Here is a 70215-nt window from a genome sequence, read left to right as displayed (position 1 = left end):
GATTAGCATGTGTAATACAGTCTAATAGAATAGAAAAATACCAGCGTGTCCGTCTACTGATTTGCATACTCAATAACGCTATGGTTTGTTTTGATGCTGCTGCTGGAGGTGGGGGTGTTTAGGCATGTGTGTCCATGCTGATGTGTTTTACATCTGCACACGTGTGTGTGTCTGTGTGTGTGAGAGAGAGAGAGAGAAGGAGAAGAAGGGATGTGGCCGAGACTATGAGGCAACCAACACCCAATGAGCGATGGGTGGAGGGATGGGGGTGGGGGTGGGGTGAAGCTGAATACTGACAGACAAAGCACCCCCAAACCACTCCCCCCCCCCTCCCCATTCACCCAGACACACACGTGCACTCACACACCTCTTCCCCCTCTCTCTCTCTCTCTCTCTCCACCACCCCTCTGACTCAGAAAGCTGCACTTCATCCTATCTTTGCCGATCTGTCCCCCGTCACTCACCTCCTCACTAGTGGTTGTGTGTGCGTGTGTGTGGGGGGGGTGTGGGTCTCGAACAAGCACCTGCCTTTGGATGAGGCCACATAGATGAATCCTTTCCTCCCATACGTCATGTGTTCACACCAAAAAAAAAAAAAAAACTAACCTCTCTTCCCCTTTTGACATTTCATTTCAAATTAAATCACACCTCAGTTATTTTTTTTTTAAAATAACATACAACTAAGACGACTAGTTTTAATCTGTTGCTCATTCTCTCTGCCCACAAATAAAAACGTAATTAATTTTCTCTAATTGAAACACCTTTCTATCCAGCATTTTTAACTTTGCTGTTTATAAAAATTTTAATAATTTAAATTAATGTCAAACCACGAAAAAATAAAAAAATTACTAATAAAAAAAAAACATTTGTAAACACCAAACAAAACCCTGTCCTTTTTTTTCCTTTACACCACAGAGCCCTACTTTATTCCAAATTATGACATCCCTACTGAGTTCCAATCCCAAATCAATACCGGCTGTGCTCATGTCTGAGCCATGACTCATGGTGAAATGAGCAGTGAGCACCACTAGAGAGTCCTGTGATAACACTAAACATATAATCTTTACCTGCATGTCAGCCCATTTACAAAGCTGTAGGCACACTGCGCTGCGCTGCTAATACAGGGCAATTACTAACCCCACGCAGTGGAATAAGAGGTGTATATGACTCCATATTGGCCTTTATTAATAGAATATTAATAAAGTGTCTCGTTTGAATGGGTTAAGAAAAAAATCCCATTCGTGTCTGAAATTGAAGGCATGTTTAATGCTTACACTGATATTCAGTGTAGCCCATTTAATTAACGGTATAGTGGCTACATTATCATTTAAGTGCTCCAAGTTGGATTCGGCTTTAAATCAACGTTTGGCCTGACGTGAGACACACTCAACGTATGTCGTCTCGGATTAGTGACTGGACCAAGGGGAAGAAAATAAATTATGTAGCCCATAGGCAACTTAAGTAGGCTATAATTAAAACGGCAGGAATTGCGTCAGTTTAATCTGAATATTGTAACCAGGGGTGCAGTGGAAGCTACAGGCACCAACACCACCTTTTGAGGGTGACATAAATCTGTATGTCATGTGTCACGAGTTTATGGCGGCTGTAGAAAGTAGAATCAAAGTGATGAGAGCATGAGGATGTTTTATGTGGGACAGGGAATAGATTCATGTTGTGCGTAAATTGATTTTTGTTCCTATTGGTGTTTCTTGTCTTGTGATAATCGCCAAGTGGACGTTTTTATTCCCCGCTGTATATGATCATATTTTTCTTATTTTATTAAATCACTTTTAAAGCAGCAGAAAAGCACCACTCCCTTATCATCTCACGTGCTTTTTACATTTAATGTGTTTACCAGTGCGCAATTTGGAAACATGCATGCAGGCTACTTGTGATATATTTTGCTTCTGACTGGGGAAATGCAAGTTCATGAAGGCATCTTGATAAATTAGACAATCTGCTCCTTGGAGGAATAAATAAATGGCCTCCTGCTACCAATAACCGTCATTGTTACACCATGACAGAATGGGTGCATAATGCAGAGTAATAACGCACAGCGCTGCTTTGATGCTTTGTTGCTGCTACTGCTGCTGCTGCTGGTGGTGGTGGTGCTGCTGCTGGTGATGATGACGATGATGAAGAATAACACTGAATAGTGCAACACTAAATGGCCGGTCAAGCATGCAGGGAAATTGCAATGCACTAATTCCCGGGATGATTCATGAGTCCTGCCCAGCCCTCATTTGCTAATAATTCTTAAAGTCGCCGGTTCGTCATATGTTTCCACAAAGACCTGCTGGCTCAGACTTATGGTTTATAGTCTGGGCAACTGCAGATGGTGACTGGCTTAAAACAGCGTGCAGGGCCTATCTAATCACAGACTATTTGCATATCAACTAGGGCTGCGCTGTCACTGATAGGCTGCCGTCACAGGCCTGTGCTGATCAATACAAGCAGGTTTCTCCATACAGCTCCTGATACTGATGGCGCAGAGCGGAATATGGGAAAATAACAGTATATGTGCGGGTCCAGCTTGCAATTAAATTAACAAGTTGGTAATTAAATTAAGGTGTTTTCATTTAAAGATTGAGGGATGAACCAGAACATAGTCTGAGCCCTCCTTTTATTTGGTGTTTGGTCACCGGATTTTGATATAAAACTTATTTTGCAAAGGCAGGAATTAGTGAATCAGTGCTGCTCTGTTTGTTAAACAGCTTCATATGTTCTGCCTCAGTGCGGGACATTGTTTTTTTTTTTCTATTGAGGCTGGAAATCTGTCCCCATTCAGTCATTTTCCTCCTCTAACCCAGTGATATCTTAATTGCCAATCGTGCCATCATCTCATGTCTGTTCGTGAAACGGTGGCCATAAAAAACAGCATCAGAACGCACCTGTGCACTGCAAAAACACACGTGTGTAAGCATTGCATGAGTAATATTCAGTTTCACTTTTTATAAAAGTAAAAACAGTCAGTGGCTCACAGCGAGGTGGTTTCAAATGCGCATAGTGGGTTATTAAATCAAAAGATTAAAGTCAAACTCTATTTTGCAAAAAATAAATCTAAAAAAAATGCAGTGGAACCAAGTGGAATGAGCTCAGCAGGGTCAGATTCTGCATTTGTAAAATAAATAAATAAAGTAATAGATAATTATAATAAAATCATAGAAATTATTTTGAAATGGGACATAAGATGGACAAGGTTTTTTTTACTTGTTTTGTGTTTTTTTGCAGTGTAGATTTTACATATTTGCAGTATTTGCATCACGAGTGAGCGCGACACCTGGCGGCAGTTATGATTTCTTCTTCTTCTTTTTCTTTTTTTTCATTTGTGATGAAGGCAGCAATGACTTCCAAATCCTATTTCACCTCCAGCCTGACTTCAGCAACAGCTGTCCACAGCAGATACCAAAGCCAGGGTTTCAGTACTGCTCAGAAAAAAAAGCACTCCTCATTTAACTTTGAAGAAAATTTTAAATAAACAAATAAATACAAATAATTTTCTGAACATCTCGCTGATGCAAAGTATAGTGCGTTACTCTACTTTTCAGTTGCGCACCACAGCATGATAGTTTGTGTTTGATCTTATTTTAAAACATCGCGATAACTTAATTGCTTCCCTAAGCCACTTATCAATCAAGTCATCACTTTACTGGTAAAACCAAAGCAACGTGTCCTCTGAAGTAAAGTGAGGCCAAACCATTTTCCCAGAAAAAAAAACCTGCATGGGAAGCTGAAATAATCACTTTCTCATGAGAATTATAACTAAAATTAAAAAGAGCCAGTAAAAACAAAATAGCAGCTTATAATTTTTCATCCCAGACATGAAGTAATGGCGTAACTGTAACGCGTTACCGCCCAGCACCGGTGCTGCTGGCCCGGGACACCGAGGCTCTTTTCATCTCGACTCCAGTGCACAAACATACAGCTTAATGCGACTAGTGTTTCCCCCTTTTATTGGGCTCACCATGACTACCAAGTGCTGGGCTCAGAAATGCACTCCCCATCAATGAGGGGAAAGGAGTTAACCCGTGAGAAAAAAAATAACCCTTAAAGCGAAATACTGCGAAAACCGAGCGACTTCTCCGCAGATTCGGGTTAATGTGTGATAGAGCTTCAGTGGCGGACTTTCAGAATGTCGCAGGAAGTTGTGACAGACACTGAAATATGTTTTTAGCTCTTTAAGATCACGCTGTTTGCTGTTAAGTGATTGCCTGTGACCAGATCCTTTCTTTTCTTTTCTTTTCTTTTTTTTTTTTTTTTTTTTTTTTTTTTTTTTTTTTTTTTTGCATCTGCACATTTTTAGATAAATCTGTCGTTTTAGGTTGAGTTTTCTTGACATTCCCTCCTTCACTGGCTCTTTGGAGCAGCTCCAAAACAAGAACAGAAAGAAAAAAAAACAGAACAAACCGGTCAGCATTCATTACAGTCCAAGCTATTTATAAGCAATCATAAGCTTTGTCTGTCTTGATGGGTGCAGTTTAGGACCGAGCTGTGGTCGGCGGGCTGCTGCATATAAACTTTAAACAAACTTTGCAGCGGAGAGATCGATTTATATTAAAGGATTTCATATTGCACTTGCCTACGCGATCCCTCAGGAGGATTCAACCGAGGGGTCTCTCTCTCTCTCTCTCTCTCTCTCTCTCACCCCCCCTCTCCCCCTCTCTCTCTCTCTCTCTCTCCCTGCTTAAAATGTGATTGATTGCACTTTTCTCCGGTGGACATTCACTACAAAACAGCACAGCTTATCCATCTGCCCGCTATTTATATAAAAAGCGAAAAAAAAAAAAAAAGCTGGGGCGCAAAAGCAAACAGTGGCGCGCGTATTGATTTTTACGCGTTCAGGAAAAAGGAAAAGGACACGCATTTGCATTTCGGTTTAAAATATAACTTACAGAAGATATGGCTGCACATCGGCGCAGAAGTAGGCTAAAATATCATTTAAAGCAACGAACAGTCTGTGAGAGGGAGCACATTGCGGCTGCAGTGGAGAAATGCGCGAGAAGGCGATAAACTCTAACATTCCTGAAGCGTAAAAAGAAATCCGCATAGATAATTGTTGACTTACCTTGTGGCCAAGAAAAGGGAAATAGCTTCACATTGTTCATATGGAGTCTGTAAATGGTTATCTCCCTTTCCTACGATTCGGTGCTCCCTAAGATTTTCTTTCCTCTGCCTCAACTGAGCAGGAGCACTCCTCGGCTCCCGCTATTATTTTCACTAAAATATATGAAAATTTATGCAAATGAAAATCAGCACTAACTGTTCGTCTCTTGTTATACTTGGGGATGATTTTTTTTCCTCTCCCCCCTTTCTTTCTTTTTTTGCATACAAAATAAATGAACTCCCCCAGCAGGGAACTTGGGGACCTTTTTTTTTATAATAAGCAAATAAATAATAAACACATCATATATCAGAGAGGAGTGTTTTTATCGGCGCACGGTGATTTCGGGGAGCATTTCTGAAATGGCTTTTTGACTCTCCTTTTATATATATTATGTATTTTTTTTTCTTTTTGAGGGGTTATCCTGTGTATGGAGCCCTCTTCTCTGCATATGCACCCTTGGTGTCACGTTTCTGCTGGCCGCCTGAGACGCCCTTTTCAAAGCGTGCAGTGTGGATTGAACAGCAGTAATTTAGACAGAAATCCTCACTGTATATTAATGAATGGAGGGCCCCATGGCTCTGGCCCCTAGCCTGCCTATTCAATGTAAACAAATCCACGAGGCTCCCTCGATTTTGAGCCCAGTCCAAATTAAATCTACTGGGATGAGAGGAAGAAGAAGAAGGGGGGGTACTGGCATGGAGTACACAGCCTGTGCACAACTGCCTTATATTTGCCCTTAAATCCCTTCTGCAATAAAATCTTTGCGCCATCTTTGATTTGGAGAGCTTATCAGTCGGTGTTTGGGCTTAACGCGTGACATGGAGCTCTAACCTATGTACAAAATACAGTTAATCCTGTCAGGAAGTCACCTGCCACAGGCCTTGTTTCGGCCAGGTGGATTCAGCAGGCTGCAGACACCCTAAACCCAACCAATGGGTGCAGTGGGAGCTATATATCTGGCACTTGTTACCACCCATGGGTGCGTCTGTAGGCGCAGGGGTCCCACGCACTAACAAAGGCCCCATTCATCTCCGGGGTTATGTGGTCATCTTGAGGGATGGTGCGCACTTTAAGGGCTATATCTGTGGATTTTCTTTTTAAGCAGCATCACCACCTCGCGCACACAAATCCCCCAAGGACTGCTCAATTTGCCCTTGTTTTGGTTGCCACTTTCTCTTTGACTGTGCTTCAGTGAGGTTGCCTGTGCGCTGCTTTTCCGCATGGAAGCATCCCCGCAACCTTTGTGCGTTAACTCCTGAGGAGCCGGGGCGCAGGGCTGCCCTGGCTGCAGTGCCTTTTCTGCACTCCAATCATGACATGCACTTCTGTCCTCTCTCTTGCATGTTTAACATATGCACATGCTGCTCTGATATGCAACAGTGTGCATTGATTCAAGGTCGATTTATTGTCCAGAATGATTTTTTTTTTTTAAATCACGACTTTATATCTCCATAAACTTTAGCCTGTAAATTTTGACCGAACGAGTTTGAAATGCTAATCTCAGCATTTTTAACAGACCATGCAACCTCGTCTGGACAAGAGGCATACGTGTAACAAGATAAAGCATGTACCATTTACTGAACCTTTTTTTCCTTTCTTATTCTCAGCCTTTCCTATATTTTACACGAGTGGCCCAGAGGGAATTTAACCCCCAGCCGTGGCAGCACTGATGCCTTATTCTATTACACAATCAGGTCAGGCTACCAGATAATTATAATTGTTACCAGTAGATCTTATAGTGTCAAATGTGCAGGCGTGTTTTGAATAAACTCTGAAGCCTTTCAAGGATAAAACCACTTGAATACATTTTACACTTCTTATTGACTAAATAGAGTTTCTCCATTGATCTGGACTAACATAGATGAATTTTTGCTCAAATTTAGACTTTCAAACAGTTTCACTTCTACATAAACATGGAGGAAAATATGTATTGAAGTATAAAAGTATATCATGCTGGCTTTTTGACTCATGATCACAGCCCGAGGTCACAGTGTATCGACCTCTCCTGTGTAACCCTTCACCTCTGTTTGTGTACTAGTATCTCAGTACTATTTACTACCAAGTTGTCTTCCCCGTTTTGTTTGGACTGCAATTAAAAATCAGCCAATTGGAACAGCCGGAAGGAGGGCTCGTGCGCCCGGAGCAAGGCTGGCGAGACCTGCCAATCACACCCCGGGTAACCAATCAACGGGGACGCACGGGGTAAACATCCGCGCGTCGTCGGGCTTGCAGGAGCGAGGAGGGAGGTGGGGGGAGGCGGGTGGGGGGAGGCGGGACTACACGGTCTGTCAGGGAGAGAGAGATAGAGAGAGAGAGGTGGAGAGAGAGAACAAGCGAATGAGAGAAGAGGCTTGCAAGCAGCGCCGTACACTGTTATACTGGACTGTACTTCAACGGGAGTTTGCGGTTTGGCAGGTTTATATACATCAAAACAGAACAAAGAGAGAGGCTCTACAGTGCTATAAAAGAAGAGAGAGAAAAGAATAAAGCGAGGGAGAAATCTCGGCGACTGAATTACAAAAGAACTAAGGACACTCTGCTAATGTTTTTCACATCCAAAGGGGACATAAACTGGGACTTTGTACATTGTGGAGAATTTGCGAGGCTTTTTGTTTTTTGCGACCTCCAAAAGTTTGTTTGGGACAACTCTTTTTTCCTGTATATTTGAATTTTAATGTTCACAATTTCATCCCAGTGCAAAACTTTCTAAACGGACTGCACATGGTTTCAAAGGGCTTTTGAAAAACCTGGAATTTTATTCGTCCACGTCCATGCAGAACTGTTTGAACTAGAATGTTGTAAATACGTGCGGATTTTATTCAGTTTTCTTCCACCGTTTTTGAAGCTTTTTGGCGTTTTTTTACGCACGTCGATGGTATTTGCCAAAAACCTACCCATACTTTTAAAGTTTGAATAATTCATGAGATACAATTTGCCCGCTCGAAAGAAGTGACTGTAGAAAGGGAGGGGGTTATCCACAAACATATTCATAAGGGTTGACGGAATGGCCACCGCGGCTTCCAATCCTTATCTGCCCAGCAATAGCATCTTATCGTCTGGCTCCATCGTGCACTCTGACTCCGGAGGTGGTGGCATGCAGCCGGGCAGTGCTGCGGTTACCTCGGGGTCTGGGGGCTACAGGGGGGACCCCTCAGTCAAGATGGTACAGAGTGACTTTATGCAAGGCGCGATGGCAGCGAGCAACGGGGGACACATGCTGAGCCATGCCCATCAGTGGGTGACATCCCTCCCGCACGCCGCAGCGGCCGCAGCAGCAGCCGCTGTAGCTGCAGCTGAAGCCGGATCGCCCTGGTCGTCGAGTCCCGTCGGGATGACGGGCAGCCCGCAGCAGCAGGACGTGAAAAACTCCGGCAGAGACGATCTGCACACGGGCACCGCGCTGCACCACAGGCCCCCTCACTTAGCTCCCCACCAGACTCATGCCGGAGCTTGGGGGAGCACGACTGCGGCTCACATTAACTCCATATCCGGGGGCCAGCAGCAGCAGCAGTCGCTGATATACTCCCAGCCGGGGGGCTTCACTGTGAACGGGATGCTGAGTCCTGGGAGCCAGAGCCTGGTACACCCGGGCTTGGTGAGGGGGGACACCCCGGATCTGGACCACGGCAGCCACCACCACCATCATCACCACCAGCATCCGCATCACCAGCACCACGGCGGCGTCAACAGCCACGACCCGCACTCGGACGACGACACGCCGACCTCGGACGACCTGGAACAGTTCGCCAAGCAGTTCAAACAGCGGAGGATCAAACTGGGCTTTACGCAGGCGGACGTCGGCTTGGCTTTGGGCACCCTGTACGGGAACGTTTTCTCTCAGACAACCATTTGCAGATTCGAGGCTCTGCAGCTCAGCTTCAAAAACATGTGCAAGCTCAAGCCTTTGTTAAACAAGTGGCTTGAGGAGGCCGACTCGTCCACCGGCAGCCCCACCAGCATCGACAAGATCGCGGCGCAGGGGAGGAAGCGAAAGAAGCGCACATCCATCGAAGTGAGCGTCAAGGGGGCTTTGGAGAGCCACTTCCTAAAATGCCCCAAGCCCTCGGCCCAGGAGATCAGCACCCTGGCGGACAACTTGCAGCTGGAGAAAGAGGTGGTTAGAGTGTGGTTTTGCAATAGGAGACAGAAGGAAAAACGGATGACGCCCCCAGGAGTGGCACAGACGCCGGAGGATGTGTACTCTCAGGTCGGCAATGTGAGTGCAGAAACACCGCCCCCCTCCATGGACTGCAAAAGAATGTTCAGTGAAACATAGAACAGCACACAAGAATATTTTATATGAAATTAAACTGATAAAAAAAACACAGACTATCGCCAAGATAGCCAAATTTTTTTGATACTGTGATTGTGAGGGAATATGAATAAGACTGCAAATGTGTTATCTATTTTTCACCAGAAAAAAAGAAAGACAAAAAAAAAAAACAGCAACCTTTCCCCTTTTTCCTCCCAAATCCCCTCAGAAAAACGCACCGTTAACCTTCTTCCAGGCCCTAAAATGTCTTAACCTAAAAGGTTCCTTCTGCTTTTTTCTTTCAGGGGCATTTTTTAGTAGATTACTTAAAAGATGCAAGTGAAGCGAGCGACCAGAGGGTGACAACTACAAGTTCATTCCACCAGGTAATTTTGGCGCATTAAAACACACCAAGAGGAAACCAAGCATTGCTTTTTATTATTTTTTCTCTCCCCCCTCCAAAAAAGAAAAAGATTCCCCCTCATTATCCTGTGTTTGATTGAAGAAACAAAGGAGCAGGCATTTTGTATATTTAGAAATGGGACTGAATCGCCCCCCTCCTCCTCCTCCTCTCTTTCTCCATGCCCAACAATAACAGAGGGGAAAAACTGCAACAATATGAGGAAGAGTGACATCCACGAAGCTTCCATCATGATTTACAGAAATGTTATTTTTTTCTGAGGTGGATTTGCATGGTTTCATTTACACACATGGAGGATAAGGGATTTTTTTTTTTCATGCTGAGGCCCTCATGAAAGAAAAGACAACCAGGACCAGGACTGTCCCCTGCCTGATCTCAAAGATCACCTTCTTTTGGTTTTTTTTAATTATTATTATTTAATGGACTTTGACACCGTGAGTGGATTTTTCTCTCTCTTTTTTTTCAACAAATAGAGCATAAGACATTTGAAAAGACTTCTTCAGCTGCACTTATTTGAGAAAAAAAATTCTGAAAATCTGTTGCCAAGTGTGACTGAGTGGGTGCTGTGGATATACTATTAATGCTGCCCTTTCTAAGCAGTATTCTTTGGTAGGTTTTAATAAACAAAACTCTGTAAAGCCGGCAATATAGATCACTAGATCAGATACTGATCTGAGTTATTTACTTTATATTTTTCATCAGAATGACTTGTTTTAATATTTTATTCGGAATACATATGAATTATTCCAAACGGTAATTTATTTTCCCCCAGAACTTGTGTACGATGCTTTCCCCTTTCTTGTTTTATTTTTTTTCTTATATATATATTTTTTTGTTGTTGCCCTTATTTGTTTAATTTTGTATTATCGTTTCTAAAGGAGCACAAATCATCATAAGCTGACATTGACCGTTGTTAGGTAATAAGGGTATATTTTGATGTGATAATTTGATTGTAATTTAATTTCAGTAGTGGTTCCGTACGAGCTGATTGAGACACAATAAATTTGTTAGAATGAAATGCAGTCATCTTGTGTTTTGAAATTTATATTCTTATCGCATATGTGGCTGTTAATTTTTTTTTCTTCTTCTTCTTCTTTTTTTTTTAAATTAGCCCGTGTGCTATTTTTTTGCATGCACAGCAGCAGAAGCTAATGAAGAAAATGGTGGACTATTTTGTCCCAGATGAAGCTGCGAGCTTATAATAACCTCCATTAGAATAAAGCAGAGCAAAAGATCTTTGTAGAAAAGGAAAATATTCCACCTTTAAAACTATAAAATGTGATTTTACTTATTTACTACTTTTTTTTTTTAATATGGCGTATTAATACAGCAGTTGCCGTCTGTAGAGCTCAAAAGGTCCCAGAAGTTATTGCCTAAGCTTAAATAAATGTCCACCATCGTTTGTTATCATCATCCCATAACTGTGTATTACCATTTAAATGAAAGATCGCGGCCAGTTGCAGGCCTGCACAATGGCTCGTCTGTTTGTTTACATCTGCTGCCTCTTCAGGCCTTGGGCAAAAAGCAGGAGCCCGAAAATCCTCAGCCTGCAGGATGGGCAGCGTGCGAGGCTGGATTTATATTTTCTTGGGGGGAAAAAATAAAAGTTAAAGTGACATTTGTTGTACTGAAAGAAAAATCACACGGGTAACAGCGCGTCCATGTTGCGGGGGGTGAATGCATAGAGCGTCCTAATGTCCTGACTGCATGTTATGTAATGTTTACGTTGCAGTTTATAGTTCAGTTACCGAATCCCTTAATACTGATAAACACATATTTATCATAATTATTAGCCTGCTCCATGAGCGTCTTATTCATGCGCTCGTCAACAAAAAGCCAACTCTAATCTGCCAAATAATTGATTTACATTCACTGAAATAAGAAAATTGAATCTTAGGCTGTCAACAAGATGATGAGTGAGTGCAAAACAAAAGTGTGCTCCAATGCTTCATGTAACTCCCTCCACATTCACGGAACCGTCCCAGCTCGCCAGGTGTGTTTTCCAGGTACGAGTCCATAACTCGGTGAGCTGACATGTTGTTTTAGTATCCGGGGCACTGGGTCACAGAGCTTATTGACTGTGTCTGTCCAGAGCTGAGCAGCCCACAGGCTGAGCCTCTAACTTACAGTGCAGTGAGGATGAAACAGTGAGGAGCTGTTTGACATATGTCGGAGTGGTGCAGATTAATACCAGGAGTGGGGTTTTTTTTCTTGTCTTTTTTTTTCCTCAAGCCTTCAGGACAGGCTTGGAGCGGAGGTTTTTGCGGGACAGGCGCAAGAAAGGATGATAAAATATTGTCCAAACAATTTTCCTACAGGGACTGATAAAGCGCTTGTGCATCCAAGTGACTAGACATTGTGTCCTGTATTATCTTATTTCCTACCATAATTCTAAATGAGGCAGTGCTTTGGCTGTGGTTGTTTAGGAAGAGTTTTATATATTTTTTCACCAGTGGACTGTTTTGTCGTCACGGCTGCAAGAGGCAAATGTGTTCCTGGGTTTTCAAACTTTTTTTTTTTCTTTTTTCTTGAGTTGTCTCGCTCGCCTATTCAGCAAAACTCACAAAACGTGTCCTCTCGCTGCAGGATTTGAATTTCGCGGATGATTTCCCATACTAGTTGCTTAGCAACTGAATTCAATGATATAGAGAAGTAGGCATCATTTTTCTTTGTCTCCATTAGTAAAAGTGGCAGCAGAGACACGCTATGCATGCAGCTCTCAAAACTTTATGTTTTCCTCTAATTAATCTACAAATGCGTTAATGGCGTTTGCAAGGACGTTTTGAAATGTTAAAGAAAATAATCAAGGCTAATTGTGAGGTTATTCAAAACAACATAAGTTTGGGCTGCTCATTTAATTGTATTTAAACTAAAAAAAAATGTTGCCTGCTGAAAGAACAAGAAAGACTTTGAAGCTTTTAAAAATATATGGATTGTCGTGTGGCTCTACTTTGTCCTGATATTGCCCACCTATGCACTGGCTCATTATGCATTCAGTTCCTGTGCTCTTCTGTATAAAATCCAATGCAAAGTCACATGACGTGCTAAAATAAGCCTGCCATGCTGCCCGGCTCACAAGACCTTCACCACAGAGAGGAACACATGAGGTTCCTCGCTGCTGTCCTGAGTTGAGTATAACAAATCCCTTGCAGCAGTCCTGTGCGTATACATTGTGCACGCATATGGATCCCGGGAATAATAATAATCATCATAAAAAAAAACCTTTTAGAGCAGCCAACAGCTCGCATGGCCTGTGCAGAAATATCCCAATCTAGTGAGAGATTTTACCAAGAGCGACACAAAAAAGAGTTTCAAATCTCATAATGGGTTTTGATCCGCCTATTCTCCAACAGCTTTGCCTTTTTCATGGGTCCTCAAAACCATGTTGGCAGCAGCATGGGTGTGCGTGTGTACGGCAGCGCTGCACAGGCCTGCGTGCGTGTGCGTATACGTGCGTGTGTGTGTGTGTGTGTGTGTGTGTGTGTGTGTGTGTGCACCGATACGTTCAAGGCCCTAGGAGCACTTTGCTTTCCCTGCTATTGATTTAGGACGCCAGTGGCCCAACAGGCTCGTCGCGCCCATTCGCACTGATTAAAGCTGCTCGTTGTCACACCGCTCTGCCCTTTAAAACAAGACTTGTGCCGGGAAGTGGAGGGGACTCCGGATTTGTCCTATAAAACCAAACTTTTAATGTCTGATTATTGTTAATATTTCATGTGGCTGCCAACAGCGTGCGCCCCTCAGTCAGTCGCTGACACTGACATGAAGTGTGACCATATAAACGCAATAAAAACAATCTAATTACGCTGATTTATATTTTACATACCCGCATAAGCAAATTATAGTCTCATAGGCCCAACCAGTGTATTTCAATATTAAACTATAGCTCTGTTACGTGTTATTATAGCTTTATAGATTATGATGTAACATGCTTACTTAGATGTCTACACGTTTAGAGTTGTATCTGCCTATTTAACGCACTTTACTTTTTAATTAGCACGCTTTTAATTATATTTATTATCTGTGGCTGTTCAGAGCCTCTTTTAAAACAGGCTGTTTATACTTTGGTAAAGGTTTCATATAAACTCTGATAGGCTCCTTTCAGCTGCTCGCTTCTGCTGTATCATATAGGTGCAGTTACAGTCGTGTTGTGGTTTCACCGTGCGTAAAAGGAGTAAATCCACTGACATGTATAGCAGGTCGGTGTGAGGCTCATTCTGACCTGGTGAAAACGTGCATATACACAATAGTTCCCCCCCTCATACTGTATTTACTCCACGTGTCGAGCGCATGAATATGGATTATTCTGAGCTGTTCTCCACAGGGAGCCCTCCTCTTTCACGTCCACATGGATTTATCTCTGCTGCAGAGGAGACGCTCAGAAAATATCCTTCTGTCTGGTTGTGACTGCTGACTTTTGATCATTATTATTACTGTTATTTTACAGTAAGTATAGTGGCTTCTTTCTTTTGTTCATCCCTCGTTGGTTTGTTAGAGGAAATACTGGATGATAATGCAAAAGTCTGTTTCACGTTTAAAAAAAAAGATTATTCCGTCTCTTTTTACGTTAGTATTTTTTTCTGATTTACTACAGCATGTAAAAAGTTCTCATATTGTTTTAATTTATGCTTTTATTTAATTTTCTCTTAATGCATTATCTCGTTACTGTTGTCACCAAAGCTACTTTTAATTAATTTATATAAATAAATTAGCCAATCAGGAGTGTAACAACAGCAGCCATTATTATTATTATTATCATTATTATATTTACAGAACAGTTTTTCTCTTCTTCAGAATATATATAAGAAAATTTAGGACAGTAAACAAAAGCAGGAGACGACAATAGTCCTACATGTAAATGGAGCTTATCAAGTGTCTGTTCTTGCAGCAGCAGGAAAAGGGGAAGAAGAAGAAGAGGAGGACGTTTTTAAAATATGACGTGACTCTCGGGGGTTTCCTCTATAAATTGTGAAGGTCATGGTTTTGTGAGCAGGCAGGATGGATAGGTAGAGGAGGGGTGAATGGAGTCTGGAGGCAGCTCAGCCATACAGAGGTAATATGCTTCAGCATCTCATCTGCCTGTCTGCATTTCAAAAGCACATAAAGCCTGCTGTGTTCTCAGGTTTATTTGTTTATTTATTTATTATTTACTCCCCTCGCTTCTAACACAACATGAGTGATTTTGTTCGCTTTACTTAATATTTAAAGTACATTTATTAGTGACAAACGGGAAAATAATCACTTTTTACGATTGTTGATTATTTTAAATAAGGATTTTCAAAAGTTCAAACACTTAAACTTGCTGCAAAAATCGAATGTTCTGCGCCAGAAAAAAACTCTAATATTCCAAATATTCCTCATAGTGTTTTGGTTTTAATCTGTAGCAACCTTTCACTGTTATTTTACTATAATATTCACAATATTCTCATAATTTCTTCAGTTTATTCTAACAGTGAGATTATAGCAAATTTAATATTAAACTGAACCACAAACTATTATTAAAATATCCGAAATTCCTCTACAAACTTATTCCCATAATATTAATTTTTGGAACTTTCTCAGTTTTTTGTGGCTTCATTCTCACCAATACTGTGCAAACTGTCTTAGCACCTTTTGCATTTTTAAATTTTTTTTTTTAAATTCCATTTCCGGGCTCAGACAATAAGTTGTGTTTTCTAAAGGAAGTTTTGGCCGTAGAAATAATCCTGGTTGGGTCTCTGCTGTAGGTCAGTCCCCAGTGAGCAGCCCCCCTCACACACGCAAACACACACACACACAAACACACCCTGAACAGATTTAAAAAAAAAAAAAAAAAAAAAAAAAAAACAGAATAAAATGCATCAGCTACATATTTGTTTGTTAATGGACGTTTTGTCAGCAGCTTGTGTGTGTGTGTGCTTCCGTTCGGCCACTAATTTGTCTCGGTCGTGTTGAAATTCATCAGAGTGATTTTGTGTTTTACTGAGGGAGAAGTTGCAGCAGTAACACACAGGCCCACACAGAGACACTGACACCACATTTCCTCACTACACGAATGTTTGCGTTTGCATTGTTTGCTCCTTTCACTTATTCTGTGCATAAATGAACCGCTCAGATTGTTTGTTGCAGTCAGTGTCAGAGGAGAAACAGTAACATTACAGTACAACAGTACAATCACTTGAATAATATCTAAACCAAATAATTCATGTAGTTTTCTCTCACTATTAATCTCATATTTACTTGCAATAAGTCCACATTAAATTAAATAATTCCTTAATGGATTTCTGAATAATTTTTCCACGATAAAAAAAAAAGAAAACATAACATTCTTCTGTTACAGATATAACCCAGATAATGTTGACTATAAAAACCCCTCTTTTCTTTAGGATGAAATTCACAAGAGTAAACGTCTCCTCTGCAGCTTCCCTGACCTTGCAGCGCCACCCAGTGGCCATTTGAGCTGACTCCACAATTAAAACGTCTCCACTGGAATCAACTGCCTTAATCAGAGCTGATTAATAAAGGTGACATTTTGATGTAGCTTGGATTATGAAGGTTTTAGATATTTCCAGGAGTTTGTTGCCACTTTGCATGCTTTTGAAGGCAGTGGGTCATTTGAGAAAATTCTACTTCTTCTTAAGCAAAATAATCTGTTTTAAGTTTCATCTAAAGATGCAAAATCACAACAGCTGTTTTTCTTAGCTCATAAAAAGTAGACATTTTGGAATGACATGGTTTTTCCAAAGTAACAATTCAAGCGCACACTATTTTTGAGGTTGTATTGCCACCTTAATTGTGTTCTTGCAGAACTCTGTTGTGCAACTTTTCTGTTTTTATGCAGTTTTTTTTGTGTGTAAAATTAACTCTTGTGTTTTATTCAGTCTCATACGTGCACCATCCCGTTTCAGGGTCAAACACGTGCTCCACCCGTGCCGGTGATCCCCCATAAAAGACTGCCAGGCCCTGCTTTATTGGTTGCCATGGGAACCAGGAAGCTAGTTAGTGATCTTTCACATCTTCTCCTGTTGTTTGTTCGTGTGACATGATGAGAGGCAGCTTTTCAATGAGTGCACATGTGTTTGGAAAGCATTGTACAAAAGCTGTAATACCCTTTGAGGATTATTGCAAGCAGGGCTACTTTGTTGATGCTGATGGTATCCATAATCATCCCCCATGGGTGAGGCTGCTGTAAGATGGCATCATGTGAAGTCTTACATGCTATATTTTAGTTGCAGAAGAAAAATTATATCATTTAGTAAGGTAAAAGTAGAAAAAATAGGACACTGATCAAAGTATTGCACTGAAACATTAAGTAAATGTGTTAGAAATATATCAAAAGTGAAAGCATCAAAGTCTCTATGCATTATTCTGAGTAGCTGGTTCACTTGTGGATTGTTCAGCTACTTTTTCCAAGCTGGATAACTTGAATTTATCAGTGTGGTGCATTTTTTAGACACATGTACTAGTCAAAACCTTGTGTAAAGCAGCAATTTTCAGGTGTCAGAGCTTGATAAAGGGTGTATCATTTCATTTAGAGGAAAAGAAAAGAAGCATTTAATGAAAATACTCCTCAGAATAATTTTAGGGACTAAGGACTTTCTCAGGACCTGGTGGCATCTGTGCCCAGATTGCCCAGTGATAGTAAGTGCAGCCTATGATATAAAAAGCCCGGGTCCACCCTGCATCCAGCCGGGCCCACGTCTCGCAGCGAGAGCTCGGCCGCTACCAAAGCCTCGTGTCAAAAAGCTGGTCAGCATTTCAAAGGACTCCCAACATTCGTGAAGACTGACGCCCACAGCCGCCAACGGGCCGGTGCCAACAATCGCTGTTTATGTTGGCTCAGAGAACCGTCGTACGGGGAGAAGGATTCAGAAGTTGCCAAGTAATGACTTACTAACCTCAAAAAGTAGAAAAGAAGAAGAGATTCTCCAAAGACGTGCCAGGACTTTCTGCTCATGAGCACAAACATCACATGGAGGATGACTTCTTTCTTAAACACAGATAGATTCTGAGGCAGATGTTTTTGTCGTTTGAGCTTTGAGGTAATGCTTTTGGGGACATTTTTGGCATTTAGCAGTTTGCTGTTGAGCTTAGTTTGATTTCAGGCTAGTCAAGTTTTGACATCACCAAACTGGGATCAGTAAGATCAGAATCTGTTGTGGTTTTCTGAGACAGCTGACAAATCCTCCCTCAGTCACATTAAAGCATATATGTGCATTTGCAAGCATATGTGTGAATATGAATGTGCATTGATGTGTCTGTCTGTGCCTCATTCAATGCCTGCACATTGGATTTTGTCTGTGTGAGTGTGCACTTGTGTTTTTGTGTGTGTGTTCCCTGTCCTGTCTAAGTCAGAGTCCCAGGCGGTGGCGGATCTCCACAGCAGACGGATCGATGGTCGGGGACAGAGACAGGGGTCGGACGGTCCTCAGGGGTCCGCCGGTGACATCTCCTGCTGCAGCTCGCCGGCCGGCCGCCAGCTCGGGTCAGCTATCCCAGCAGGCCGTTCTCTCTGGCAGCAGTTACCAAGGTGACAGCATGTCAGCGCAGCCCCACAGCGCCGCTGAGGCCGGGAGGGTGAGGCGGAGGGGAGCGAGGAGGGAGCCCAATGCATCAACCAGCTCTGATGGGTTTGTCAATACTGCTTAGATCCAGGGGGAGCAAGGCCCGCTGTGACACACACTGGGCCCCTCCAGAGAGCCTGGATCAGCACACACACACCTCCACCTGCAAACACACACACACACAGACGCCAAACAAATACGCACACACAAGAGCATCCACATGTGTGTGCAATATGTGCAACACATGCAGTTTTGTTTAGAAACACTTGCCACACACATGCAGAGCAGGATACACCCACCAATTTTGTATTGTGGCCTCACATTTAGGCACAAACATACAAGAAAGACATGAAATAATCACATGCATTTGCTTACAATTATGAAACGACATGAATAGAAAAAAAATTGTTTTTGTCATTTTGGAGGACATTGTATTGATTTTAATTCATTTTCGGGAAATTTAACCACCCTTAACCACGACATGCCTAACCCCAACATAACCAAAAAAACTGAATGCGAATACTTTACCTCATAGGGAAATTGCTTTTCGGACAATGAGTCCTGATACCGTGACCTCGCGTGAACAGATGTATGTCTCTGGAACATGATTAATAAAAGTACCACACTCACATTTAGGCACAAAAATAGAATAGAAAGAAAAAAATAGAGCAAGTAGACACGGTACGTGCATTATGATTTAGGAGGGCATTTAATTGACCTGCAAGCAGGTATTCTGCACGTGCTGCACATGCATTGAGGCTTACAATCGCTCATCATCCATCAACAGATTCACTTTTTGGCACAAAAATACAGACATGAAGCAAATCACATTACATTCATTCCCTGGAGACTTACCCTGGCCGTAATCATAACATGCCTAACTCCACCCTAACCCTAAAATGAAGCGTACCCTAACTTCAACCAGAAACCGAGCATCCTTCTTAATTTCACACTGCTCACTGATTCCAAGCAGGGTTTGACTGTGCCGTGTATTCACACAGGAAAAGTGACAAATTGAGAGACACCTACACAAAACATCAGTACGCCTACGCCTTGCTGTTGTTAAGTTTTACTCAAAGCTGCAAAAATTTTTACTTTGCATTATTTTCTGTCAGCCTAAATCTATAAAGTGTGTTGATTCCTAGTACCCTAGCTGATGCATACATGGCACAGTATGTAGTAGAGACAACATTTGAAGTTCTAACCCCAATATTCTAACTGTTAACCTTGTGAGAGCCTGTTTCTTTGTCCCCAAATGTAAACTCCCTACAATGTTAGTATACAAACAGATTTTCGTCCCCACAAGGGGATTAAACCTGCAAACACCCGTTAACATGCACATAAACATTGACACAGGAGTGCCAAACGTGCATTTTGGTTTAGAAACACACACCATACACTCAAGTAATTAGCTGTAGTCTTATTTCCACATTGATATCTAGGAATGAAAATACATGAAAGACGTGGAAAACATGTACATTTTCTCACTAGACACACACAGCCACATGCTCCTGACAGACTGATAGTTTGAGGAGACTGAATGGATGCATGGATTAAAGCGCTGGTGCAGGAGCCGACAGCGAGCTGGCAGATAAACATTACTGTACAGCGTGCTGCAGGACCAGAGAGAAAGAGAGTGTGAGGTGAAGGAAGAGAAAGCACGCTTGGGCCGTCTGACTCTGTATCTCATTAACCAGAGTGAGAGGGGGATTGGAAAAGCAGCATCAGCTATGTTTGGCTCAGAGGGGCTGGCATGTGTAACCATTTCTAGGCTGTGGATTTAATAGATTACTAATGATCGGCCACAGGTATTTCCAAGTTAGACATTAGAGGCAGGTGCCCAAAATGAGATCATTTGCTAATCCGTACATTTTCACCTCGCTTGAAACCCACTTTGATATGTGAATAAGAGCAGGGCATATACGTGTTTACATTCAGAGCAGTTGGTGTTGTGACTGTATGGGTGAAGGAGAGGTTTACAGCTAATCTCGTGCTGCTATCTTGGCGTGGCGAGGTGTTGTAAGTACAGAAGAGGAAGGGGTGAGGATATATGGAGCTCTCGTGATTCCTCGTAGGCTCTATATCCAATCTGAACAATCCTCTTAGCAAGAGAGAGTTGAGCTCTGCCCTCCCCAGAAAAGTCTCTTTTTCATTCAACCTATTATGTCAATGTTTAATGCCTAAGGAGGGAGAAGAGAGAGGTAAAAATATTATGACTGTAGCCTTGACAGAGCTTGTTTGCAACTAATACCAGAGTGCCGAACTGCTACTGTCAATTTCTCATGGTTGTTTTGAAGCGAGAGCATCTGCTGCAATTTCCCCTTCTGTTACAGTAAATGTGAGCTGTATAGCAAAGTGAAATGCCTGATTCTGGTTTGAATAATTTGCATGTGTGGCGCCTTAATGCTCGTCTCTGCAGCAGCAGCAGCAGCAGCGGCAGCGGAGCACAACTTACACATCAGCAAACACAGAGGTTGCTTGCACTCAAACATGGGTGCCATTCGAATGGCTTCCGCTGCCGTTTAAAAGCTTTGCTCACTGAAATAAAAGTAATTAATTGGTGTTATACACCAAGGACATAATTATCTTTTCCAGTAACTGGCACATATTTAATTACCAGTAATTGTTCCCCTAGCCTTGTTCAAAAGTGTTGCGCGCCAGACAGTTCTGATATATTATACACTAATCCTGCACTTGATACTCAGTCAATTAGGAAATGTGTGTCAAAGACCAAGCATGTAAACAGCACTGTGGAACACACACACATCCTTCTGAGACATGATGCCTATGTGGACCTTCGTCAGTGTCCTCACACACACACATACACACATGCGCACACTCGTCTGTCTCAGTGCTCTGCACTTTGTTTTCCTCCTCAGGGTACAAATCTCTACCTATCCCGTTCCTTCCCAAGGTGTTAATGCCTGCCAGATTGGAGGAAAGTAATTTGAGATCATTTCGCAACAAAGGCCGCAGATACTGATTAACATGGGGGGCTACTTTCTAGCCAAGTGGCGCGGTCCCATTTAAAAAGCGTCAGGAGCTAAATTTACTCCCCTGTGCCTTGGGGTGTGTGGGGCCAGAGGCTGCAGTGGGGCCCTTGAACATGAGAACAGGGTTTAATAAGTAAACAGGAGAGGCAGAGAACAGTGCTTCTGATCAGGGCTTATTTGCCCAGCCGAGCCCATGGTACGCGCTACTAGCTGATTAGCCCTGCCGATTGTACCTTGTAATTGCAGTGCCTTGACCCCCTCTAGGCAAATATTAGATTTTAGTGGTTTAACCTTTCCAGTCGTCAGAGCGGGGTAAATTGCCCAACCAGATGTTAAGGAACCCAGCAGTAGTCCGCAGCCCTTCTGATCAGCAGGGAAAAAAAGCTCGCAGATTGAACCTTTTCTTTTTAATATTGTCTCAATTTCCTCTGGCCTTTCAAGCTGATTTTTCGCAGCAGTTTCCTTCCCCGAGAAATGGTCATACTCCGATCCTTATCCCCTCCTCTGATGTCAGGTTACGAGCGAGACATATTATTTAAAATCAGTCCAGTCACAGTCATTAGCAAGGGACAAATGATCAATGAAAAGATCAATGGCAGATATTAACCTAGCAATCAGTCCTTCAGTTCAATCACTCCAGCAATTTGTCAGCTGGTGAGGTGCAACACATCCACTTGAACAGGTCTTTCCCCAAATGCTATGGGAGAACAAAAAGCATGCTTATTTACATATAAAGACTCTGGCTTATAAAGTTACTCACTGCACTTAACATGCGCCACATGTTTTTGCAGTTGGTTTTGGAAGAAAACAGCAACTGATACTATTATTATTAGGCTCCTTTCCCCATCTAGAATTATTACATTTCAACCAAAATAGTTTGCAACCGGCTGCCAAGACTGCCGTGGTCAGAGTTTGTTCACTTTCTAGAAGAAAGAAAGAAAAAAGTTTATTTTTTTCCTTTAGTTATCCAACTCAGCACAGAGGAAAGATTCCTTTGTCAGTATGCTACGCTGCAGCGGATAGAGAACAACAAATTGCAGACAAAGCAGTGAGGTGTAGATGTCGTCAAACGGCCTCACATTTCTGCTCTGAGCTGAACGCGAGGTCAAACGAGCAGCAATTATACAATCCCCTTCCTCGGATAAAAAGCATTATTTTTCCACCAAATCCCTCTCTGTAATAAGGCAGTGATTGATGTGCAACTGCATGCGAGAGCTCGCTCGAAGCGTCCATCCAGATGAAATGGAAACAATATGAAAACATTCTCTGAAGGATGGAATTTCCCCCGACTTTTTAGATCTCGCCTGGCATTTAAAACATTCACCCAGATATGTAAATCTCCCTCGACCGCAAACCGAACAGCTGTGCCTGGTTTCGATCATTCTTTGCAAACCTGTAGGTGTCGGTGCAGCCAAAACAGAAATTTGAGGAGGTCACAGACACCACTGGACAAATTAACATAAACCTCATTCCCTGCTTTAGAAAATAACCTTCTAATTTATAATCTCATATGTGGTATAACCTCAGAACTTGATTGCAATGGGAAAAGTGTACATGAATGCCTTTGTGCCTGTTCCCATGGGCGGTTTCTGTGTGTTAATGCTTTCACACATGCTTGCTTGAGTCTCTGGGCCTTTAGGGAACCCCTGCCGCCTCGGGAGCACACTTTCTCGCAAGCTAAGACCATTATGGGAAACACTTTCGGACAGGACGGGACGAGGATGGCGGAGGGGCGACGGAAGTTTTTCTTGGGTCATTCCCAGCAGTTTCCAGAGATCTCGGGTTTCTCCTCGTCCAGTCTCGGATTCGGGTCCTCTTCCTCCCCGGCAAGCGTCTCCAGGCCCCAGTTCACCCCGCGTGTAATAGTTTCCTTCCTCCCCTCGCCTCTCACCTGAAAAAAGAGTCGGATGGAAGAAGCAGAGGAAAATAGTCATCTTTTCATCCCAGCGATGGACTGAAATAACCCTTCAGCTCGAGAGGAAACCCAACACTGCCTCCTGCTCGCTGTCTGAGAGGACAGACAGGAGAGGGCAAGGGGAAAAGGGGGGTAACCAAAGTGGTTCCATGTGAGAGATGGAAGTGAAGGCTGGGAAAGACAGGGATCGACACCCTGAACACCCCTCCCCCCTCTGTAGACAAACCACCTTACAGAATCCCATGCTCTGGTCTGGACATGGGCCTTATCACCAGCATCACTCTGGACACTGAAGAGACACGAGTCGGCGTTCTGATTAATGCTGCTCTGTACAATACTGTAAACATTTCCTTCTATGAGATTAGTACAGCTGAAGAGTATAAACCCATTAAGCCCCGTAGTTTGTAAGAAAGTAGTGAGTCAGTATCTCTAATCTGAACCAAATACAGCCAAGAAGTAAATTATGCTCAATAGATGCAACTTTATGATTTTCAATTCACCCCCAAGTTTAGCCACTTTTGTTCTCATTTAAACTCTTTAAACTTAAACTTTTAAACCTACATGGACAAGAAGCCCTTTAAGTGCACAGAAAATGGAAATTTGAACATCAACAATTCATGGAAAACAAGAAGATGTACTGGATAAGACTGTTTGATATGGCTGGGAGCCCCAGAGCCCCCAAATTTAGAATTTAGTTGTTTGATCGCCCAGAAAAAAAGATGGAAATTCAAACATCTACAGTTTTTAACACCTGGGCAAACTCTTCCAGCTGAGGAAGATGTGTGATACAATCAGAATGTCCAGAACATCTTCTAAAAAGACCATGTGGTGAGAATGTTTTGTCAAAACTAAAACAGTTTTGTCTGCTGCTCCCTTTTAATTTATTTTCAAAAGATGGCCCAGCTTATTATGACACTAAAACTGTATTTCCTGTACCTATTTTTTTTTTTGTTCATTGTATTTTATTTCATGTTATTCTGCACAGTGTATTTTATTCTTAAGCACTTTTAACGTATGTCCTTTATGTAAAGCACTTTGTATCGCCTCTGTGTTTCAGAGGTGCTATGCAAATTAACTATTTTGTTTGTGTTCTGCTCTGGTTTGTGAATTTCTATCCACTTGTTTATTCTGCACTGCTCCATTTTATTTCACACCATTCATTTTCTGCCTGGTTCTATTAATTTTTTATCTGCCCTGTTGTATTCTGCTCCACTTTCTCCTCACTGCCCCGTTGTCTTCTTTCCTGCACTGTACTAGTTTCTTTCTTTCCAACCTTTGCTGCTTTTCTATTCTATTCTGCACTTTCCCACTCCTTCTTTTGTTTCATCTTTGTAGTTTATTTATGTCTCATTCAGTTGTCAGTGTCAATTCTGTTCTGTTCTAATGCACCCTGCACTGTGCTTCATGCGTTTTATTCTATTTATTTGCATTGTGTTTGGCTCTATTTTGTTTTACCTTTAGCTGTTGTTCCAGTGCTTTCTGTTCTGTTTTATTCTAATCCTGTGCTCTTTTTATTCTATTCAGCTCTGTGCAATTGTATTAGCTTCAGTCACAGTCATTTCTGTTCTGTTCTACCTCACTGTTTTCTGTTTTAATATGAGACCCTCTCAAACTGCCTCCCGAAGCTCCAGTCTGTTCAGGTAGCTTTCTCCCCCTGTGGAGCCGATCTGAGGAGGAGGCCTAATATCTGCAGACATCTATGGCCACCGCCCAATCTGTTGCACGCTCCATTCATTTCACGCACTGCCAGAAGTGCTTTGTAATTATCCTGATATTGATGAAGGCTGATTCCAGCAGGTAATCGCTGGCAGTTCAGCTGTTTTTACGCATCTCAGCAAAATGTCTCTATCCATTACCAGTGGCAAATTAATTTCCACTCAATGACCATACTTGTTGATAATCTACGAACTGGTGTGTGTGTGTGTGTGTGTGTGTGTGTGTGTGTGTGTGTGTGTGTGTGTGTGTGTGTGTGTTAGTGTGTGTGTGTGTGAGAAGGGAGATTAAATCCTTGACAAAGCTCTGAACCACAGCATATAACTTGTTTTACCTCACACAAAGATCACTGTGTGGTGCAGGTTACAGCACCTCTGACCTTTTCCCTGCTCCCCTGCTGATGCTGGATCTCTCCATGCACTGCACTGCACTGGCACATTTTATGAAATCTGAGAAATGTATATCTTGAATGACATAAATCAGATTTTAAATCTCATTTGTATTTTATTCCAACATCACTGTCTGCCACTTAGTGGAGGTTGTGTCTTACAGTGTCGTGGCTGTGCTGTTGGAGAATGGGTGGCTCTGGCGGAAACTGAAACCCTGTCAGTGTTAGTGCCTTGCTCCTCATTGACCTGCAGAGGGTAATGGATGCCCCAAAACCGACAGAGGTAGGACAACACTTAATCACTGACCGAGCCGAGCCACACAGGAACAACACTGTTCCTTTTTATAGAAACACAGACTACAACAGCAACAGATAAATTATCTGTCTGGTTCCTCATTTGTTTAATTCAATTTGAAATCATGACTTTACTCCTGAAGTCTTTGTATCTTTTTGTTGATGGATGCTCACGCTGTAGAGTATTTTCTGTGCAGTATAAGAATCAACACGTGCGTCGTAAAAAAATATGCAGCTAAGTACATTAAAGATGCATGATTCATGGTGTAAATGACCACTTATACTTAAATATGCCATTTCCACAACCTGCTGTGATGTATTGTGGAGTATTGGAGATCCCTTCCACCACAGCATTAAAGGGTAAATAAATATGCTTTAAAAGAGTAAATGAGCTTGAGCAAAGTGGCCCTTTGAGTCCCCATGTTTGTGGAGCAACCATAATGGATTCTTTAGAGCCGTGAACGGTTTATAGGCATGACAGCCATGTTTCAGCACGATGGGCTTATCCCTACACAAGGCGCTAAGGATATTAGGGAATCAGCGTAAAGCAGCATGGAAATGATGACTGGAGCAAAGCCTCAGCTCACTGGCATTATAAGCCCTCAATTCTCCAGCACTCCATCCTTGGGAAAGAGGGGGAAGGAGTGGACTTGGCACAGCTCCACAGTGTGATATCCTCCATTATTTCTTCCTCCATCGCCGTTTTAGCCGTACAATTAAAAGGATGTCGCTCAATCTGGGGATGGGGCAAATTGAGAGGAGGTCGATGTCGCCTATTGTGGCGTTTCCTTTTCAAGACGGTGCTGGAATCCCTGCTGTCCTTATGGAGATCTGTTGGAACAGCTGGATGAGAGCCAACTCTCTAATGCCTGGCACTGAGCTGCAGCCTCATATGAAGCATTGATGACACATGGCACGCATGAAAACAGACGCCCATAAGGTTTCCCTAAATTAAATCCTTTTACTTTCACGTCATAGCACTGTTTTCAGTGCAAATTCACCATTTTCACTGCAACTGGCAATGTTTGGTCCTCATTAACAAGGTGTATCTTCTCATTAACAAAATGTGACTGGTGAAATAAACAGTTTCAAGTCTGTACAGTATGTTGCAGGGTTTACCTAAGTCCACAGTGAGCTCACCAAACGAATATCTCCACCCAATCCACCCACGGTGGCTCGCCTGTCAGAGACGGACCAAGGCAGAAGGATGATTAATGTCCCACCTCTCACCCCCCACTGTGAATTAGAGACCATGGGTCGAAACTATTTTTCTTGGTGAGCAGGAGCACGCTTGTGGCTAAAAAACGGGGCAAACACTGTTTATCATCTGCCTGACGACAGCCCTCCTCGGGGCAAATTAACCACGCGGCCATATCGACTGGCACGGGCCGGGAGTCAGTGCCCCTTCACTTTGATTAATCTCCTCGTGTTCCTGTTCCAACTCTATCAAAGTAATCTAAGTGAAGACACACAGCATTGATCTGTAAACACAGCATACTAACTACTGTATGGAAAACACACACACACACACACACAATGAGAGGAAAAGGCCCACAGTAACTGCAGGTGCATTTCTGCCCAAGTTATGAGTAAACAAAGGAAGTCCTGTTTGCATGAATCGTTATCAGCAAACACTGGAAATTATCACATGAGCTTTTCCTAAATATGGGTATGATGTGTAATAAAAGTTGAGACACTATTTTCTTACATAAAGATCTCAATATGTCAACCAGCATCTGAAACAGTTTTCATGATATCAAAAGAGTCTAAAGACTCTAAAGGAAAGGAGTACAAATTTGATTTATTGAAAACTGAATTGATGTTTAAGTCAAACCAACCCAATAAATTCACAAAGTAGGGGGTGAAACTCCTAAATAAACATTAAGCACAGCATGTACTCAGTTAGCCAAAGCATGATGTGACAAATTTGTATCTCAAACTGGCTGTTCAGGCAAACCAATAATAGACATGTACACATGTTGTAGAGCAAGACACTTGTGCTCCTCAATGTCGACAACTGAAAAACTGTGGTCGTACAAAACACGTGTTGCTGTGTGATGTACTGAAACACATTTATCACTGCTCCCTGGAGGACTGAAGCTTATTTTCATCCCGATTTATAAAGTTTGCCGAAAGTGGCAGCTTGTGCTCATCTATTCAAGGAATCCACACAAAATGTTGTGTTAATCCATCTCTGCGCTGCCCAGCACCGAGTGCACCGCATATGCAAAACAATCTGTTTTATGTGTAGCCTTGCCAACGTGTTTGGCAGACGGTGACTGAGCATCTTTTTATTGTGTTATTTTTGATAACTCATGTGGATCCGCTGCTTTGAATCTTGTGGCGTGACATTTAGAGTGCCCCTCCTTTTGTCTGTGATTGTACATGGAAGGCAGATGGTGTTCACATACAGTTCGCATTAGACATCAGAGCCTCATAAGTGCTGTATTATTAGGTCTCTGGGGTCAAAGTGGGTTCAGATAGTTGTGTGTGTTGGTAGGGGTTGTCTATATGCAAAACACTGGCGCTGAACATGGTGATCATGTGGTGTAAAAGCCTGGAACGATGGAAGTATAAAGAGCAAAGATGTGCAAATATAGAAACAATATCATTACATTTCTAACAAAGTCTCCTGTGGTAAAATAATACAATATCACTTACAACAGTCAACAGACTGTTGTTTATTTTTTTATTTAATTCTTTTTAATGGTAAAGCAGTGAAAGTGACAGGTGAATTTCTTTTTCTTTTCATTTTTAACCTGTAGACAACCAAGTTTTAAGCTGTTTTAGTGTTTAATATTAAGGCAATGGCTGGTGTTAATTTACAGCCGAAATCAGGACATGAGGAATAGTTTTCGTGAGCTGAATCACTGCACATTTTGCTCTTAGCGGCTCCATGTGGCCAGCATGTTTTGAGTTTCCACGATCACTCTGAACAACACCAGTTTCCAATGAGCTGTGGCATTTGCGATGTGATGTGGACTGATGTCTGAAAGATAAAAAAGCTGTGTAATTGAAGCAGCCACTATATTCACTTGTCTCAACTGTTTTAAAATGTGTGATTCTTGTTGGAATGTACACATTTTTTATCTGTCTCATTTGTCATTTCAGGCAGATTATTCAAGGTTGTGGTCTATTGTCATATGGCTTGAATTATCCACTTCATTCTCTCTCTTTGTTTTTAATTTTTTTTTACTGTTTCTTTTTATTTGTGGTTTAAAAAAAAACAAAACTCAAATGCAGCAATTCTGCTCCTTTGCCAAGCAATTTATTTTGGAAGTTCAAATGTTCCCATGTCCCTTTATGCACCAGCTTTTCATTATATATTTTGAAAATTAAGCTAAGCAATGTTGTCAAAGCATATTCACAAAATATATATATAGAAATATTTACATTTTTTGGAAGCAATTATAAAATGTAAATAGGATATGAATAAGGACTGATGTTCCATGCCTATATTTCCATAATATTTATTGTTATTTAAAATATTTTACGTTGTGTCGCCTGTTTCTGACGTGTAACAACTTCCGCCGCCGACGTCAGAGCTGTCAGCCAAGATGGCGGTGTCCTGTTTACGAACCGTGGGCACATTTCTGGGAAAATGTGGGAATTGTAGCTCCAGTATGAACACGCTCACATCGCAGCTGAGCCGGCAGGTAAAGTGCGCTGTTGTGTCTAATAGTACAGCATGTCCCGTGCTTAAAACAAACGTGAACAGAAATACATTAACTACCATGCCATAACACTGCCGTCCTTGATGTGGCATCCTCCTGCAGGGTCTTGCAGCCGAAACTCGCTTGACGGATTGTAGAAATAAGAGTCTGATAATGTCACATTTAGTTTTATCGCGGTGTGATGGGGTTTGGTTCATCTTAATATAAATTACTGAACGCTTAACGACACTTCGGCTGTAGTTTTGTGGTCTTTGTTGCTCCATATATTTAGAAAGTTGGCTAACCTTACATATCTGATAATAACGGCCCCTTTCCTCCTCCCCAGGTCCTGAGCAGGCAGATATGTGTGAGCTCTGCCCTCCACAGAAAGAACCCGGCGAGTACAGGACCGCAGAAGCTCACGGCGGAGTTTATTGAGAAGCAGGTGGAGGAGTTCAACATCGGGAAACGGCACCTGGCCAACATGATGGGAGAAGACCCGGAGAACTTCACCCAGGAGGACATAGATGTAAGACTCAGACTTACTGTTACCTCTGTCAGTGTCTTTGATGCATCCACTGGCTTGTGCAGACTAGTTTTACAGCTCCAGTGTTTGTGGTTTTTCATTGTTTATCTTCAGTTTCAGTGGCTCCAGTATGACCTGCAAACCTTTTCTTATCTCTGGTGGTTATAAAACCTATTTAAAATCAACAAAATATTCTCAAAAGCCAAAGAAGTTGGCCTGCAAGTGTTGGTTTTTGGCTCAGTTTCTAAAGCACTGACATAAAGAATCAAGAGTTTGGCTGAGGGCATTTTCAGTACATACTAACGGTTGATTTGTGAAGGATGCGGATGAAAGATGTGGGGAAAAAAAAGCAGGATGAATTTAATCCAGCCTGTATCAATTTCATAAGAGCTTTGCCTTAAGTTTGCTGTTCTATCTCATGTTGTCATGGATTTCTGCAAACTTTCTGCAACTTGTTTTAGGAAATGACTGAGCCGTTTTAAAAAAATATTTATAAGTTGTTGTTTAGTTTTGTTTTTTAAGTCCTAAAGTCCTCAGTAGGGACCAATGGGCTGGAGACTCTCACACACAGGGTAGGGAATTTGGAAAGATTTGAGATGTGGATTAATACATTGTTAGTTTTGGCTTTTCATGGGTTTTTTATGGTGATGTGAAGTCTGACTGCAGCTGTCTGTTAAAACGGTTCTACAGTTTACATCATTTTACTGCATGGTGAGAGCTAATTGGAAGTTGTTGTTGACAGGTGGGAGTTTGTTTACCGTGTCTCTGTCCAAACCTCTGAATTTCCACTGCAATTTAGTACAATTTTTCATCACTCTTTGGATTTCATACTGATAAACAGGTATTTGTAACAGGTATACAGCTGTTACAACTTTATTTTGCAGTCACTTGGATGGCTCACGTGTTCACATTTATCTTCCCCCCCATGCGACTGAAATCCACAAGCATATAAGCCTTTTTAAATATTGATGAGCTTCCACCTTTCAGGCTGGCTTAAAGCTTGTTCTCTTCATATCATCATCATCATCATTAGCACCTGCAAACTCTAACATCAGCAGGGAGGTGTGGCCACCTCTGGCTAATCCGCTGCATCAGGGATATTAGCAACACCCTCAAACACACACCCGCGTGCTTCTTTCAGATTTTGGCAATGCATTAGCCCTCGCTGCTCCGACCGTTTAGCTTGATTTCCCGCTCTCCCCTCGCTGGTTCCCCAGTGTCCCTCATGTGTAATGAAGAGAACAGTTGGCGCCAGGCTGTGAAAACCAAAGCGACGGCCAACAGCCCGCACTTGGATGTGTGGAAGGAAAGAGGAAAATTTGGGAGGACTGGAGGTGCAGAGCGGGCGACCTGTAAATCCCTCCACCTTGGCTCAGAGTCCAGACTCCTCAGGTGTGACAGTGATGAACATCCAGAAAAAATCAAGAGGATGTTTACAGCCAGGGGGATTTAACACTGGGTATGAGCCACAGACCCACAAAAGACCAATGAATATCTCTTATGATAAAATATATAGGACTTTGATTTAGATCTCCAGTCAGCTGTTTTTAAACTAGTGCCAAGTCATTTTTATATTTTTATTAATTCATTTTTTTATTTATCTCTTTGGCTTGAAATTGACTTTTCCCTTTTATTTTGATATCTTATTGCATAATCAATTAATTGAGTCATCATTGCAGCTCCACCAGAAATGAAGTGATGATTATTTACTATGTGATTTAGAAAAATCTTCTCAGCCTCCTTAACTTGTTTTTACATAAATACATAGGTATACACTGTGCAGACCTGTTGAGGCTTCATTCATTCAGGACATGTGAGAGCAGGCGACAGTTTCAGAGACACAGCAGAGGCGATAAAAGACGGCTGTTTCAGTCGTGTCATTCTGCGTGTTCAAAATGTAGCATGAGTGATTTCACCGTGTCGTTGGAATTTGTAAAATCGGACGCCCTCCTGCGCTGTGGCGCTGCTCGGTTGTACGGGTGTCGGTTATACTGTCGCTCTCCCTCTTTCTTCCTCCGTCACTCTGTCTTTGCCCCTCGGGGATCTCTGCCATATTGTGCTGAGGCTCAGGGGACGCACAGGTGTGTCTTCATCTGTTCCTTGCTCCTCTCTGCCTGTCTTTTCCTTTTCCTCTTTTCTTTTTACCCTTTAACTTCTCCTCAATTGTCTTCCTCTTCCTGCCTCTCAAACACACACACACATTTATTCTGTCCTTTACTTCCTGCTTTCTGTCGTTTTGACAACCTTAAAGGCAGCAACCTGCTCCCTCTGTGCAGCACCTGCTGCCTCACTAATTGAACCGACAGAGAGGAGGAAAAAATGAAAGAAGCAGAAGAGGAGTGGAGAGAGAGAGTGGGATGGAGGAAGGAGCGAGATGAACAGACTGTCTTGATGAGTGTGGCGGGGCCAGCACACTTCCTGTCTCCCTCTCTTCTCTCACACACACATTTACGGTGCCATCTGTAGCCCTGCTAATAACACGGGGACACACACAGCAGAGGATGAACTTGGAGTGAACTGTTGGACGATCAGTGTCCTCTGCTCGCTGTCAACAAAGCCAAAAACTTCTGCCTTTTTCTGCTTGTTTTCTCCTCTAACTCTACAGTAACACACACACACACACACACACACTCTCACTCACTAACACACACACATCACACTCGCCTTTCCTTGAACCCGCAAGCAGCTTGTGCCTCTTTTTCTGTCACTTTCACTGTCGGCCGTTGGTGCGACCTCTGTTGTTCGGACATGTCAGCATTGTCACAATCTGCCATCTACGCGTCGCTCACGCTGCCATTTCGTTTTCCTTTTATTTATTAATTTCTTTCCTGTCTCACCCACAGAGGAGCATCGCCTACCTCTTCCCCTCCGCCCTGTTTGAGAAGAAAGCCAGGCCCCTCATGAAGGTACGTCTGTGTGGGTTAGACGCATCTCAACTTAACTTTCCTATCCGTTTAAATTCTGTGTATTATTAGTTTTTGTGACATAAATTCCCAACAAACTGATGTAACTTTCAGTAAATATAATAAAAATGAGAAATAAAATAGGGAATCATTTAAAATCCTCCTCTGTTTTCACTTCCAGCATCCAGATGAAATATTTCCTAAGCAGAAAGGTATGTATGTAATATATGCACCTGATTACATTTTTCTGTCTGTAAATGAGTAAGCTGCCTCTAAAAGGATCACCTCTCTTGTATTTAAAGCTGTCCAGTGGGGAGCAGACGGACGGCCTTTCCATTTCCTTTTTTACACCGGCAAACAGTCCTACTACTCCCTGATGCATGTGAGTACCCCAGGCAGCTGTAGCAGTCAGCGGCACTGTCAAGTTTTTCATGTGGGGTGGAGGTAAATCTTCATCCAGCTCAAAATCCCTGGTTCTTCCACACCTGCCCCTCCCTCCTCTCCCTGCCCTCCCTCCCCTCGCTGCCTCCTGCACCCTCGGGTCATATCCTATTCAGAGAGAGCGAGTTGAGAGAAGGCTGCGCTGTCCCCGAGGAGAGGCGACGTCAGATCCTCTTTTCCACACAGCTGAATAGAGCCGGGGTGAAAGAAAGGTGGGAGATTAGAGGAGAGTGAGACAGAGGGAGGAGAAGGGGGAGGAGGATGGAGGGGTCAGAGGTAGTCCGGCTTGAAGGATGAATCACTGGAGAATACCTGTATCTACCTGTGCTCCCGAGGCGGTGAAGTTTATCCTCACCTCATTCTGGGTCCAAAAGTCAGCAACTGTCTAGCAGAATGTTTGAGGTTATTTAGTTTATTTTTCAGTTTTAAAATTTCCTGCTTAGTGTCTGAATATGAGTGTCCCGTGCTGTGCTGGTTATGGTGGCAGATGCAGACATGAAGTGGAGCTGATTTTTAGTCCACACATCTAATAAAGCATTTAAAAAAAGAAGAAGAACGAGAAATCAGTTCAACAAAAAGCAGGCAACATGCTTTGGTAACATTTAATATACCCACACCATGCTATTCAGCTCCATTGTAACGGAAAGGTAATTTATAAGCTGTGTGTTTTATACATTCAGGGGATTTTAAATAGTTTTTAGAGTAAATAAATGTATTTATTTTATGATGAACTCCAGTGTTGGTAGAAGAAAAGCCAAACTGGGCCAACAGAGGGCACCAAAACTCTAACACTGCCATTTTAAGAGAAACATTAGGAAAGTGAGAAAAGAAATTTTAAAAGGCTGAATGAATTTCATCAGCAAGCAAAAAATAATAATAATAATAATAATAATTCAGGTGTTGGTTGAGATGCAGAGAAAGGAAAAAAAATCGTTGCAAATCTGAGTATTTTTTGTGTCCGGGCTCAAAATCGTGTTTGAGGTGTGGCACGTCTGGCTTGTCAGGCTTTGTCCCGCCACAGGGAGCGACTCCTCCACGGGGATTTGGAGGGAAGTGGGGTGGGGACAGAGTGGGTTGGTTGGTGAGTGGGTTAAAAAGGGGGAGGTGGAGATGAGACCCCCAGGGAGGCCTGGAGAGCAGCTACACCATTCACACCGCTCCTCACCTCTGAGCAGACCCCCCCCTCCCCTTCACTCGTCTTCTGTTGTTTTCGTACTCAGCTGTTTGCTTCCTGTCTGTCAGCTGCTGACCTTGTTCAAAGGCGTTTCATAAATGAGAGACGTGTGTCTGTATCTAAAACACGGAGAGCTATGATATCTGGATATTGGCGCAAGCTCACACTTCTTATACACACACATACACACCATTGTGCCCTGCAGCCACAATCTGCACCCCCTGCTGTTGGTTTAAATAGGTATGTCAGACATGTCTGAGAGCTCGTGCTGCCTGTCTGCACCATCGCAGGCTCAGTCGCTCACTTTACCCTCCTTTTTTTCCTTTTTTTTTTTGTGCTCTCTTATTTCCTCCTCTCCTAGTTTTTCCTTCCCGTTTTGTGTCCCCCTCCCAAGATATTTTTTGTAAGCGTGATCACAAACATACACGCACACACACACACACACCTCAGGAGAGTTGCCAGGAGGGGGCAGTGGCGTGTAAAGCAGGCTTGCTGGTCGGCTGCTCTCCTCTGGCTGTTGTGAGGCTCAGCCAGCCTGGTACATTAACCTGCTCGCTGCTCCACTGAGCCCTTTATGGCCACAACCGCAGGGAACATGAAAACACCCCCCAGCACACCCTCACCCTTCACTTTAACTTCATCTAAACCTGCATGTGAAACAAATACACAATCCTAAGGAGGAGGTATTCTGCTAGAGCACTTTGGTTTTGCTTTTATACCGTTTTATTGGCTAAATGTTTCAGTATATTCCTTTTCCTCTCATAGCTGAAGCCCTGAACTTGAAGGCCTTGTCGTGCACATAAAGGCCACTTATTGAATACAAAGAGTGGAGCTGTAGCCGTCTCTCTCTCTCTATAACAGCCTTGACTTAAATGTATCCAGATACTGGTCCTGTCCTCTCCTTTCATCTGGCCAATCCATGTGAATTATTCCTCCCTATTGTAAGGCCCAGTGTTTGCAAACGTGTAAACCAAGCCCCCCTCCTACTCCTCCTGTCGTCTTGTTTTTTCAGAATTTTCTATTACGTGTTTTTTTTTTTTACTAAGAAAATTGGTTTTTGCTTGATGTTTGCTTTTTTTGTGCCCCCCCTCCCTCCGTCCCTCCCTTTTCCTTGCGTACCCCTCAGTCGCTGGTCGGAGTGGCAGCGGATTAGGCACACTCTATCAAGAAGGAATTAAACAAACATCTGGTGAATAATTGACGGGGAAATGAGTTCTCACCCAGGCGCAGGGCGGCTAAGGTGGGGGTGCCTGCCTCAGGGACGTGACCAGCATGCCCAGCCCCCCCCCCGCCCCACCTCCCTCCACCCTCCTTCTGTCTCACTGTCTGTGCCCATCACTGTGACACACTCCCCTCAGGTTATTCCCAATACAGTGTCGATGTAAAGATGAGCGACCCCTCAAAACAAAAACTGTCCTGTCATTTATTTAGTTTCATGTGTTTTGCTCCATCAGGTTTCCCCTTTGCTTCAGGCCAAATACACACAGGTACCTGGATCCATTCAGTCCATAAACAGTGAATAGTAATACGCCAATAAATTAAGTTCTTATTACTGTCACACGCCATACAGGACACTGCCACATACGTCAGCTCCTGCCACCGAAGGACAGTTGGTGGTCTTCATCTGGTGGTCACCCCCGGTTTGCTTTTGCCACCCTGTTAAACTTACTCCATGTTGTGTGCTTGTTGTGTTATGAATTTTAGGAACTGTACAACAAAATCCTGAAATTAGAGAAGTACCAAGATCGTCTGAAAGCCAAAGGACTCTTCTCCCAGGATGTCAAACACATGTGAGTAGAGAAAGAGAGTTTTTTTTTCTTGTTTTTTTTTTAATTAAACATACGATGAAAGATGGCTAATTAGAAACTATTTACCTAAGGTTTTTAAAGTTTTAGAAAGTCATCTGATTCTGATTCCAGTAATAGATTTGAAAAAATTGGTTAAAGGCTTTGAATAGAAGCAGTTTGATGCCACTGAAGTCTCAGGAAATGAAAGCAAAGAATCACTGTAAACACGTCCTTAATATTCCTTCTTCATCACGATCTTGGACGCTCAGGAGAATGAAAGTGTTGCTGTGTCTGTCTCCTTCAGCTCTCTAGACTCGAGCAGGTGGCTCACAAAGGAGGAAGTGGAGGATTCGCTGGTGGAGACCATCTCGACTCAAGATGTAAGAGCAGACTTTCTTGCCCTTTACCCTCTTCTTCCTCTCCTTATCTGTCAGTGACTTTCTCAGCCGGTGGACGAAGATGCAGACTTTGACATGTACGTGTTGCTTCCTTCAGTACGATCGTTTCATCCAGCTGATGGAGCGTCTGCTGTCCATGCCCTACTGCGCGTCTGAGGAGGAGTTTGTCCTGCGTTACCGCCGGAAACTGGAGGCTCAGTCCAAGAAGCATTCGGTGCCGCCGTTGGACAGGGACGAGAGAGGCGTGGCCTTCAGCACCTCAGACGGTAGATACACACCAGCAGAACACTGGTTCTCAAACTCAGTTATGGATGTTTTTTAAATGGTGCTTTTATATACGACTTCTTCAGCGTAAACTATGATGAAAGACTCACATCTGTTCCGTCCCAATTTAGAGACACCAAAGATGTCAGACATATAAACATTTGAGTTGTGTTCAATCTCAGGCTGCAGGAAGTCGTCAAACTCGTCTGTGGTTCTTCGAGACTGCGGCTCCGGACGCATCACCATCAACGGCCGAGACTACCTCCACTACTTCCCTGTATTACAGGACAGGTAGGAGAGCTCTGTGTGTGTGTGTGTGTGTGTGTGTGTGTGTGTGTGTGTGTGTGTGTGTGTGTGTGTGTGTGTGTGTGTGTGTGTGTGTGTGTGTGTGTGTGTGTGTGCTTCCACTCTGAACAAATAAACCTTTTCCCCATCACGGGCTCTCTGCCACTTCATTCACAGATACCATTTTCCTTAAAATGCAAGACGTGATGTGTGTTACTCCCCCTCTCCCCCAAAAAATTAAAAAGCAGCTTTTTCACTCTTCACAGCATCGCCTCGTTTTTTATTTATCTCCTTGTAGTAAGTTAATTACACAGTTGAGTGATTGTGTGTCAGTGTGTGTGAGGCTGGTTCGAGCGTGTGTGTGTGTGTGTGTGAGTGAATGTCCAGAGCTGGTGTTGTCACGCAGTGTGAGGACGGGCTGTAATTGGAGCAGAGAGGTGACAATTGACTTTGTCAGCAGCCATAGGCCATTCAGCCTGAGACGCCAACCAGAACACAGACACTTTCTTTTCCACATACTCACTCACACACACACACACACACACACACAACCTTATCCTATTCCTGCTGAGTCAGAAGTTACTCTATAATATGTGGTGGTGAGATTGTAAGAGAAAGCTTTTCACAGTGCCAGGATCCTCTATGCTTGTCTGAAAAGTCACCCAACCAGACATTAAATTAGCTAAGCCTCTGCTGTTGATACCACTATCTGTTAAATAGCACACACTCCTGCTCTGCCTATTCAACCACATTTCATTCTTTCACCTCTTTTTTTTTTTTTTTTTTTAATCGTCTCATGGTCATTTTCTTCTCTCCTCTCTTTTTCTCCCTTCCTTCTTCTCCTCCGCCTTCAGAGAGCAGCTGATGTTCCCGCTTCAGTTCATGGGCATGCTGGGACGCTTCGACCTGGAGTGCACCGTGAGCGGCGGCGGCAGGTCCAGCCAAGCGGGGGCGCTGCGACTCGCCATCTCCCGTGCTCTGCTCGGCTTCCTGTCAGAGGGAGACATGGAGACCATGAGACAAGGTGGGTTGTCACTTTTTTTTTTTTTTTTTTTGGGTCACTCAGATTTGTTTCAACCATTTTACTACAAATTCTGTGGGACACTTGTACGGATGCTTTTCCTTAACATGCCACCATAAAAATGTATGGTGCGCTTTGCAGCAATGCAGAGTGAAAACCTGTTTGTAGTTAATGGGCCAAAATGTGCAAAATCTCTGGTGTGGTCCTTAAAAGTCAGAGTGAATTGACAGTGAGAGACAACTTTACTCTTTATCTGATGTTTCTTCTTCTTCTTCTTTACGTGGTCCCAGGAGAAGCAACGTCAGTGTTCAGGGTTGAGCATGTTGAACTATTTCTTATAGCCTGTTATATTATCATCTGTTATTATATTAGGTGATTTGGGGAGATGGTGAGATGTAAGCTTGAACACAGACTCCTGTACAGGTCGATGTCTTAGAATAAAGACAAGGAGTTTGTGTCCAGCTGGGGCCACCACACTAAAACAGTTTGCCCTTCTGATTGGTTCAGTGTGTCAGATTTAACTGCTGTTCATGTTTGATTCTTTTTTTTTTGGTTTTTAGGTTTTGTCTGTTCTCTGCTGAACAAGTTGTTCATGGTTTGGCTTATTTCCTGGTTGATCTACTATTGTACTGATGCATTGTGACAAGTTCAGGGCTAAAAATTCTGCAGTTGAAGTTCAGGTTTAGGTGAAGTTTATTTGAAAGATGACAGGAAAAAAAGAAGTACAGACAATGTAGGTGAAACCCCAGGAGGCTTAAAAACATTGTATAGAAATAACACATTGACAGACTGAGATGCTGCTGAACAGAACAGAGAAACAAAAAAATATCAAAACTCATTTATCCAGAAAGCAACCCAGCAGTAAATATCAACAAACTGGGTGCAATGGTGCATTCAACAAGATACACATGACATCATAATCACCACCTCGCCTCACGATTTCCTCCTTCATCCGTCCGGTGTCATCTCTCTTTACTGTTTTCCAGCTGGCCTGCTGACCCCTGACCCCAGAGTGAGGGAGAGGAAGAAGCCAGGACAGGAGGGGGCGCGAAAGAAATTCACCTGGAAGAAACGCTGAGGGGGCGAGGAGGAGGAGGAGGATCCTCCCTGAACTCAGATATGAAACATTCACACTGACATCTGTAATTAATGTGGCCCAGTATGAACAGATCCCATGTGAGTGGTTTCCTCGTTATTTTATCTAAGCTCTCGAAACAACAACGAGCCGAATAATGTCTTCATTCACTGTCCCACGGCCGCCATGTTTTCAGGATGCCACCCAGACTCCTCAACAAGCTGCAGTATGCTTCCTCAGCCACCAGATGGAAGTGTGTGTCAAGGAATAAATGAAAAAGTGAAAGCATAAAATTATTAGGAAAAACACTATATATATATACACACATATATATAGAGTTCTGTGTGAACATCTTTGTTTTTCATTGTTGATTGGAAATTAAAAAAAACTATTTGACTATGTTATGGTGTTTTTGTCACTATTGAATACTTTCTCATTTATTTTAAAAATTGTCAGATGTATTGATAATTCTGTGATGATTAATTCTACCCTCCCCCGTGTTGGAAGCAAGTGATTTTTGATGTGGACCAGGTCTGATCTGGTTTCAGTACTCAACTTTCCCAAACCTACTGATACACAGGTTGAAAGGTGCTGTAACCAACTTTAGCCACAAGATGTCGCCCCATCTACATAAATGTTGAGAATTAAATACCTATTGTAACACACGTTCTGCTTAGGACTAATAAGGTCGTCGATTGAAAGGATATTGATTGATAGGTAAACAGTGTCAGGAGCTGTATAGCAGCTTGTAACAAAGCAATATGTTAAAGCGATTAAATGGTGAAAGTATAGAGTTTAATCATATGTAAAAAAAAACTTATACAGGTCTTGTTTTGGATATTCGCCTTCAAGTTGATCTAAGGCAGGTGAACTCGAATCTGTAATCAGTCTTGTTGGTGGAGGTTGGAGGGTGTGGCGTGCGCGGTGGAGGGGTGGAGTTACATGGTCTCCCGTTGGGTTACAGTGCAGACAGGCGTACTAGACGGATTACTACCACCACCGAATACAGTAAGCAGTCCGCGGGCGAACGGGTGAGAAGGGAGACCCGCAGCCGCAGCAGCCTGGCCCTACCTGTCCTCCATTTCTGATACGAACTGGAGGTGTGGTAGAGGCTGACAAGACGTTATTGTTGTTGCGATCAGGTGCAATGGAGGCGGCGGTGCTGAATCCCGCGATAATGACGGAGGTGGATTGCAACAGCAACACCCTGAACGCCGAGCTGGAGGTGAAGAAGCTGCAGGAGCTGGTGCGGAAACTGGAGCGGCAGAACGAGCAGCTGCGGACCCGGGCTGTGCTGCCTCCAAACACAGCGTGCGTCCTCGGAAGCGCCGGTGGATACTGTCTACCCAGCCCGCTGCCCACCCTGCTGTGCCAGTCGTCCTTGGGGTCATTCGCGTCCCCGGAGGAGCCCTTCGATTATTTCCATCCGCACACCGCCGGGGATGGAGCAGCTGCCGCGGGGGAGGCGGAGGACGGATCCGACCCGTCGGTTCTGGATGAGCTGGAGCTTTTGGACTTGGATTCTCTGTGCAGCCCCGATGAGTCTGATGAAACATGGTAACTATGGAGTGATTGTTCTCATTTTCAACCATTTGTTGCTTTTTGCAGTTGGTTCAAATCAGAAGTCTTGCATGAAAAGGCCACATGTATGATTTAAGTGATTCTGCACGGTTGATTGTCTTACTGTTTCTGGATCTGAGCTTTCCCACACACATCTGGGAAGTTAGTTGCAGCTGGAAGCAGGGGACACTTGTTATCAGGCCTGCACCAAGCTGCCATGATTCCTCTGTGTGGGAGATAAATTCACATCATAATGCTCCTTGCATTAAAGCTACACAGGGAATCAAAATCTGAACCATGTCTGTGTCTTGTTGATATCTTAGTGACAGTTATGAGGGTTTCTTCACAAACTGTGGAGGAAAAACTGTCTGATCCTGCTCTGAATTAATATGATTTTTTATTTGTTCTCTTCCACTGGGGGAAAAAAAACATTTGAAGTGGTTGCTAAGAGACCAAATCAAATTCAGGAAGTGAAATGTTGCTGATGTTGTTGTTGCAGTTTGTGACCATCTCAGCTGGCTGTTTGTTTCCAAAATTAGAGCTTTGACTAACATCTGTTTTCATAAGTAGCTCATTTGTAAACGGATTTGTGTTTTCATTTAACCAATAAGCTGCCCATTGGACTCACTGGAGCTCATAGTGGTGTCTTCACAGAGATGGGGAAAAGTTTGTGCACCCCATTTATGTCAGTAAGAGATAATAGCTTCTTAGAGACTCTGGAGATCAGAAATATCTTTAAAGAGAAGTAAGGCTGATTCTCCATTGCAGCACATTTCTATTCATCTTTTATTTGGTGTAGATTGCAGGCAGTCTTTATATATATATCTCTTCTCTCCCTGTGTCTAGAAATAGTAACCGAGGTCTGTTTGTGTGTGTTCTTTCCCCTTCAGGTCAGACTCTCACCTGATGTCAGTGAAGGTTTTAATCTATAATTCAGCTCCATCCGTGATGTTGCCTGCAGCGCAGAATCGTAGAGGAGGTGTTCAGGGCTGTCAGAATAATCTGATCCACTCGATTTGAGAGCAGCTCCTCTTCCCGATATCTAGAAAGCTTAACATCACTTTAAGTCGAGGGGGGGATTTTTTTTCCTGAGTCAGGAGGAGAGGAGTTTGTGGCACAGAGAAAAGATGGAGTCTAAATTGTGATCTCTCAGGGGACTGCACAGGGAAGATCCCGAACAGTGCAATAATACTGCCATAAAACTCACATCTTAGATCTTAAATCTTATTAGAAAATGATCAAGGAATTATGTTTTCATACTGTTCAAAGACAGTATCAGTGCGAGCATTGTTGCTGTAGGGATGACAGTGCTGAAACATGTCAGCTAAAAACTTTGGTCATCCCCAGACTTCTCATCTACCCACATCCTCATGTCAAAATTTCCTCCACAGAGCTGCTGTCATGGCTGTAGATTATTAGTCTGGTTCATGAATGATGGCCCAGTCTCAGCCATTTTCCCCGCAGCAGTCAAGACAAATATCCGACTGTTCAGACTCTTCAGCATTTCAATCTGTGTTTCTCTCTAGGTTGTATGTGTCATCAAAGGCCACGGAGTTTGCAGATAACTCCCTCACACCTCTACAGTGGTGCCGGCAGGTTCTGGACTGTCCCAAATCAGAGGTGGAGGTCGCCAGGCGATCGCTGTCCCTCCGGCTGGAACAAGGTACAAGTTTACAGGTTGTGTGTGTGCAGGTGGGGAAGGAAAAAGAAAAAAACTTTGATTAGCTCCTCTGGGCAGTTTTGTTGTGCAGCAGAAGAACCGACAGTGCACAACACAAACACAAACACAGAGAGAGATACATCCAGAGAAGCCACAGTGATATCCCACCTTGGATTTGTTAAACATAACAAGTCCAAACTGTTGAGTGCACTACTGGAACATACAGCTGTGCTCAATAAGAAAGGTTACAACAAGAAAATAGATTTTATGGTTAGATCCCAATCTGTGCTGCTGTAATTACACACCGATGTAAAATCCAAGGGAGGTTTGTCCCTATTTTATTTGCTCATTAATAAAACTTTGCACAAAGTGCAGTGAGCAGCAGTGCAATTCACTTGTGCACTTTTTATGGATAACAGATATCTGCATCCTCTCCAGGGATGTAACGGCTATCTCGACAAAACCTGTGCAGAACTTGCATATAAAATTTTACATGTTTTAATTAAAACTCATCTGGATTCTCTTTTTATGGGGCAAGTAACATAAGTGTAAGATTGCACAAAAAACAAGAGCTGTTTTTAGATTTAGAGTCAGGGGGCTTTTTTTGAGATTCAGCTGTACTGTTTGGTTGTCCACCAAATGGAACGAATAATATAGATGCATGTGTTTTGGGTTATTTTTTTCTCGTTGTTCTCTTTGGTTCAACCAAAGGATTTAAGAGTTAAACGGCCTTGTTTCTGCCTGTGTGCGGATGTTTGGATGCTGGAGGGACTGTAGGAGGTTCTTGCTGTTTGACGAATGAAGCTGGAAACATTTCAGATGTGGAGTTCAGATGGAGGTCAGTCTGGGGGTGTTACTAATTTCAGATTAGTCCCATTTTTCTTTCATAATGTATGTATTTTATGTTTAGAGACTCTGATCAGCTGGTCAGATGAGCATTATCCTGGATGTGATTGGCTGCTTTCAGGAGCGTCAATTTTTTTTGTGCATATTCCTGATACGTTTATCTTCTTTTTGTTTCCATAGGACTCATAAGAAGTGTTTTTTCTTTCTCACCCCCAGTTTTTGTTTCTCCTGCGATACGTACTAAACCAAAGGCCGAGACGGCAGATTAGTTTGAAGGGTGCTTCTCGCCTCCAGGCTATTTGAAACTGATGTAAGCAGCTTTTAGGCATCTTGCCAAAGAAACACAGCTCTCTCACTCACGCAACACAAATCTTTGCCAGGAAGAAGTGCTAAATTGTTACTTGTCTAGACTTTACAGCTTGCTGCTCTTGGTGTCTTGTGGAGGAAGGAGTCTGGCACCAAACTTTATGTACCTTGGCTGAGTTTCAGACAGATAGCAGGACCCCCTTTGGTCGTGTTGTTGTGGCTTTCAATAGAAATTGTAGTTTTCGAAGTTCTAAAAGGAAATTGCATACCGTAGCGCTCAAATCACTTTTATTTTTGTACGAAAAAACACACTGGTTAGTCAATAAATGTTTTTTCGTAAATATAAATGTGAGCCTGAGCCATATTGTCACTTACTCTGAATTATTCCCCATAACTACTTATGTTTTAAAGCTACTTTTTGATTTTAATATAAAAGTCAAGGAGTAATGAAAACAGTAAATAAAGAAGAAGTACACGTCTTCACTAACACTGATATTTTCCAGAGATACTTGTGGTGGCTGCAGTAATCAGGCTGTAGTTGGATCACCTTCATCACTACACTGTGACTAATGGGGATCAGCAGGACAGTAGAGCTCTATAATCTGTCCACGCCTCATGGCATTAAGCAGATGTCTGCCTTGATGACGGGCATCGCTTAATTATACAAAGCATCGCTGAATAAGAGGAAGTCGTGGCAGCGCTGAAGAAAACACAGGAAATGGTTTTGAGGAAGTAAAGACAGAGCTTCCTTTAAAAAAAAAAAGATGTCACCTGTCAAGGTTTCATCAGCTGACCAAAAGTCTCAAAAATAGAGGTTAGAGAAAATCAATATTGGTGTTAAGGCTGTCTCTTGGTTTGTGTTGAGTGTTGTCATGGTTACTTCATGGGCGCGAATCAAGAGGTTTCATGTCTTCAGTTTATGGACAGCCAACCTGGAAAAAGCAGATCAGGGTTATCAGTCCAGGAATCACTGTGTTTGAGAAATCCTCGTCCGATCGATGAGTCTGTTTGCAGACGTGTGTGTGTGGGCTGAGGCCGAGCAGAGGGCTGCATGTGAAGTGTGAATGGAGGCGACGGCTCCCACGGCCTCGGCTGAGCAGGAGGCTTAACACCCTGGAGCCTTTAATGAGAAGAGGTGGCCCTCGACTCACCTGCGTTGGGGGCGTGTGAGGCCGCTCGGTCTTCCCACGCTTTGAAAATACCTGCAGATAATCATGTTACTTACTAGAGGATGTGAGTTTTTGTTGGACTTGGAGTGTTTATTCAAGTTTTCCCACTTTTCTGTGATTATAATCTCAGCATCTTTGGGTTTTTCACTGTTGATCACACACATAAAAAATCATTTTCTTTTCTCTTGGTTCCAGGTTCTCAAATATAAAGATTTGCTGCCTTGCAACTCAGGAAATTACAAACAGCATTTTTTGCTATTATCTGACATTTTATAAAACAAAGGATGAATCAGTTAATGGAGAAAATCATGAGCACATTAATGAGGAAAATTGTTAGTTGCAGCCCAAGTGTTGGATTATGTACAACAGTAGTGTGATATGTGGATACACAAACGTGATTTGTTGAGCACCACGGGTGTTGATGCGTTGGTATAACATTCTTCACGCTTCTTCAAGGGCTTTCCAGTAGATTTTGGAGTCATGCTACCTAGTGTCCACTTACCATCATCTAGCTTTCATGTCTCAGTCTTTGCCTGTCTGTGGGTCACAGTGGTCAACCCCTGACTCGCCTCAGCCCTAGCCTAGAGAGAAGTTGCTCCAGCTGTGCAGCTTGTTGCATCAGAGGCGACCGACCTTCGCTCTGCGTGCTAACGGTCCTCTGCTGGAGCCTGTGCATCACTTGAAGCTGCAGAGGAATCCTCCCACCAGCTTGGCCTGCTATTTCTCTCCGCCTGAGGTTTGAGTACAGCGAAATGGAGAGCCGTTGCCGTGGAAACCGTTAACATGAAAGGAATGCGCCCCCTTCATAGCCTAAGTGGCTTATATTCACATTGACAGGTATCGCAGAGAAATCCTCTTCCTGCGTCTTTGGGTGGATGCAGGCTTGAATAACACACGCAGACACACACACAAATATACACACTCTTTAATATGAGACGCACAACGCAGCACATTTTTATTCATCTTTGTTCCCAGGATATTGCCTGGGTTTTCATATCACAGGTGCTGCAAACCAGCGGAAGTTTCTTCTCTGCATCTATGAATAGAAACTGAGGTGTGTGTGTGTGTGTGTGTGTGTGTGTGTGTTTGTACAGCTGCATTGTGTGAGCGGCTCTGTTGTGTTGAAGGCAGCTTTGTCCTCGGTGCTGAGCACATGTGGAGCGGTTGAATAGAGCAGTTAGTGACAGACACAGTGTCGGTGAGGTAACTGCTGTCTTCTCAAAAAGATGTTTGTGTGTGTGTGCTATGTTTGGTGTCTTTCTTTGTATGTCTTGCTGTTGTTTGCGAAGGCTACTTTCAGTTTAGAAGTCATGGATGTATAAAACGAGCAGGGAGCTGATTTTAATATCATGTTAAAGCAAATATGTTTAAGACATGAACAAAAATCACCTTTAATTTGCTTTTTTTACATTTTGGTGACTCACTGTCTGAAGTATTTTATTTAGTTTCATTAAAACAGGTCACAGATATATAGGTTTGTTTGGTTTTGTTTAAAAAAAAAAGGCTCAGTTATTCTCTAAAAGGTGCTGTGCATTTGTTGGAGACTAGTTTCAGCTGCATTAATCCACATGTAGTGCGCTTGTGTGTATTTATGGCAGCAGGACTGTGGGTGTGGGATTGACTCAAATACAAGACAGTGCCCCTGTTCTGTGTAATAGTTTGTGTGGATCGTTTTATATTTTGTTGACCAGAAGAAAAATATCAGCAGCTTAGTCATTTTATTTTAAGTTATATTTGTTCTTTACTTACTTTACCTTTATATGAAACTTCTCCAACAGAACAATGAGGGAGAATCACAATAAGTAAGGTGATTCATGGGTAGCGTAGTTTTAATAGTGTTTATTTTATGTATCGCACATTACGACAGCAAATCAATTGGACTGCAATTTATTGATGTTTACAAGTAATGGGTTTGGTTTTAATATCCCCTCTCTACTTGTTCCCTCCCATCTCCTAACCTACTCCCTCCGCAGTGTCCAGGTGGCGTAGCTCCCTGTCGAACCCGTCCCCCTCCTCCTCCCCCGGCCCCCCTGTGAGTCGAGTGGCCGGAGCGTCTCCCATCGGTGCTGCCCCTTCAGCCAAACCCTGTTCCACTGCCCAGTCGTCCGAAAGACACGGTAACCAAAGAGCATGCTCACGCTCAGGTCTGTTAGCTCTCGCTGGAGGAACATTTATCCCTTCACAAAACCTGACAGGATTATTATTTAGTTTACGTAGGAACAGTATATGTATTGTAAGTTATCCCGGCAACAAAAATGAGACATCACAGAGTAACGTTATTAACGTCATGGCATGACCCAAAATGTCATGTGTTATTTTTATTTTTGTGTACTATTTAACCTGATTGAGTCTTTGAGTTTTAGCTCGGTCCTCTAGCTGTAGAGCAACACTTGCGTACATGAAAACTCTCACCTGCAGTGCGTATGTTTGTTTCTTATCTTTTTACTTTTCTCTGGGTCGTTCCTCCCTTCCTCAGCTCCATCCCTCTCTTCCCCACTCCACCCAGTCCTCCATCGGACGCTGAGTCCCGTAGGGAAGGAGCTCTCCCCCGTAGCTGAGAGGGCTCCCACCTTCCTCCCTCACCCAACCAACCGAAGTAAGAAGCAATTCCGCTTTCATCCCGAGCCCTGCTTTTCTCATATGGAGCAGAATAAACTCAGATAGCTTATACATTAATATCCAAAACTTTACATTGAGCACTTGACACGAGCGTGTGACATATTCAAGTGCAATATTTGTGATGGAAAAAATAGTGTTCCAGACACAGAAAAAAGGGCGAAGCCTCAGGGAACGAGGGAGCCACACTGGAGTACTGTTGATCCCAGAAGGGACGGAGCTCGTGTCTTGTGCCTCTCGAGCAGCACAAACTAACTGCTACAGGGGATCGTTGGTGGCTTTATGCCTAAGGCTCAATTCCATGATAGTTGTAGTCCAAACAGCCACATGGCATTAAAAAGCCAAGGCCTACTTTTTTACTTTTTGCTTCGTTTTTTTTTAGCTGTTTGCTGTTCCAAACCTAAAACTCACTTTTATCTATCGGCGTCCTTTGAATTTCACTAATATGATATTATGTTCTTCAAGGCCATAGGCAGCGTTTTAGAAGCACTATGATCCCGACCTGAACCTTAGCTCCACCACCCAAAGTATTTAAAAACATAACCTTTATTCATTCATAGAACTGTTCAGGTTTCTCCTCACTTTATGGCCTAAATGTTGTCAGGTAATACGGTGGAAAGTTGTTTAGCTACTTATTTGGAACAGTCAAATTTTTAAGATATTTAATCTTAGTACAAAGATCTCACTGTCCAGAGAGTCTTGTGTTAGATTGTAAACAGTGAAAGAGCAAAAACACGGTTGATGACCACTAATGTGTCAAAGTACTAAAGAGTGTGATCACTCAAATCACAGTCCCAAGATTGAAAAATAAAAGCAAAAAAGTTTTCCAGAAACAATGTGTAGATTATTTGACATAATCCAACAACCTAGATGTTAATAATTTTTTTATCTTTAATTTGGGTAAACTGAACCTTTGGGTGACAACATACCCTGACAGTCCAGTCAGCTTCAGCCTTATCGAAGGTATCAACAGAGGTACATGTGAGGGCAAATGTCTTAAATTCCGGTGCAGAAATCTTGTCCTGAGTGAGCACAAATTCTGACAAAAGTCATTAGAATAATACCACTGATAGGAAGGATTATTTTAGAGAGAAGTCACAGTGAGCAGATATCAGGGATATCATTAACTGTGGAGAGGTTAGCGTAACCTCACTGGTGCTGAAGAGGTTCAGATTTTCCAACCCAAGGATCACCCTCCATTAGTTTGGATCCTTTGCATTCATGAAGAGAGCACTCTGAAGGCTCGAGGGTGCTTTTGTCAAACCGAACGAAGCCGAGCGGCACAGCGACGGTATAATTTGTGTAACACTGTGGTTGTGTCAGGGCTGAGACGGAAAGGTGAAATGAGATCAAGGAGAAGTCGCCGATGAGGACAATTGGCACGAGTCGAACTGTTTTCTTTGACTGTGTATTTTTCTTTTTTCTTTTAAGGCCGCAGCCTCAGGCGCTCAGCCTTCAGTCCGCAGTCATCCATGGACAGCGACCTTGGTGCTTCAGAGGCAGAGGACGACTCCATCACTCTGGGATACAAACTGCAAGACCTCACAGACGTCCAGGTCATGGCCCGGCTGCAGGAGGAGAGTGAGTCATTTTCTCAGCTCAAACACAAGGAAGGAGAGGAAACATGCAGTAGCGGTGCAGTTGTTTGCCTCTACACATTGAGATTCAACATTTCTAATGACAGTGTTTCTGTCTCCACAACAGCAATTGCTCTGAGAGGCAGTGTGCAATTAAATCTCTAAATACTGTGCACGCTGACAGTATTGTTCTTTATTTTAGGCCAGTGGAAGCCAAACAGGCGCACGGGAATATGGGATATGGAATATGAATAGACCATTTTCACAGCAGCATTATTACAGTAACTGGGATCTAAGCAATGGTTATTACTTCCAACTGTGTGACAAAGGTTTATGATTCGTTTGATAAAGATAAAGAAAACATAAGCTAGGCCATCAACACTGTATTGAGATGTATTCAAGACAAACAGGTTTATTTACTTGTTTATAATTTGCACACCAGAAACGGAAAAAAAAATTTTTTGTGTTATATATGTAATAAAAAAAAAAAAAATTAGAAATATAGAGGACAAGTAGGAAATTAGGGCAAGTGTCTTAGAATTAAACTGGAATAAAGTGTTTTAAAGGGCTGTTTTTTTTCCCTGGGCTTTTTAAACTTGTCCTGTGTCATGGTCAAAAATGAACTTTCATGCAGCCAGAAAGCATTCAATGCCCAGCACAAGTGTTTAGGTGTGTCTGTCCTACAACGATTCAATTCAATAAGTGATCTGTTGCATATCAGATAGAAGCTAGTTCAAATAATTGCAGAGCGTTATGGTCAAAATGGATTTTTTTGGCTGTTCATGTCCATTTTTTGTCGTTGTCTCTGTGCCAATTCACGTCTTCTCCTGTCCATCTGTCTCTATTGTTCCCCCCTTTTTAATATTGTAACATATGGTCCCAGACCTCAGAGCTCATCGCTACTTCAGCTTCATTAACCCCAGGAGGTGATGATTGTGTGTGTGTGTGTGTGTGTGTGTGTGTGTGTGTGTATGTTTTATGCCCGCTGGTCCTCATATCTCGCTCCTCCAGGTCTGAGGCAGGACTACGCCAGCACATCATCCATCCTGGCCAACCGCCGCAGCCAAAGCTTCACCTTCCAGCTCAGCCAGCTCAGTGCCGGCCCCGACCTGGAGGAGGAAGACGAGGAGGACGACGAAGACTACGGCCTCCTGCCCCCACCGCAGCCACGCCTCACCCGCCTGCCGCACTCCCACACTTTCTCCAGCATCCGAGACTGGCGAAGAAGCACCAGTTCCCTGTCCACCCCTCCTTCCACCCCCTCCACCCCTCCATACCCTTCCGCTGGGTTCGCCTTTCAACCTCAGCCCCAAGCTCAGCCACAGGGACTGGAACTGGGCAGCTTCCACACGTTCGAGCATCAGGGCTTCAGACCAGGATCAGGTGAGGGAAGAGACTTTTTATCATAAGAACATAACATTCACAGTTCCCCTTTCATTTTTAGCACATAAAAGAGAGGCAGAAACTGTAAAAAAAAAAAAAAAACTGTCATTGCTGTGATTTATACTAATAAGTTATCTGTGTGTTCCTATGTTTTTTTTATGTGCAATTTGTGTATTTGTATGTGTATTTCTGTTGGCTGTATTGTTTTGGGGAAACATCATCGGGTCGTCCAGCCGGATGTGAGAGTAAGTCAGTATTGTTTTCTACTCCATTTAAAATGCAATCTAATTCTTGCCTCACTTGTAAGTTACTAAGATGTATATCATCTTTGCCCTGTCGATGCCCGGGACTGACCCACAGTGCTGCTCTAACCACTTAATAATAACTCAGAGTAAGCCTCTTGTACAACTGGACTTAAAGCTCTCAGACTGGAGTGTTTCCGTTCTGAGGCACAGTTGAGAGAGAGACTTTGATGGGATTACAGTAGGGAGTGTCTATCTGACCGAGGGGGCTGGAAACTGTTGGACGGTGAAGGAGATCACTGCCAGCTGTACGTGCCGTCTTAAGGGATGGAGGCGTACTAAAAGGGCAGGAATGACGAGACAATTGAAATGTCATGCTATGTTGTTTTTATTTGTATCTCTGGACTTGTTTTCTGTTCTGCGGTCCTGTGTGATTTTGGACACGTCTATTTTTACCTGAAAATCTGGCCTCATGTGTTTTTGTGTTGGTGTTTCTGTCCCCCTTTGTTAGATAAGCTGCGGAGGAGCATGCCTAACCTTGACAGAGCTCCCAGCATGCCGAGCGTGCCCATCATTCCGACCAATCCCAGTGCTTCCCCGTCTTTGCTTCGTAACAGCCAGAGTTTTGATTCGTCCAGCGGGCTTGCTCGCCTGCAGTCGTCCAGTAAGGTCTTACTTTGCTTTCGCTTCAAGTAATTCAAATGAAACTTTATTATGAAACTCACACAGGAGTTCAGCAGTTTTAGGTTTTCGCTTCTGCTTTTACACTTCCTCTCCCCGCCCTCCTCCAGGCCCCTCCCCAGGTCAACTCCAAAACAGGGTCCAGAGCGTTGGAAATTTCTCCTCCTTGTCGCGGCAACCGCTGAAGGCTACCGCCTACGTCAGTCCCACCATCAAGGACTCGGCTTCATTGCCGACCTCTACCAGCCTCCAGTCCCCGAACAGTAACAGCGGTGTCAGCAGCTCGGCAAACCGGTGTCCACAGCTCGGCAAACCAGCCAGCGGAGCAGGGACGCACACTTCCACTCCGAGCACTCCCCGCAGCAGCCTGCCCCGTCCCGCCTCTTTTGTGGCCAACACAAGCTCCACCCCCTGCAACAAGGTGGCCCAACCTGCACGAAGGTAAGCTATTTCTTTATTCCTTTGTTTTAAAAACACAGCTATCTGTTTAGAATGGGATTAAAATGCAATGTTGCTTTGGCTTTTTCCTCAGTTTACTCACACCTCCAAAGAGCTTGTCCACCCTCAGTGCCCTTCGTGACATCACCTGGAGAGACGGCTGCTACTGAGCAACGGACACACCGGTGCAGTACAACCCCGCTGGCTGGGGTAACTCACGACACCTCAACACCACCAATTATTTCACGGGGACACTGAATGGGCTCTTTGACTATTGATGAAAGGAGTCTCATGCTACGCTATTTATTCTTAAATTTATTTTGAAAATTTTTAACTCATCAGGTCGGGCAATAAGTGCCAGTGATGCTGCTAAAATGGAATTAGTCCCTCTTTCACTTTGGTCTCATTTGGTGCAATTTTTACAAGCGAGACATTAAAGTATGTATTCCTGTACAAAGATAACTATCGAGTGTTTTTAAACGTGCATCTTCACCAAAATGAAAATGCCTGAATGTGTTTACCAAATTGTCTCCTCACCACTTTGTGTAAATGAACATGTATATTGTCATGCTTTGTAAAAGTGTCACAATTCAAAATGTTCTCTCTGCTAATGTTTGCACTTAATTCCCCTTTGATATCTTCTAGATTTCACAGTAGTACGTGGCATAATGTAGCACCTTTTCTTTGTCATATTGAACGTGTTTTTAAATAAGTGTTGACACGGCACATTTCACGAAGTTGTCAGACTTTTGGAACTGTCATGGAAACAAATGCTTTAATAAAACACACTGAAGTTAAACTTTGGACAGCGCCCCGTATACTTAATCTGTGACGATGTCAGAGAGGTCAGAGGCCCAAATGATGTTTAGGGATAATCAGAGATATATATCTTTGAAGTAATGGAAACAAATGTTGTTCTTGTAGGTTTGACAGCAGTGGCGGTGCTGTGCGGCTATGCCAGGAGTTTGGTGCTCTTTCACGGGCCGGTGAGGTCAGCGGAGGCACCGCACATCAGCGCGTTCAGCGCTGTCGTCCGTGTGCCCGTGTGCTTCTTTGATGTCAAGCCCATAGGTCAAATAGTACTCTGAATGTACTATTTCAACTGTAGAGGCAACTTTTTCAAGTCAAGTGTTTGTCTAAGGGACTGTGCTGTTACCTGCTTTGCAGGGCGAGTTCTGAGCAGCTTTTCCAAGGATGTCAGTAGATTGTTATCACGTGAGGCATGATTCTGTCAGACTTTTTGTGCCTAACACAAGTTTCTCAGTGACCCTCACAGCGCGACGCCGGTTTTGAAGGACAGATACGTGAGCTCTGTTGCGAGACAGGAGCACGGGGGTAGACTGAGACCTGTAGCTTGATCCCGTTGCCTCTTTGTCTGCGTGCTGTAGCTGCAGCAGAGAAGGCCGTGGCTGCATCACGTGATTGAGTAGGTTATGGAGATGTGGTTCTTGGGGGTTCCTCGTGCTGTTGCTCACATTGTGCACACAGAGAAGACACCTCATCTGTCTGCCCAGGGCCGGTTAAGACAGCACGGTACTTTGCTGGATATGCCTCACATGACATGACAGGTGTAGGTCCAGTCAGGCATCCTCCCCTTACCACAGGTGCATGTGATGATGCTATGTTGAGATACTGTGGCAACTTGTCAGCATTGCATTCACAGGTGAAGAGCGCCCTGCCAGAAAAGGCAGCACGGGTACACGCCAGCCACTGCCAAGGGGTTCCCCGAACCTACGGCCGACAACCAGCCACCGGAGGATCAAAGCGAAGGAGGTGACACAAATTCACCCCTAGACCGAGAGTAACGGTCTAGAAAAATGGAACTCATCCAGACGTTGAGGAAGACAACTGGGGTGTAGGCCGTGCGCTGCCCCTAACCTGCAGCTGTGTTGGAACCACTTGGAATATAAGAGCGAGGGGTCAAATAGCTCCCGAAGCGACGACAGATTGAAGTTCCGCGTCACCAACGAGAGCAACAACGGAGCCGGAACAACAGACCTCTGTCTCCTTTCCGGGGGCCAGGACGGTGCGGTCTCAGAGGTTCAACAGCTTTACTTGGACTTTGAGCTGTATTTGTGGTATTTGTTGTTCTTTTCACACATGACGCACCACCGGCTAATGTTCATCACCTAACCCGTGTACATTCTAATGATGTTTTTGTACTTGTTGTACACTCTCCATCCAGGGTGACCCAGTATGAAAAAGAGAACCTCATGTCTAGCGAGAACCTGGGCATCGTCTTCGGCCCGACGCTGATGAGGGCCCCCGAGCTGGACGCCATGACGGCGCTCAACGACATCAGATACCAGAGACTGGTGGTGGAAACGCTCATGACCAACGAAGATGTGTTGTTGTGAGAGGAAGGGAGGGAAATTATTTTGGCCGTTAAGTCCAAAATGTTACGCCGCAGGGATGTAGTTCAGTTGTAATCTTGCAAGTCGTGGCAGGTGTAGGTCACGCAGCGGTTGTATGAAAAGAGGAAGTGAGAGACAGAGGGAGAGCAGCAGTTTTTCCTGTGTTGTTTTCTTTAATGCAATTTGATTTGCCATAAGCTGTCATTGTTTACTATTATGCACGGGTTCAACGGGATGGAACTTTGCATCTCAGATGGGGAAAAGAAGTGCTTTAGTGTTGTTGATCAATTGTAACCCAAAGAGGAGTGAAGAAGTTTGTTTAGTGATATGGCCATTGCCCTGAAGCTGAATGTCTGTGTCCAGAGTCTCTGCAGAATGTGGATGTGTATCGACTTTTGGAGAACCACGTGCATTCCAGTGAAGGTGACAGGGTGAAGTTACCTCAGGCAAGATGGCGACGACACGACGGGGAGATCATCGCCACGGGTAAGGTGTACTTGTTTGATTAGCTCAGCGTCGTTACATGTGACACGTGCAGCGCTGCGGTGTACACGATGAGGTGTGTCATTGCGGTATTGTGATTTAATGTTGAATGAGGACATGACTTTGGTATTTATAAATACATGGAATGGAAAAGTTTCTAAGAAGGTCTCCAGGTTTTCCAAAGAAATAGGTTTGCTACCCATGAAGAAGCGTATGCCATCACAATGTGTAACATAAAACATGAAGGAGACAGAGTTGACATGGATGGTAGCGGAGTAGACGGGACTAACTGAGATGACATAGCGTAGGATGCTGTTCTCATGTCAAAGCAGATACATGATTGTCAGCAGAGCCCAAAAAGGAAATAAGAGGAGGAAGATGTGAAATCTATCCCAATTCCAGAATGGCTGTTTATATGTTTGAGCAGCAGTCAGTCGTAGTTGATCATGTTGACATGACAAGGTGAGAAGTGCAGACACACGGCAGTGTTTGAATGTGTCGACATGGCTGGCGTGTTGTTTATTTATCGTATTTCAGTGTCATGTAGTCGTTGAGCACGTGGACCGAACAACGAGAAGCCAGACTGTCCAATAGAGAGGGCGAGGAGTGACATTGAGCGAAGGAGAGGGAATACCCAAGCAGCGCTTTCTGTGAGAAAAAGTTCCACGTGTAGCACTGTAGTTGAAGCGGCGTTGTTTCTTTGTGTTCTCATCTCCAGGGAAATGGCGAGCGATAGGCAGAGGAGCATCGGTGAGTTCAGATGTTTGTGCAGACAAAGAAACAGCCTGGTGTACCGGTGAGCACTTTGTCTGTGTGTCAAGTAGATAGAGTGAGGGTAAGGGAAGCGGCACACACAGCGGTCAACGCGAAGGCAGATGACCACACCGAGCTCTGCCGGTTGATCTTATTCCTCTCTTCTCACCGTGTTCCATGTGTTTTTGTAAAGGATTGCCCAACTTTAGTTTTGTCTTACAAATCTTCCACACTCACTGAAAAGCAAACAGACCTTTGTGTCCGTTCACAGGTTGCTTATGTCCCGTGGGACCGGTGTACCGGTAAGCACCCGTGTGCTCCTTTGATGTCAACCCTCTAGGTCAAATAGTACTGTGAATGTATGATGTCAATGTCAGAGTCAACCGTCGAGTCAAGCGTTGCTCACATGGTGCACACAGAGAAGACAGCTCATCTGTCTGTACAGCGTTGGTGAAGATATGATGGTACTTGACATGACATGACAGGTGTAGGTCCAGTTAGCACAGGTGCATGTGATGATGCTATGTTGAGATATTGTGTCAACTTGTCAGTATTACATGAACAGGTGAAGAGCGTCCTGCCGTCTGGAGCCGCAGCAGTCCTCCACCACTTATAGCTTGGAGATCGGGTCGTCATCAAGGATCTGAGACGCCGTCACCGGAAACGAAGGCGATTCCAGGTCCGACGAAGTGTCGACAGACGGAAGCTCTGCCGGCTCTAACGTTCATCCCTTTGACGACGCTGACGCCGATGCCGATGTTTAGGCTGCGAGCGTTTGTGTATTTTGTGTATGTTCCCCTATTTAGCTTGTGATCCACCTAAGGATGCCTGTGTGCTGCAGAAACAGGTGAATGCATATGATCACCCATGTAGCACCCAAGGATGTGTCTCCTTCAAGCTAAAGGAACGTAGTCAGCGATGACCCGATCCATGTGTATAGACTCTAGTGTGGCCCTTGTTTGGCTCAAGAGGGAATCGATGATGCATCTATTTTGGTATGTTCTCCTAAAGCGGTAGATTCATTTTGGTGTGAAATGTCTGTTGCCGTCCGGTGTGTCTGAGCACAGTCTCAGTGGCTCATTCTTGTGATCAGTTGACTTGCAGCTTGTGTTCTGTGCATGTCATTCCGGTGTGTGAGAAACAGGCATCCAAATAGTCAAACAATCGGTGAAGTGGAGTGAGTGGAGTGTGGGCTCAGATCTCTTTTCTGCAGAAAGGGATTGCTCTGTCCATTCTATGTTGTGATGAAATGTGAAAAGACAGTGACTGTGTCAAGAGTTTGTATTTTCTCTCCACAGTCCACCGTAAACACCGGTCTTTGCAGGAGGCAAGATTCTGGGTTCCTCTGGGTGATGTCAGAACGCGTCCAGTCCGTTCCAAGTTTCGTCCTCCTTTCACAGGATATCCTTTCGTTACACACAAGAGGGAGAAAGGGCAAGGCGTCGAAGCGGCTGTCTTTTGATTCGGAAATCACGGCGAAGATGCGATTTCCAATTCCGTGATGCCGAGCGTAGAAGTCTGCGCACGACCTCTCGTCCCGGCTTCCCACCGGCTCAGGCGGCCTACCTGAAAGAAAAGCGGTTGGCGTGGAAAAGCAACATACGGGCATACATGATACATTGAGAAAAGTATCAGCAGTGTTCCGGCCCATCGAGCTGGCAATAAGAAGAGGGAACGCACCAATGTGTGTCACAGAGAGAGATGATATGAAATGAATGTTTGTTTTGAGGTGTATATGTGCTCAAGGAAAATCAAGTCTTGCCCGGTGTGCTGATATGTCTTAACGGTGGAGAGGACACATTGATTGTGAGGAGTTTTACTGTGCTTGAAGTGTCAAAAGTGGGTATGCTGTGTCAACATGGAGCGCTAATAAAGAAAAGTTTCAAAAGTGAGCACTTGTGTGTGTGTGACATAAGGAGGGACAGGAAATGGTGTGGATTCTATGTGATGGGCAAGTCACAGACACACACACACACACACGGGAAGGCATGTTTAAAAATGTGATCTGTGGGTTGCCTGAAGCGTTTGAGTGACAACGGTGTTCACTGGCGGTGGTGGTGAAAGTTCTACCATCAGCTGTTGTGTGTGGGTCGTGAAAAGCGTGTCGCTGGCGCTTTGTGTCTGTTTTGAGGTGTATATTTGCTCACGGGAAATAAAGTGTTCCCTGATGTGCTGATATGTCCTAAGGGTGGAGCATACACATTGTCCAATGAAGACTGTTGAATGGAACTTGAGGAGTTTTACTGTGCTGCTATAGGCCTAGGCTGCTGGGGGACATCCCATGAGTTACTGCGCACAAATTGCACTACCCACATTCAGACTGTCCCATTGCACCATTAGTGTTCTGTCGGTTGTGTGTTGTTGTTGTTGTTTCTGTTGTTGTACCGCAAGAGAGGAAGAAAAACCGGAGTCAAATTCCTTGTTTGTATGTACAAACTTGTATGTACAAACTTGGCCAATAAATCTGATTCTGATGACATGTCATTAACTCTGTGTCCTCTCTGTCCCATAGTCCTGTGTTTGTTTCTCTCTGGTCTCTCTTTCTCTGTACCTTACTGCAGGTACCTCTGGCTCCGGAGCTGCATGTCCTATGGTCCTGGCTCCACGCACCTGCTGCTGTTTATTGTTTACAATGATCTATTTCTAACATGTTTCATGTTCCGTTCTGCTACAGATAAATATTGGATTAATATTCTTTGCAAACTGTAATGTAAATAATGACCGGTCATGACAGCTTTTTGCCTCCGTGCTCTGTTTCATAATTCTAATCTGCTGAGCACACATTATCCAATAACTGTTCAGTAAGTGTAATGGAAATACTGACCCACGTTGTCTGTATTATGCTGCATGTCTTTCTCCCCCTCTCCTCCATTCCTAGCTGTCCTATCTTCCTCCTTTTCCTCCTTTCACCCAGCCCGGCCATCGGCAGGAGGGTCCCCCATCTGAGCCAGGTTCTGCTCAAGGTTTCTTCCTGTGAAAAGGGAGTTTTCCCTGCCACTGTCGCCTTAAGTGCTTGCTCTGGGGTCAGGCTCTGGGTCTCTGTAAAGCGCTTTGAGACAATTGTGATTGTGGAAGGCGCTATATAAATAAAATTGAATTGAATTGAAATGAAATGAAAATTGAATGGTGCTTGAAGTGTAAAAACTGGGTGTGCTGCGTCAACATGAGGCACGAATAAAGAAAAGGTTCCAAAGTGAGTACTTGTTACTTGGAATTCAGTGTGTGTGTGTGTGTGTGTGTGTGTGAGTGAGTGAGTGAAATAAGGAGGGACAAACAGAAACAGGGAATAGGAGATGGTTGTGGATTCTTAGTGATGGGCAAGTCACACACACACACACACACACACACGGGAAGGCATGTGTAAAAATGTGAACTGTGGGTTGTCTGAAGCGTTTGAGTGACAGCGGTGTTCACTGGCGGTGGTGGTGCAAGTCCTCCCATCAGCTGTTGTGTGTGGGTCGTGAAAAGCGTGTCGCTGCCGCTTTGTGTCACGAGGGTCAGCGTGACCTTAATTGCAGGCTCCTCCTCCCCATTTTTGAATCCACGTGGTCCAATCCGGGGCCAAGCACCAATGAGCACACGTGCCAATAGCCAATAGCAGGCGGGCAGGGAGGTGTGTTTGGGGGCGGAAGCGGTGTGCTTGGCGGGTTTAAAAAGTCGGCGTTCCAGTAGCTAGCACCTCGGGGGTCCCGGACGGGTCGGAGGTAAGCGGACGCACATTGACTCTTTGTGGATGTGGCCAAGATGTGTGGAGACTCTGTTTGTAACCACAATGCGTTGTTTTTCTGTGTTTGTTGTGTTTTCTGCAGGATCGAGGAGCTGAGCCGGAGGCCACGTCGATGGAGGATAGAATGCTGCTCAACGTTGTGTTTGTCTGTGTGTGTGTGTGTGTGAATGTGCGCGCTTTTGTTTTGGGCTCGGTGTGCCCGGTAGGCTTAGCAGTGTATAGCTGCAGCCTGTGTTAAAACGGCTTTCCTCCGCGTAGACCACCTGTCTTGATCCGCATCTTATTCCCACTTGTGTGCTAGCCGCATTTGGGCAGACGGTGCGGCCGCCTTTACAGCCTGGTCTATGTGTGCGAGCAGCCGATAGAGGAGGTGTGTGGTAGTCCTGTCCTTTAGAAGGACTGTAAGACTTTTTCACAGTTAAATGTGAAAAGTGGCATGTGAGTGGCCGTCCTGGCAACATGCCTTTGTAATCATGTAATAGTAAGACCGTAGTATGTTGTAGCGAAGTGAGCGAGCAGCGCCCAGCGCCGCTTGTTCATTTCGAGCGCCTTCTTTGGCCAATGACTGCTTGAGGCCGAGGAAGTAGTTCCTGCCAACGGCGTCACAGTTAAATGAGATGCCGGAGGCACGGTTGTTTTCTACTGTGTTCCTGTTAACGCTAAAGTGCACCTGCACTGCGCAAGACTGAACTATCGCTTTCTGTTCATGTGGCCCTTGGTCGCAGAAGAGCAACGGGTGCTCAGTGTAAGAGGTAATGTTAACCGTTTGCGATAGTTCAGTGTAGTCCCACACATCGGAAGGGTGTGCACGTGCGGACGTGTACACGGGGCGTATGTCCGCTACAAGTTGGGAAAGCATACACGAGAGGTATGAGTGCACAGACGGACAGGTGACTAATCTGACTAGTCTAGATTGCACGACGGAGTGCGACTAGTCAAGAGTGCACAGGGGCCCGCAAGTAGCGGACGGGAATGGGACGGCTATATATTTTTGTGTTGGCACGCCGTGTCGTGTATCAGGAGGGGGGTACCTTTTAACACAGGCTGTGTGGTAAGCAAGCGTTCTGACCCCGGCCGCAATGGGCGAAGCAGGCATGGAAGGGTGCACGTGCGGACGTGGACACAACGGCCGGGGGGGTTGTGTGGACGGACAGGTGGACCTTAGGGTCCAAAAGTTGGAGAATCCCACCAGCCGAAGGGTGCACGTGCGGACGTGTACAAAGTGGCTTGGATGTGGCGCTGCAGCGCAGGTGTCGTGCAGCGGAGCGTAGTCAGCGAGGGAAACCTGGGCTAGGTGTGCGAGCGACCACCGCTCGCACACCTAGGCTAAGGTGGTTGAAGTCGCAGAAAGTTTCCTGGAGTAGGTCAGAGTCCAACAAGAGTACACGGGCCTGTCTGTGCGAGAAGATGGGGTGTGCACGTGCGGTCGTGCACACAAGGGCGCGCACAGAAGGGTCCGTGTGGACAGGTAGCGTAGTCGAGTCCAGCGCTAGGGTCTAGGTGAAGTGGCTGCGCGGTCGTCGTCGTCGTGGCCAAGTGTGTGTGGCCCGACGGGTGTGGAGAGTGGTGTGTTTTAGGAGGCGAGCAGCATGGAGGCGAAGGAGGTCGCTGCAGCAGGTGGGTTCAGCAGCTCGTCGGAGGTTTGAAAATGCCGTGTCGAACATGGCGGATTGGGGCGAGTGGTGTTGCAACTCTGTGTTGACTGTCTGTTTGTGTCTCCCTTTTTTGCAGGATGGCGGCGCTAAACGTGAGGGCGAGCGGAGCCGCTGCGAGAGAGTAAGCAACTTGTTTGATCTCTCAAGAAATGTCTCTCGAAATATGTGTGTCGAAGCGACGGTTGCGGTAATGCGTTTCTTTTTCTCTTTCTGTCTGTCTCTTTCTTTCTTTGTGTGTGTGTGTGTTTTTGTGTGTGTGTGTGAGAGAGTGTTTGTAGGTGCTGCTGCCGCTGGCTGTGTGGGGGACCCAGCTGTGAGGCCGTGGCCAGGGTGGAGCTCAGGTATGGCGTCTAACCTGCTGTGGATGGTGTGGAGCGACGTGGCTTAAATTTTAATGGGTGTCCTTGTGTTTGTGTGTTGCAGGATGGAGGAGGGTGACCTGGGGAGGAGAGGCCGTGGCCGTGGTGCAGCTCCAGTCCGCCACCTGCTGGTGATGCAGAGGATGACGAGAGCCCAGGTGAGTGGATGCACTTGGCCAAAGCGAGCTCCGTGTGTCTACATGGAAGCATGTATGTCATCTTGTGGTTTGTGGATCTTTTCAGCAGGTAGCGGTCGGCGTCTGAGCGGGGCAAGAAGTCGGATCAGGCTGTGGACGGCGTGGAGAGCGGGTAGGCCCCTTTCGTACACATGGTAGAAAAGAGGGCGTTGTCATTGGGCTCGTTTTTGTGCAGATGAATGAGGCCAAAATAATGTTGTGCTTCTTTGCAGGTCGGAGGAGGTGACGCCGAGGCCCTGATCCGGAGGACCGATTGAGAGGAGGCGAGCGAGGGCGACTCCAGGCGACGTGATGCAGCGTTCCTGTCCTAATAAAAACATGCACGTGTGTGTTTGTTTTTTCTCTCTGTGTGTCTGTCTGTTTGTTTGTCTGTCTGTGTTAGGTGTAGTTGTGCTAGGCGTGGTTTGGTGGCCACCTGTTTGGTAGTGTAGCGTGTCGGAGTAGGGATTGCGTGAGGTCGCGACGTGTTGGTTGTGCGGGCTGTAGCGTGTAGCATGGTGTTGTGTGTCGTCGTAGCGGTGGTGCGCGTCCCGAGCAAGTGTGCGGCCGGGTGTAGTAGTGCGTGTGTGGTGGGCATGTGGGTGAGCGGCGGGTCGGTTTGCGTGAAAGCGTCGCTTTCGGGTTTCGGGTTTCGGCTTGCGAGGTTGCGGGTTTCGGCTTCTTTGGCTCGGGGCTCGGGTCGATGTGTCGGTTGAGGGTCGATGAGGCAGGCGTTTGTGTGTGTGTGTGTGTGTGTGTGTGTTTGTGTTTGTATGGTCGCAGGTTTCGTTTGGCGGTGTGGTCCGGGGTCGAGTCATCTTGTCGCAGCATGGCATGGAGGAGTTCAAGGCGCAGTCCAGGTAAGCCTCTTGCAACATTTCAAGTGCTTGTCTTGTGAGTGTTTGTGCTTTTGTTGTGAGTGTCTGGCTAATGTTGTTTTGTCTTTGTCGTTAGCAGGTTGGAGCAGCTGATCCTGAGGAGCTTCTCTCTCTGTCTGTGTGTGTGTCTGTCTGTCTGTGTGTGTGTGTGTGTGTGTTGTTTTTGTCTGGGCTGGGTTTGTTGTTTAGTGGTGTGGCAACGTCTGTGGCAGGCACAGAGTTGTGCGTTGGCTTGAGTCGTGGGTTTGCGTGTGCGGGTTTTGGCGTGTCGTATCGTGTTGTGTAGTGGTCGGTCGAGTGCGTTTGCGCGTCGGTTGTGTTCGGTTTGCGTGAGAGCGTTGTCTTGGCTTCGTGACGTCGGACGTGCGTTTAGCTGTGGCGTGTGGTCAGGTCGATGAGTCGGTGTGGCGTTTTGGCGTAGTCGTTGCGGCACGTGTCTGTCTGTCTGTGTGTGTGTCTGTCTGTTTGATTGTGTGTCTGTTTGTGTGTCTGTCTGTTTGATTGTCTGTCTGTTTGTCCAGCAGGTGTTATTCCTGGCTGGGCTTCTATTGGTGGTGTGGTTCTGGTTCAAGTCATGTGGCAGAAGAATGGCATGGAGGACTTCAAGGTGCAGTCCAGGTAAGCCTCTTGCAGAATGTGATAGTGTTGTTGCTGCTGCAGCTGCAGCATTGTCTGGTTTCTATTTGATGCTCATGTTGTGTCTGTTTGTCTTGTGCAGGATGTGGGAGACGATCTGGAGCGATGTCTGAAATCAGGTGAGTGAATGTCTGTCTGACAGCATAGCTCAATGTTTATGTTTGCTCGCTGTAGTGGTGTGACACTTTGCCTGTATTAATGTCTGCTTTCTTTCCTCTTGTCCCTGCTGTCTGTCGCCGACTGGGAGAGTGTGTAGCAATGCCTGCAGAAGTGGGACTCGATGCAGCCACGGCCAGGGCGGAGTCAAGGTCAGTAGTGTTTAGCCTATGTATTGAAATGGGAGTTGGACTTTGTGTGTGGCAGTATTTGATGTTCTGTGTGTTTTTCTGTGTAGTGCAGGCTGGAAGAGGACATGCAATGGAATGAGGCTGTGGAGCTCTGGTGTTTGTGTTTAAAGTTTGTGTTGTTTGTTTCTCTCTTTGTGTGTTTGAGTGCAGGTGCTGCTGGCTCTGGCTGTTTGGGGAGGGACCTAAGTGTCAGGTGATGGCCTTGGCGGAGTTTTAGGTATGCGGTCTGGCTGTTGTAGGAGGAAGTTCTGTCGATGGTGCGGAGCATGCTGATGTTGATGTCTTGTGTGTCCATGTGTTTGTGTTTTGCAGGATGCAGGATGGAGGAGGGAGACCAGGAGAGGCGAGGAGGAGTGTTTGTGTGGTGAGGCAAGAAAGAAGCACTTTGTGTCTCGGATCTCTTGTCGTCTATGTCATTTGCCGGTAGTGACGAAGCGGTGGTTTTCTCTTTATGTTTGTCTGTGTGCAGGTGCTGCTGTTGGCGGCCCTGTCGAGGAGGGGTCGAGGCTACGGCCAGGGCGGAGCTCAGGTGTGCTGTCTTGCTGCTCTATGAGGAAGCTGTGTCGGTGCTTCATGATGTTGATCGGTCGTGTGTCCATGTGTTTGTGTTTTTCAGGACGGAGGAGGGCGATCAGCAGAGAAGACCAAGAGGGGCAAGTACTAAGGCGTTGGTCTCAAGCATGGCAGAAAAATATATATATATATTTTTTGAACTGTTTATGTTGAAGTGTTGTTCTGTGTGTGCTTGACTGTGTGCAGGTGCTGCGGAGTCGAGGGGAGCTTTCGACGGCGAGGCCAGGGCGGAACTCAGGTGTGCTGTCTTGCTGCTCTATGAGGAAGCGGTGTCGGTGCTTCATGATGTTGATCGGTCGTGTGTCCATGTGTTTGTGTTTTTCAGGACGGAGGAGGGCGATCAGCAGAGAAGACCAAGAGGGGCAAGTACAAAGTCTTTGGTCTCAAGCATGGCAGGAAAGTAGCTATATTTTGTTTAACTGTTTATGTTGAAGTGTTGTTCTGTGTGTGCTTGACTGTGTGCAGGTGCTGTAGAGTTTGGCTGCGTCGAGGGGAGATTCCGACGGCGAGGCCGGGGCGGAACTCAGGTGTGCTGTCTTGCTGCTCTATGAGGAAGCGGTGTCGGTGCTTCATGATGGTGATCGGTCGTGTGTCCATGTGTTTGTGTTTTTCAGGACGGAGGAGGGCGATCATCAGAGAAGACCAAGAGGGGCAAGTATTAAGTCATTGGTCTCAAGTATGGCAGAAAAATATATATGTATTTTTTTTTTAAGTAACTATGTTGAAGTGTTGTTCTTTGTGCTTGACTGTGTGCAGGTGCTGCGGAGTCGAGGGGAGCTTTCGACGGCGAGGCCAGGGCGGAACTCAGTTGTGCTGTCTTGCTGCTCTATGAGGAAGCGATGTTGGTGCTTCATGATGGTGATCGGTCGTGTGTGCATGTGTTTGTGTTTTTCAGGATGGAGGAGGGCGATCAGCAGAGAAGACCAAGAGGGGCAAGTACAAAGTCATTGGTCTCAAGCATGTCAGGAAAATATCTATATTTTGTTTAACTGTTTATGTTGAAGTGTTGTTCTGTGTGTGCTTGACTGTGTGCAGGTGCTGTTGAGTTTGGCTGAGTCGAGGGGAGCTTCCGACGGCGAGGCCAGGGTGGAACTCAGGTGTGCTGTCTTGCTGCTCTATGAGGAAGCGGTGTTGGTGCTTCATGATGTTGATCGGTCGTGTGTCCATGTGTTTGTGTTTTTCAGGACGGAGGAGGGCGATCATCAGAGAAGACCAAGAGGGGCAAGTATTAAGTCATTGGTCTCAAGTATGGCAGAAAAATATATATGTATTTTTTTTTTAAGTAACTATGTTGAAGTGTTGTTCTTTGTGCTTGACTGTGTGCAGGTGCTGCGGAGTCGAGGGGAGCTTTCGACGGCGAGGCCAGGGCGGAACTCAGTTGTGCTGTCTTGCTGCTCTATGAGGAAGCGATGTTGGTGCTTCATGATGGTGATCGGTCGTGTGTGCATGTGTTTGTGTTTTTCAGGATGGAGGAGGGCGATCAGCAGAGAAGACCAAGAGGGGCAAGTACAAAGTCATTGGTCTCAAGCATGTCAGGAAAATATCTATATTTTGTTTAACTGTTTATGTTGAAGTGTTGTTCTGTGTGTGCTTGACTGTGTGCAGGTGCTGTTGAGTTTGGCTGAGTCGAGGGGAGCTTCCGACGGCGAGGCCAGGGTGGAACTCAGGTGTGCTGTCTTGCTGCTCTATGAGGAAGCGGTGTTGGTGCTTCATGATGTTGATCGGTCGTGTGTCCATGTGTTTGTGTTTTTCAGGACGGAGGAGGGCGATCAGCAGAGAAGACCAAGAGGGGCAAGTACAAAGTCTTTGGTCTCAAGCATGGCAGAAAAATATAGATGTATTTTTTTTGAACTATGTTGAAGTGTTGTTTTTTGTGCTTGAATGTGTGCAGGTGCTGCGGAGTCGAGGGGAGCTATCGACGGCGAGGCCGGGGCGGAACTCAGGTGTGCTGTCTTGCTGCTCTATGAGGAAGCGGTGTTGGTGCTTCATGATGTTGATCGGTCGTGTGTCCATGTGTTTGTGTTTTTCAGGACGGAGGAGGGTGATCAGCAGAGAAGACCAAGAGGGGCAAGTACAAAGTCTTTGGTCTCAAGGATGGCAGAAACATAACTATATTTTGTTTAACTGTTTATGTTGAAGTGTTGTTCTGTGTTTGCTTGACTGTGTGCAGGTGCTGTTGAGTATGGCTGAGTCGAGGGGAGATTCCGACGGCGAGGCCAGGGTGGAACTCAGGTGTGCTGTCTTGCTGCTCTATGAGGAAGCGGTGTTGGTGCTTCATGATGTTGATCGGTCGTGTGTCCATGTGTTTGTGTTTTTCAGGACGGAGGAGGGCGATCAGCAGAGAAGACCAAGAGGGGCAAGTACAAAGTCTTTGGTCTCAAGCATGGCAGAAAAATATAGATGTATTTTTTTTGAACTATGTTGAAGTGTTGTTTTTTGTGCTTGAATGTGTGCAGGTGCTGCGGAGTCGAGGGGAGCTATCGACGGCGAGGCCGGGGCGGAACTCAGGTGTGCTGTCTTGCTGCTCTATGAGGAAGCGGTGTTGGTGCTTCATGATGTTGATCGGTCGTGTGTCCATGTGTTTGTGTTTTTCAGGACGGAGGAGGGTGATCAGCAGAGAAGACCAAGAGGGGCAAGTACAAAGTCTTTGGTCTCAAGGATGGCAGAAACATAACTATATTTTGTTTAACTGTTTATGTTGAAGTGTTGTTCTGTGTTTGCTTGACTGTGTGCAGGTGCTGTTGAGTATGGCTGAGTCGAGGGGAGATTCCGACGGCGAGGCCAGGGAGGAACTCAGGTGTGCTGTCTTGCTGCTCTATGAGGAAGCGGTGTTGGTGCTTCATGATGTTGATCGGTCGTGTGTCCATGTGTTTGTGTTTTTCAGGACGGAGGAGGGTGATCAGCAGAGAAGACCAAGAGGGGCAAGTACAAAGTCTTTGGTCTCAAGGATGGCAGAAACATAACTATATTTTGTTTAACTGTTTATGTTGAAGTGTTGTTCTGTGTTTGCTTGACTGTGTGCAGGTGCTGTTGAGTATGGCTGAGTCGAGGGGAGATTCCGACGGCGAGGCCAGGGAGGAACTCAGGTGTGCTGTCTTGCTGCTCTATGAGGAAGCGGTGTTGGTGCTTTATGATGTTGATTTGTCGTGTGTCCTTGTGTTTGTGTGTTTCAGGATGGAGTAGGGCGATGAGCAGGGAAGACCAAGAGGGTTGAGGAGGTTTGAGTGTATTGTGAGGCAAGTGCTAACTTATTGGTCTCAAGCATGTCAGAAAATGGTGTTTATTAATTTTTTTTTTTTTTTTTTAACTGTCTCTGTTGAAGTGTTGTTTTGTGTGTGCTTGACTGTGTGCAGGTGCTGCTGAGTCCGACTGAGTCGAGGGCAAGTTCTGAGAGGCTGTGTCCAGCGTGTAAATGGGGTAGGTGCCTTTCTTTGCTGCACATAGTTTCAATGTGAGAGGGGTGAAGGAGAAGTAGTCTAAAGGAATGTAGTTTAATTTTTTTTTTTGTGTGTGCAGGTTGGAGGCTCAGACTCTCAGGCCCAGACTGTCAGGCAGAGATCCAGAGGACCCAGAGGCAGGTAATGGTGGCTAAAGTGCACGTTTAGTAGCAGTCTTGTCATGGGGAAAAAAATAGTTATATTGTGTTTTGTTTCTCTGTTGTTTGGCTTTTGTGTGTGTGTGTCTGTCAGTCTTTTTGTTTGTTGGTTTGTCTGTGTGTGTAGGTGTGACAGATGTGGTTTAGAGTCCAGCTGTTTGGTAGTGATGTGTGTTTGAGTCGGGGCTTGGGTCGTGTTTGACGTGTAGCTCAGGCGGGGTGTAGGTTGTAGCTTGTAGCTTGTAGCATGGTGTTGTGTGTAGTCGTAGTGTAGATGTGCAGTTGGGTGGAGTGTGTATGTGGTTAAGTGTTTTTTTGGGGCAGAGTTGTGCTTACGTAGATGGCAGTCGGGTCGCGTCGTTCGTCGCGTCATTCGTCGCGTCGGTCGTTGCGTCGTTCGTTGCGTCGTTCGTTGCGTCGTCCGTTGTGTCGTTTTTTGTGTCGGGGGTTAAGGTTGATTAGTCGGTGTGTGGGGTTGTTTTTGTGTAGGCATGTGGTTGTGTGTGTGTGTGTGTTTGCATGCAATGGAATGGAATGAGGCTGTGGAGCTCTGGTGTTTGTTTTTAAAGTGTTTGTTGTTTGTTTCTGTCTTTGTGTGTTTGAGTGCAGGTGCTGCTGGCTCTGGCTGTTTGGGGAGGGACCTAAGTGTCAGGTGATGGCCTGGGCGGAGTTTTAGGTATGCGGTCTGGCTGTAGTAGGAGGAAGTTCTGTGGATGGTGCGGAGCATGCTGATGTTGATGTCTTGTGTGTCCATGTGTTTGTGTTTTGCAGGATGCAGGATGGAGGAGGGAGACCAGGAGAGGCGAGGAGGAGTGTTTGTGTGGTGAGGCAAGAAAGAAGCACTTTGTGTCTCGGATCTCTTGTCGTCTATGTCGTTGGCCGGTTGTGACGAAGCGGTGGTTTTCTCTTTATGTTTGTGTGTGTGCAGGTGCTGCTGTCGGCGGCCCTGTCGAGGAGGGGTCGAGGCTACGGCCAGGGCGGAGCTCAGGTGTGCTGTCTTGCTGCTCTATGAGGAAGCTGTGTCGGTGCTTCATGATGTTGATCGGTCGTGTGTCCATGTGTTTGTGTGTTTCAGGACGGAGGAGGGCGATCAGCAGAGAAGACCAAGAGGGGCAAGTACAAAGTCTTTGGTCTCAAGCATGGCAGGAAAATATCTATATTTTGTTTAAGTGTTTATGTTGAAGTGTTGTTCTTTGTGTGCTTGACTGTGTGCAGGTGCTGTTGAGTTTGGCTGAGTCGAGGGGAGATTCCGACGGCGAGGCCAGGGTGGAACTCAGGTGTGCAGTCTTGTTGCTCTATGAGGAAGCGGTGTGGGTGCTTCATGATGTTGATCGGTCGTGTGTCCATGTGTTTGTGTGTTTCAGGACGGAGGAGGGCGATCAGCAGAGAAGACCAAGAGGGGCAAGTACTAAGTCTTTGGTCTCAAGCATGTCAGGAAAGTAGCTATATTTTGTGTAACTGTGTATGTTGAAGTGTTGTTCTGTGTGTGCTTGACTGTGTGCAGGTGCTGTTGAGTTTGGCTGAGTCGAGGGGAGATTGCGACGGCGAGGTCAGGGCGGAACTCAGGTGTGCTGTCTTGTTGCTCTATGAGGAAGCGGTGTCGGTGCTGCATGATGTTGATCGGTCGTGTGTCCATGTGTTTGTGTGTTTCAGGACGGAGGAGGGCGATCAGCAGAGAAGACCAAGAGGGGCAAGTACCAAGTCTTTGGTCTCAAGCATGTCAGGAAAGTAGCTATATTTTGTTTAACTGTGTATGTTGAAGTGTTGTTCTGTGTGTGCTTGACTGTGTGCAGGTGCTGTTGAGTTTGGCTGCGTCGAGGGGAGATTCTGACGGCGAGGCCAGGGCGGACACTAACAGTGTCTTCCTTTGTTTTGTCGTAGTGCCTAACGGATGTCTCTAGAGCTGAGGTGAGGCTGCGGCGGCTTGTGGAAGCGAAGTCCCATGAATGCGGGGCATGGTGTGACAGGAGAATCATGTGTGTCTCTGTCTGTGTTTGTTTGCAGGAGCGAGGTGCTGATGGAGAGGAGCAGGCGTTAGGAGCAGAGCGTGGGTGTCAGTAGGAGGTCCCCTGACGAATGACTGTCATTGTCGTTCCAGTGCGGCTGATGTGTGTGTTATTTTTGTCATTGCGGACGCAATGCAGTGTGTGAGCAGCTGGATGTGTAGAGTGAGTCAATAAAGTTGTGGTGGTGTTGTTGTTGTTTATTTGTAGCCTTTAGCAACCAGCGATGTAGATTTTTGCAAGACTTAGCCTTTGAGCAAGACTAAGTGTTTAAAGCGGAGACGTTAGCTTTAAGCATTTAGCCTTTTTCAAACACTTTGTCTTAGAGACGTAGCCTTTGAGCAAGACTAATTGTTTGAAGCTGAGATGTTAGCTTTGAGCACTTAGCCTTATTCAAACAGCGAGTCTGAATGTGTAGAGACTTAGCCTTTGAGCAAGACTAAGTGTTTAAAGCGGAGACGTTAGCTTTAAGCATTTAGCCTTGTTCAAACACTTTGTCTTAGAGGCTTAGCCTTTGAGCAAGACTAATTGTTTGAAGCTGCGATGTTAGCTTTGAGCACTTAGCCTTATTCAAACAGCGAGTCTGAATGTGTAGAGACTTAGCCTTTGAGCAAGACTAAGTGTTTGAAGCCGAGACGTTAGCTTTAAACAGTTAGCCTTATTCAAACAGCGAGTCTGAATGTGTAGAGACTTAGCCTTTGAGCAAGACTAATTGTTTGAAGCTGAGATGTTAGCTTTGAGCACTTAGCCTTATTCAAATAGCGAGTCTGAATGTGTAGAGACTTAGCCTTTGAGCAAGACTAAATGTTTGAAGCCGAGACGTTAGCTTTAAACACTTAGCCTTATTCAAACGCTTAGTCTGAATTTGTAGGGACTTAGCCTTAGAGCGAGACTAATTGTTTGAAGCCGAGATGTTAGCTTTGAACACTTAGCCTTATTCAAACACTGAGTCTGAATGTGTAGAGACTTAGCCTTTGAGCGAGACCAATTGTTTGAAGTCGAGACGTTAGCTTTAAACACTTAGCCTTTTGCAAACACTGAGTTTGAA

The 70215-nt window shown here is 44.7% G+C and overlaps 3 protein-coding genes and 1 long non-coding RNA gene across 8 annotated transcripts; all 4 read left to right on the top strand.

Annotated features, from left to right (window-relative positions):
* The first annotated feature begins 8108 nt into the window (after window positions 1–8108).
* pou3f3b (POU class 3 homeobox 3b) lies at window positions 8109–9768 on the top strand. Its single transcript, XM_041032632.1, has 2 exons — window positions 8109–9320; window positions 9662–9768. The coding sequence occupies exons 1-2, from the start codon at window positions 8109–8111 to the stop codon at window positions 9758–9760; spliced, it is 1311 nt and encodes a 436-aa protein (XP_040888566.1). The 3' UTR covers window positions 9761–9768.
* Window positions 9769–29153: 19385 nt separating this feature from the next.
* mrps9 (mitochondrial ribosomal protein S9) lies at window positions 29154–39539 on the top strand. The gene is made up of 11 exons (XM_041032575.1): window positions 29154–29279; window positions 29623–29805; window positions 32646–32708; window positions 32887–32917; window positions 33008–33087; window positions 36025–36110; window positions 36412–36487; window positions 36603–36771; window positions 36952–37060; window positions 37909–38078; window positions 39062–39539. Exons 1-11 carry the CDS (start codon window positions 29181–29183, stop codon window positions 39151–39153), a joined length of 1158 nt encoding a protein of 385 aa, XP_040888509.1. The 5' UTR covers window positions 29154–29180; the 3' UTR covers window positions 39154–39539.
* A 625-nt stretch (window positions 39540–40164) lies between these two features.
* On the top strand, window positions 40165–52407 carry LOC121178080 (SLAIN motif-containing protein 1-like). Of its 4 annotated transcripts, none has more exons than XM_041032590.1 (10): window positions 40165–40707; window positions 42237–42373; window positions 46665–46808; window positions 47198–47287; window positions 48739–48888; window positions 49896–50267; window positions 50501–50512; window positions 51021–51173; window positions 51301–51631; window positions 51723–52407. In XM_041032590.1, the coding sequence occupies exons 1-10, from the start codon at window positions 40298–40300 to the stop codon at window positions 51796–51798; spliced, it is 1875 nt and encodes a 624-aa protein (XP_040888524.1). In that variant the 5' UTR covers window positions 40165–40297; the 3' UTR covers window positions 51799–52407. The 4 variants fall into 4 exon arrangements, with proteins under 4 accessions (XP_040888524.1, XP_040888522.1, XP_040888523.1 ...); XM_041032588.1 differs by having other exon boundaries at window positions 47168–47287; XM_041032589.1 differs by lacking the exon at window positions 50501–50512 and having other exon boundaries at window positions 47168–47287.
* Window positions 52408–60868: 8461 nt separating this feature from the next.
* On the top strand, window positions 60869–61577 carry LOC121178002. 2 transcript variants are annotated; one of them, XR_005893436.1, is made up of 4 exons: window positions 60869–60941; window positions 61024–61117; window positions 61203–61268; window positions 61369–61577. It is a non-coding gene; the product is annotated as an uncharacterized LOC121178002 (long non-coding RNA). The 2 variants fall into 2 exon arrangements; XR_005893435.1 differs by lacking the exon at window positions 61203–61268.
* Window positions 61578–70215: the final 8638 nt, after the last annotated feature.

Source organism: Toxotes jaculatrix, chromosome 24 (assembly GCF_017976425.1).
Source record: "Toxotes jaculatrix isolate fToxJac2 chromosome 24, fToxJac2.pri, whole genome shotgun sequence".
NCBI classification, from domain to species: Eukaryota; Metazoa; Chordata; class Actinopteri; family Toxotidae; genus Toxotes; species Toxotes jaculatrix.
The sequence above is the reverse complement of the archived record's forward strand: the minus strand, read 5'-3'. Positions and strand labels throughout refer to the sequence as shown.

Excerpts from the sequence above, each read along its gene's own strand:
- pou3f3b (XM_041032632.1), top strand. The coding sequence starts at position 8,109 with ATGGCCACCGCGGCTTCCAATCCTTATCTGCCCAGCAATAGCATCTTA. Across the intron at positions 9,321-9,661 it reads TGTACTCTCAGGTCGGCAAT|GGGCATTTTTTAGTAGATTA; the intron begins GTGAGTGCAGAA and ends TTTTTCTTTCAG.
- mrps9 (XM_041032575.1), top strand. The coding sequence starts at position 29,181 with ATGGCGGTGTCCTGTTTACGAACCGTGGGCACATTTCTGGGAAAATGT. Across the intron at positions 32,918-33,007 it reads AATATTTCCTAAGCAGAAAG|CTGTCCAGTGGGGAGCAGAC; the intron begins GTATGTATGTAA and ends TTGTATTTAAAG. Across the intron at positions 38,079-39,061 it reads CATGGAGACCATGAGACAAG|CTGGCCTGCTGACCCCTGAC; the intron begins GTGGGTTGTCAC and ends ACTGTTTTCCAG.
- LOC121178080 (XM_041032588.1), top strand. The coding sequence starts at position 40,298 with ATGGAGGCGGCGGTGCTGAATCCCGCGATAATGACGGAGGTGGATTGC. Across the intron at positions 46,809-47,167 it reads CCAGTCGTCCGAAAGACACG|CTCCATCCCTCTCTTCCCCA; the intron begins GTAACCAAAGAG and ends TCCCTTCCTCAG. Across the intron at positions 47,288-48,738 it reads CCCTCACCCAACCAACCGAA|GCCGCAGCCTCAGGCGCTCA; the intron begins GTAAGAAGCAAT and ends TTTTCTTTTAAG.